Source organism: Camellia sinensis, chromosome 13, assembly GCF_055761805.1.
Source record: "Camellia sinensis isolate YWXY chromosome 13, ASM5576180v1, whole genome shotgun sequence".
Lineage (NCBI taxonomy): Eukaryota > Viridiplantae > Streptophyta > Magnoliopsida > Ericales > Theaceae > Camellia > Camellia sinensis.
In genome coordinates this window covers 86,236,700-86,308,788 of record NC_138973.1, presented here as the reverse complement: position 1 = coordinate 86,308,788, position 72,089 = coordinate 86,236,700, and the positions used below count along the sequence as shown (strand labels likewise).

The 72,089-nt window shown below is 37.8% G+C and overlaps 2 protein-coding genes across 8 annotated transcripts; one reads left to right on the top strand and one right to left on the bottom strand.

The window, feature by feature from the left end:
* The first annotated feature begins 32,654 nt into the window (after positions 1-32,654).
* LOC145806275 (uncharacterized) lies at positions 32,655-36,300 on the top strand. 7 transcript variants are annotated; one of them, XM_082902743.1, is made up of 4 exons: positions 32,672-32,917; positions 33,956-34,018; positions 34,164-34,289; positions 34,715-36,300. In XM_082902743.1, exons 3-4 carry the CDS (start codon positions 34,196-34,198, stop codon positions 36,085-36,087), a joined length of 1,467 nt encoding a protein of 488 aa, XP_082758869.1. In that variant the 5' UTR covers positions 32,672-32,917; positions 33,956-34,018; positions 34,164-34,195; the 3' UTR covers positions 36,088-36,300. The 7 variants fall into 7 exon arrangements, with proteins under 7 accessions (XP_082758875.1, XP_082758869.1, XP_082758871.1 ...); XM_082902747.1 differs by having other exon boundaries at positions 32,723-32,917; positions 34,164-34,366; XM_082902744.1 differs by having other exon boundaries at positions 32,723-32,917; positions 34,161-34,289.
* Positions 36,301-37,463: 1,163 nt separating this feature from the next.
* LOC114274681 (plant UBX domain-containing protein 10-like) lies at positions 37,464-38,264 on the bottom strand. Its single transcript, XM_028216659.2, has 2 exons — positions 37,986-38,264; positions 37,464-37,843 (listed from the first exon to the last, which is right to left on the bottom strand). Exons 1-2 carry the CDS (start codon positions 38,211-38,213, stop codon positions 37,613-37,615), a joined length of 459 nt encoding a protein of 152 aa, XP_028072460.2. The 5' UTR covers positions 38,214-38,264; the 3' UTR covers positions 37,464-37,612.
* Positions 38,265-72,089: the final 33,825 nt, after the last annotated feature.

The window sequence follows — 72,089 nt, the reverse complement described above, 5'->3', positions numbered from 1 at the left end:
AGTTAAATTTCATAAATCCCCTCTTTTTGGAGAGAGCTCAACCTTCAGTTTCAAGACTCTTCAAGTTTGAATAGACTATAACAATATATTGATGTTTGCAATAGATCTTTCACTCTGATACCAAGTTGATGTAAGTAACCTAGCTTGCACAAGTATTTATTCAAACATGGGATAAGATAAAAAAAATAAGTCAAAATTTTATGTTCTTTTAGCTAGTTATTCATTTGGTTTTGTAATAATTAATTAGCTTGTTAGTTAGTTAATTAGTTAATTTGTATTATTATTTCAGTCTCTCCCTCGAGAGAGCCAATTGGTGTAATAAACGTGTGTGTGTGTGTGTGTGATGCATGTCTTCCAACCCCCATTTCTTTCTCCCTTTTACTTAACCGCTCACGATGGTTAGTTTTAGGGCATATTTCATTTAGCATCCTTATGCTATGCATGTTTGCATCATTCATCTGTATTGTATGCACCGGGCTCGCATCATACTAACTGCATTGTATTTCAATTCCTACTTGAATACATGTATCCAATTGTCGCATCTCATATGACATCTTAGAATAGCCGAGCCTATTTCTAGTTACATCTTGCATGTGTTGCATTAGCCATCTTAAGATGAATTAGGATCATGCATTGATTACTAACTAGTTCTTTGTTTTGGCTTGGAGTACACTGTGAGTGTTTATGCTTTAGCATCTTGCATGAGTATGTAAGTGTTGCCATGATAGCATGCTTACCATGAGGCTATTTGCTTATGTGATATAACTGCCTGAATGCTTGTAGGTGAAGGTTGGATTGCTTGAATTAGAACAATTCATCAAATATGCATTTTAGCCTACTTGCGAGTAGCAAACTTCAAATCATTTTCCAAACAAACAGATATGCAATGCTTTGTTCCAAATTAGGCGATCTAGTCTATACATGTGTGTTGTGCGCATCACTTAGTAATTCTAGCTAATAATCGGAATAAGAACGCATGTGTTTTCAAAAACAAGATAGTTTAGTAGTGGCCGATCTTTGATCGGGCGAGCGGGGGTGCTCATTGCATGACCTTCCCCTCTCGTACCCAAGTTCCCGAGCCGAGACAACTTTGGTGATATGGACACATGGCCTTAGGCACGAGTCAGGGTTTCCTAAATTCTCTAAAAAAAATAAAATATTTAGGTGGCGACTTTGTATCTGGCAAAACAGTCCATGTTTGACACTTCTTTACAAAAATCAATTTTTCAAAATGATTTGCCGGATTTGGACTCTTTGGTGATTTATCAATCTCACATCGCACATTGTGAGATCAGATTAAGAACCGTGACATTGAGTCCGAACTGTAGCATGAAGCTCAAGGGCGCGTCTACACATTCGTTCCAAAATTTTCATGCATTTTAGCAATCAATGTAGTGTGACCACTACGATTACTTACTGTTAATATCATATGAGAGTTTTGTATGCAGTCTAGTTATGCAAGATTCTCGTGAAGATAGTTAATTGGGTTGTTATAAGTCTATTAGAAATCCTTATAATTGCGTTGTGCATTTTCTTATTTTAGATGGACTCACAAGAGCATGTCTTTTGATTGCTATAGTTTTGCTAATTAGAATGTTTATTGGAATAATGTTGCTGAGTGTTCATGTTCTTAAGAGTTTATATGTTATTTTAAGTATAAAATATGATGTTTTATTTGTTATCGTATGGGGTAGGATGAGTATAAGTAGTGTTTGCGTGGTTTGTAGGCTTTTATGAAGCGTATAAATTGCTCTAAAGTGAATTACCTCTTGGAGATGAATAATATTTGAAGAAAATTAAAGTGTTAGAAGATGCAAGATTCTTTTTTTCATGTCTTCTTTCATCTCTCTATCATTTTTCTTTGTTTATCTCTATCCTTCAACATATATTAAATACAATTAATTATTACAACACTTAAATAATTAACAAATTAATTAAGCTATGCAGACAGTAAAGCAGCCTCGGGAAGAGGGACGAATGCATTCTCGGTCGGCTTCGTTCGGAAATCTGTTGCCATGCTTCATGTTGCCTTTGTTTGCACTGTTCAATACCTCTGAAAACTGTGCCAACTTCTGTGATATTTCTGAACCACCTTGTGGGGATGATGAGAGGCCATCGGCCAAAAGATAGGGCCATCGGCCATGGGAAATTGGTTATCGACCAGATATAAGGCTCTCGGCCAAATGTTGTTAGCCGACCGGCACTAAATGTAGCCGATCGGTCATCTCTTCCTGCTGAATGCTTCTTTTGCTGTAATAGAGGATAGACAGAGCATGGCAATACATTTGCAAGACAATGTTTGCAACTACACCCCTTATCATGTTTAAGATTCAAAGGAGTGTAGTTCTCGACCCTCGGGCCACCAATCACGCATTCCAATACGTGATGGCCAAAGGAGCCAAGTGTGCAATTCAATATCAAATGAAATGCACAAAACACATAAGGAGCCCCAACCTCTATCATGCTTGATCAAGAGGCAAGGAAATGCACACACAATGCAATGCAACCTAAGTATGCAAACAAAGCTAATACAACATGAGCATGTTAACAACAATGCCATGTAATGCAACTAGCATGTAACAATATGCAAAGGGGGAAGTATGTAACAACATGTTAATTAGCAAGCATGTGACAACATGCAATTTGACAAGCATGCAACGAGCATGTAAGCATGATGTAATAGGACTAGCATGCAACAATATGCAATGGAACTAGAATGCAACAAGCATGCGACAACATACAAGGCAAGCATGCAACAATATGTGAAGATGGACTTAAACCAAAATGGGAGGACCTCGGCCATGCCCAAATCAGTGGCCAAAATGCTAAGAAATAATGGACAAAAACACATACAAACATGCACATGTAATGGCCTATCACCTAGGCATAAAAGGGCAACTTTCAAGAGCACTTAAAAGGAGACAAATATGGGCATGTGACAAACATGGTAAGCTCTAAAATTATGTTAGGAAAGGTGCCAAGCCAATTAATCAAAGCAAGCAAATCATGCAAGAAGACTCAAGGCTCAAGGCTAGCCAAGGGGTTCAAACCATGGCTATGCAAAACATGAAGCAAATGGCAAGTATAATCCAAAACAGTCCTAGATTATGTCAAAATGAGCCTAAAACATGTAAGGACCAAAGCCAAAATAAGCTAGAACGAAGGACCAAAAGCATGAGGCATGCAAGGCCACAAAAAGGGTGTTACACTACACCTATCAAAACCAAACATGGCATGATTCAAGCAACCAAAATCAGAGTTATGGCATGTCAAAAATAGGCCCAAAAACACATGGAAACGGCATCCTAGAGGCCTAAACATGAAGGCATGCACAATGGTCCAATCATGAGACATAAAACACCAACTCGTCAAAGCATTGAAATGATGACAATTGCAAGTATATGAGTATGAAACATGGACTGAAATAACATTACAAATGATGCCAAATCATTGAAATGAGCCAAGCAAAGCATGCTAGTGACTTGAACACCCAAAGCTAACAAGCTAGATTGCACGGTAGTTATACAAAACAATGCAAGCATGACCAAGACAATGCAAAACAGAGCTCAAGTACGATAAAAACAAGGTTAAAAGCTTCATGAAGTTGAGCCAAAATCATGTCAAAATGACATGTTACAACATGATGCATGTTAGGCCAAATCATGAAAATGCACTACAAGTGCAAGGAGCATGCAAAGGCTAACCAAACCAAACCTAAACAGAGATATGATATGGTAAAATATCACCTAAAACATGCTGAAATGGACACAACATAGGCTACAAAGACATGCTCAAACATGAAGCATATAAAGCTAGTGTGTGTGATTTACATTACAAGTGTATGGTACATGCAAGATGCCACTAAACCAACCTTAGACAGAGGTAAAGCATGGCAAAATAACACCAAATACTTGTTGAAATGAAGCTAAGACAAGCTTAACAAACATGCTACCAACAAAAGCCATTTATGCAAGCATACAAGACAACAAGGAGAGGGGATGACCCTCTCAGTGGTAGAAAGGTCATGCAAAGCTAAGAACAAGGGCCAAAAGGGATGGCCTAAAATAAGGCCTAACGAGGCCTTGAAGGGGGGTAAACAACCCCAAACCAGAAAGAGACCTTAACTAAAGGTTTAAAGCACCAAAAAATAAAACTTTTATCAGTTAAGAGCTAGGCTTAAAACAATAAGCAAGTAGGTTTAAAAGCTTGAGCAAGAATGGGGGTTTAAAAGCAAGTTTGCTCACCCTTGAAGAACCACTTCAAGAACACCACTCCAGCAACTTTCTTTGATCAAAATCACCTCAAGAATCCTAATGCCAACTCCCTAGCACCTCAGCAACCAAGGAAGGTGTATTGCTAGGTGTTTGTGTGCAATAGTGAGAACAAAACACCCTTTAGAGCACAAAAACACACACAAAAATGTAAAGAGAGGAAAATATAGAGATAGATAGATACAACTTCTCTAACCCTATTTTTCAGAACCTTTGAGAAGGGAGGAGGAGCTCCCTTCTTATAGAATTCCAAATTCTAAAGCTTCCTAAGCAAGCTAATCAAGGGGCAAATCCCTCCATACACGTGTATGGAGGGAGGGAATTGTGCATGCCAGCTGTGACAGCTGACATAGAATATCTGCATAAAGCAGATGAACAGGGTTCGGCCAGAAAACATGGTCGATCGACCAACATAAGTGCTGGCCGACCAAATAATGTGCCGATTGGCCAATACTTTTGGCCGATAGCAAGAAAACAAGGCCGATGACCTCAAGCCTTGGCCGATGGGTTGAGGAGATGGCAAACAAGCCACCCTCTTCCCTCAAAAGCAAAAACACAAGTGCGTGGTCCACAACCAAGCACAAAACAGATAAGTTGAGAGATCATGAGGCATGGCGTGCAACCGAGGCCTCCGGGAACTCAAAACGAACACAAGCATGGATGATTATCAAGTGTTCAAACGATGACGTCCAAGTCTTGAGGACGGTCAAAAATAGGGTGTTTACGGAATGATGGATCCCATGAATGAGGACCTAAAAGAAAAAATGGACTCATTTGAATATATCAAGTAATCCAAATTAGCCATATGGTTTATTCAATGCTCCATTTCCAGCCCACTTTGATCCCACTATGCTTTATAAATCAATGCTACCTTCAAGAAAAATTATCTTCACATACACCGAGATATTCCACAATACAATCTAATTATCTTAATGTGGTAGAGTATTAAAACTACTAGGAACAATGCTGTCCTTTCCATCAGTAAGAGCTAAAATTGGCAATATTTTATAGTGAACATATTTAAGAAGGAACAATATTAACCTTTCATTTTGATATTGAACTTGTAAGTCTAAACAACCTTATTAATCCAAACTCAGCATCCAATATCATCAACTAAGCACCCATCACTAATCACTCAAATAAATGTCCTCTAATTTTGAAATGGAAAGGAAAACCAAGAACATTCTTACTTCCTTAAGCCATAAAACCAACCACTGTTGTGCTCTACTCTGTTTCCTTTTATAAAGGGGACAAGATCACATCCTTGTGGCTAAATCTTGTATTCATTCAGCAATGTCAAGTCAGAAGATATATTGGTTATGAGTAGCAGCAGACAGATAAGGGGGTCGTTGGGGCCCACAACCTCTCTAAAATTCACAAAATTCCATGTATTCCCCATGCTTTCTAGGTATAAATAAATCCAAGTAATTTTATGTTAGTTTTACCCCACAGCAGTCCCAGGGAGCACAGTCTAGGTCTACCTGTCCAATGCCGAGTTCGGGTTCGAAGAGAGGTGGTCAGGGAGATTTTACTTGTTACAAGTGTGGCCAGTTGGGCCACAAGTCTCCAGCTTGCCCGCAGAGAGGAAAAGGGCAGCGGTTTGCATTGTCTTCGGCTCGCTCCTAGAGTTAGAGTCAATGGAGAGGGCAGTCACTCACTTGTTATCAGTGTGGGCAGACGGGGCACATGAAGAGGTTTTTCCCTCAGTTGAGCGGCACATCTGGTGTGTCTGGTTCTAGACAGACGCAGAGCCACCAGCTAGCACAGTTAGCACAGGCCTCGAGGGCCAATCAGGGAGCCTCTTCGGCCAGTAAGTGCATCAGTCCTATGCTCCGAAGGGTGAGCAGGTAGATCAAAGGCCTACAGGGCGTGTGTATTTTATTACCACGCCAGATCTTGTACCAGCACCTTCGGTAGTGCGAGGTACCTTTTTGTTTTGCAATTCAGTTGTTAATGTGTTAATTAATATAGGGTGCATCCCATTCTTTTATCTCGTCTGCATTTATATCGATTTTGGGGTTAGAGTTGGCTCGGTTAGCATCTCCTATCTGTGTAGAGTCACCTATTGGTGGTGAGATGATTTTGAAACACGGGTGTTAGGGTTGTGACATAGAGGTTGTCGGTCGCCAATTTCCTTTTTAGTTTGTGTTGATTGACATGTCTAGCTTTGATGTTATTTTGGGTATGGACTGGTTGTCTTCATATCGGACTGTTATAGATTTGTACCGTCAAAGGGTTATTATATGTACCTTGAGCGGTGATTGTTTTTATTTCTTGGGAGATTAGGTTGATAGAGTTTTATCATCGGTGTATGATCCGCGTGGGCAGAGTAAGCTTAGTTACCTTCTTGCTAACTTCTTGAGCACTGAGTGTGATGAAGTCCGAGTTGAGTTGCTGAGGGTAGTTTGTGAATACCCGAATGTTTTTCCAGATGATCTTACCAGTTTACCACCTTGCTGTGAGATTGAGTTCACGATTGATTTAGTACCTGGCCCGACATCGATCTTTATGGCACTATATAGATTCACATCTGCCGAGTTGAGTGAGTTGAAGATTCAACTCCAGGGACTGTTAGATAAGGGTTTTATTTGCTCTAGTACTTTACCTTGGAGAGCAGTGGCTCTTTTTGCTAAAAAGAAAGATGGTGCATTGTAATTTGTATAGATTACCAGAAGTTGAACCAGGTAACTGTTAAGAACAAGTACCCAATGCCTCGTATAGATGATTTCAGTTGAAGGGGTCTTGTTGTTTCTCAAAGATAGACTTGAGATTGGGTTATCACCAGTTGAGAGTAGGGGAGGAGGATATCCCGAAGACGGCATTCCGTACGCAGTATGGCCATTATGAGTTTCTAGTGATGCCCTTTGGGCTGACCAATGCACCAACGGTGTTTATGGATTTGATGAATCAAATCTTCCATGAACTCCTAGACCGTTTTTTGGTAGTTTTTGTGGAGGACACCTTAATTTACTCACCCTTTGAAGAAGAGCACGAGGAGCACTTGCAAGTGGTACTTGCGTTGCTTAGAGTCCACAAATTGTATGCTAAGTACGGAAAATGTGAATTTTGGCTGAGAGAGGTTAAGTTCTTAGGCCATGTGGTATCTGGGGAAGGGGTGACTGAAGATTCATCCAAGGTAGAGGCAGTGCAAGGTTGGGAACAAGCTAAGAATGCTTTTGAGATCTGTAGTTTCTTGGGGTTGGCCGGGTATTATCGTAGATTTACGAAGGATTTCTCTAAGCTAGCCTCACCATTGACTAGATTAACGAGGAAGGGAGTTAAGTTTGTGTGGAATGAGACTTGTGAGAAGTCTTTTCAAGAGCTTAAAGTTAGACTTACCACTGCTGCAATATTGATTATTCCGAAGAGGGATTTGAGTTATTCGGTTTATTGTAATGCCTTACGGGAAGGTTTGGGTTGTGTATTGATACAAGAGGGAAAGGTAGTAGCCTATGGCTCGTGACAGTTGAAAACTCATGAGAAGAACTACCCTACTCACGACCTAGAGTTAGTGGCGGTGATCTTTGCCTTGAAAATTTGGAGGCATTACCTATATGGTGAGAAGTTTGAGGTGTTTTTTGATCATAAGAGTCTAAAATATCTATTTACCCAGAAAGACTTGAATTTGAGGCAAAGGATATGGATGGAGTTTATAGAGGATTATGACTTTGAGTTACATTACCATCTGAGAAAGGCCAATGTTGTAGCCGATACTTTGAGTAGGAAATTCATTGGTAGTGTAACGCCCTCAAAATATTATATAAATCAACCATTCATAAGATCTATAGACATAATAGAAATGTTATATTTTCATTTATTAAAGTTAATATTACAAAAAATATTACATGCATTACACTTCCATAAATGTTCATCTTGAAACTATAGCATGTAACTCTAACTGTTAATAACAAAAAGAGTGCCCTACAGGCTTACATCTTTCCAAGTTATCACTTGGTTACAACAAAAGAAGAGTCCTAGCTCTATACATATAAAGCCCTCGGCTTGAATTTTACATTAAACATAAAACGAAATATGCAAAATGGAGCCTTCAGCCCCTAAACTTCCCAAGCTATGTCCTTGGAGGCGGCATGTCACCTGTACCTGAAAATGGTTTCCTAAGTAGGGTGAGCCAATGCCTAGTAGAGATATGCTAAAACAATATATGAGAATTATCTAAGATATCATCACTAGATAAAACTTAGACCCTTTCCATGACCAATCCATATCGACATCTATATTTCGATTCATTTCTATTAATTCATCCAAATCAATTCATTGACATAGTTCCTTGTTATCTAAACAATTCAAAACAAGACTACAACTCATTTATTAACACTTCAATAACAAACATTACTCAAACACTTCCATTTTCTTGCCATTTTACGGAATTACATCCGAGGGAATCGGCACCCAAATACACATAAGATTTCGGGACTTTCACCCTAGACACTCCGGCCAACTTAATTATCAATGGAGTCCATCCCCTATCTCCTCCCATACAATGAAGTACATCCTCTATCTCCTCCCAAACAATGATACATATACAATGTATTTAAACACGTTGTCATATACAATGACTAATCAAAACACATATTCAATGGTTTAATCAAACCGTCATATTCAATGACATAATTCAATTGATTAGTTTCAATCATCCTAATTTTCATGCAGTTTCTACAACAATCATAGATATCCTCCACTGATAGCCCAAAACATATATTTCTAAATAGATAAATAAATCTGTCAACAGATAATTTATCAAATTTCCATAGGTGAATGATTTGTCAAATCCAACTACACCCTTTATTTACATATCCTCCCAATTTCATATTTCCCGTACCAATTTCATTATTCAAATAAAATAATTATTTAGTTCAAATTAGGGCAATCTTCCCCCTTTCCCAAATATTACACCCAAGACCAAATTTCACTAATTATACCCAAGCAATATCATGTTCAAGACCTCTCATACACATATGGTACCAAATATTGAAAACCCCTCTTTCAAAAATCAAAATCCTAACCTCAACTTCACCCAAATCTTCCCAAATCCCACCATTTATACAAAATGACAAATATCTAGGTTAAAGCTCATATTAAAGTGTAGAATATCCCTACCTCAAAGCTATGAGACCAAAGGAGATGATAAACAGTTTCAAGAATGCCCCAAATTCGGTTTCGCTCGGATCAAAGGAAAGCTCTTGAGATGCTCCAACACTTTAACAAAGGGACTAGGGTTGAGAGATACTTAGATCTAGTGTTATTTGTAGAGAAAGGGAGAGTTTTAGAGATAGGAGCTACCAAATTAGGGTTTTGGGATGAAAAGAAATCAAAAAGTGATGCAGAAAAACTCTGCTGTGAACTAATATACGCAATCCTCACTCTAGCGAAGAAGCTGTCGCTCGAGCGACCAAACACAATAGTGACCTCGCTTGAGCGCAAGAAACCTCGCTTGAGCGCACAATGCAAAGCTTCAGGTCTGCTACAAATGCAGACGCATGCTCGAGCGCAAGAAGTCTCGCTCGAGTGAATAAACAATTTCACAAGGCTTGCTCGAGCGTAAGAAGCCTCGCTCGAGCGAAGTGCTTCACCCTTCCAGAAAAGCTGCGTTTGGGAAAGAAACCTGAAGACCCTCAATCCTCGCTCGAGCACAAGAAACCTCGCCTAAGCGAAGAAGCAAACTACTCAAGGCTCGATCGAGCGCAAAAGGCCTTGCTCGAGTAAAGAGACCACAATCTGGGCAACAACCATTTATACCAACTAACAACCAACTTGTTCCAAACTCACCCAACAAGTCCCAAAACTCAATTTCAAAGAATTAAAGGGAGGAAACAAGACATAGACAACAACATACAATCACAGAATCCAAGTCCGGGACACAACAAAGGTTGGGATAAAACCGGGATCGCTATAACTGTGGCTAGTATTGCCATATGGGAATGGGAGATGTTGGGTGCTATTGGGGAATTTGACTTGCATCTTGGTGAGTTCGTTGAGTCTGCAATCTTGTTTTCGATAGTTGGACAACCTACTCTTTGTGAACCGAGTGATAGAAGTACAGAGGGGTGATCTTGAGGTAGAAACCCTCCAGGAAAAGATCTCCAGTGGAAAGGTGGAGAAAGGCTTGAATGTGTATCCCGGTGCGATTATTAGATATCGTGATCGTCTTTTCATACCGAAGTCTTGCTGAGAGGAGGTACTCCGAGAGCTTCACCCTTCACGCCTTGCGGTGTATCCGGGAGGCACAAAGATGTATCATGATCTTAGTTGCCAGTTTTGGTGGAGAGGTATGAAGAATGATGTAGTCGTGTTTGTATCGAGGTGCCTTACTTGTCAACAAGTGAAGGCCGAGCATCACAGGCCAGCGGGTTTGTTTGCCTATAGTTGAGTAGAAGTGGGAGCATGTCATGATGGATTTTGTTGTGGGCCTTTCGAGGACTCAATGGGGTAGTGATACGATTTGGGTGGTAGTTGACCGGTTGACCAAACGACGCACTTTATTCCTATGCGTATAAGTGATTTGGTAGATCATCTTAATGACCTTTACATTAGGAACATAGTGAGCTTGCACGGGGTCCCTATGATGATTGTTTCGAATAGAGATCCACGTTTCACGGCTCGGCTCGTCTATGACAGAGCCCACAGAATACCTTGGGCACGAGACTGACTTTTAGAATTGCGTATCATCTTCAAACTGACGGGCAATCAGAGTGTACCATTCAGATTTTAGAGGATATGCTTCGGGGTTGTCCTTGATTTTTAGGAGTCGTGGGTGAGGCACTTGCCCTTAGTGGAGTTTGCCTATAACAACAACTTCTAATCGAGTATTGGCATGGCACCGTTTGAGGCCTTGTATGGCCGACCGAATAGATTTCCTATGTGTTGGGCCGAGGTGGGTGATGTACCAATGTTGGGCATGGAGTTAGTCCGAGAAACGACGGAGAAAGTTACACTTATCCGTAAGAGGTTGGCTGCAGCTCAGAGTCGCCAGAAAAATTTATGCCGACCATAGGAGAGACCTTTGTCTTTTGAGGTGGGAGATCACGTCTTCTTAAAGATATCACCTAGGAGGGGTTTGATGAGGTTTGGGATGAGTAGGAAGTTGTCCCCTCGATTTATTGGGCCTTTTGAGATCCTTGAGTGGATTTGAGTGGCAGCTTATCGTCTGGCCTTGCCGCCACAGCTTTCCGGGGTTCATGATGTGTTTAGTATTAGCATGCTTCGAAAGTATGAGCCGGATCCATCGCACGTGTTGGATTGGACCGACTCAGAGGTAGATGAGGATGCCTCGTATGTGGAGATACCGGTAAGGGTCTTGGATACCTAGGACCAAGTCTTACGAGGCAAGACAATTCCCTTGGTTAAGATATTGTGGAAACATCACGGAGTTGAGGAAGCAACTTGGGAACGTGAGTTGGAAGTCCGTGAGAAATATCCAGGTTTATTTGTTGATGTTTGATCATGTATTGAAATTTTGTTATGTTAATGAAATATGAGAACATTGTATATGTTTTGAGAATATGAGAACATTGTATATGTCATCTATGTCTTTGAAACACGAGGTTTAATATGAGCATTGCATATGTTTTGGAAATATGAATTGTGTACTAAATATTGAGAATTCGTTTATTATGTTAATGAGGTTGAATGATCAGAGAATGGGTCATGGTGATGAAATTAAATGATTATCATTGGTTGTAGTTGGTTTTAACTTAGTTTTAAAACTCGATTTTAAATTTTGGGAATGAAATTCTTTAAGGAGGGGAGGTTATAGCGATTCCGGTTTTGACCTGACCCATTTGTCTTTCTGGACTCAGGTCTTATGGTTTCTGAATGTTGTTCATGTCTTCTTTCCTTTATTCTTACTTGAGTTTGACTATTGGGTTGGTTGGAACATGATTGGAACAGGTTGGTTGCTTAGTTTTCAAATTTTTGTTGCCAAAATTTTTGTTCTTCCGCTCGAGCTTCGTTTTGATCCGATTAGAACTTGGTTTCGGCGTCATTGAAGTTTTTACTTTGCTTTGCTCATCTCCTAACTTTGAGATAGGGACTTTCTACACTTTTTATGGGTTTTAACTTAGTTATTTATTGATTGTGTACATAATGTTGAAGTTTGGAGGAGTTTAGACAAACCTAGGGTTTTGGTCCAAAATCAAAAGAGGGGTTTTCAAATGAAGATAATGAAAATGGTTATGGGTGTAGAAATGAGGAGTTGTGTTAAAATTGTAAATTTTGACACATAAATTGGATTCAGAAGGAAATGGGGTTTTGCCCTAAAAAGTTCAAATAATTATTTTGTATAAATGATAAAATTGGTAATGGGGTTATGGAATTAGATGAATGTCTATATGAATGGTGGAGTTGTATGTGTATTACCTCTCATAAATGGGGATTTGGATAATTTATTTGTTTTAAGAGATTGCACATCTGATTAGAAATATCTATTTTAGGCTATCGGTGGAGGATAGCCATGGTTGTTGTAGAAATTGCATGAGGATTAGGTGAATTGAAACTAATCTCTTATTGGCTGTCATTGAACATGACTGTGTGTTAATACATTGTATATGTATGATGTTTGGAAGAAGAAAGGGGATATACTCCATGTTTTGGAGAAGAAAGAGGATGGAACTCCATTGAATTAAGTTGGCCTGTGTGTCTAGGATGAAAGTCCCGAAAATATTGTGTATACATGGGTGCTGATCCCGCGGATGAAATTTCCGTAAAATGGCAAATGGAAGTGTTTCTATGATGATTATATGGATTTGAGAACTTTTGAGTTGTATCTTTAGTTTGGTTGTTTGTAATAGACGGAAATAACTCATGAATTGAGATAAAATGGATTGAAATGAAAAATGGGATTAAGGTAGCATGAATTGTGATATAAAACTTAGCATGAAAGAGTTGTGAACGATTTTGTCACAAGCATTGTATATATACATCATATTTATATCTTTGTTAATATTCATATATTGTGTTAGATTGTTTCTACTGGATTTTGGCTCACCCTACTTGGGAAAAATCATTTTCAGGTGCTGGTGATATGCTTCCGCCAAAGACCTAACTTGGGAGAATTGTGGAGCTGAAGCTTACTTTTGTCCATTTTGTATTTATTTTCTTTTCAGGCCTAGGGCTTTATGTGTATAGAGCTTCTGACTCATTTTGTTGTAACCAAGCATGGTTTTGCAAAGAGCATTTGAATATCTATTTAACTTTCATCTGTCCTTGCCGTTTATAACACATGTTGTAGATTCATGATGAGTTATTCATGAATGTATAATACATGTTTCATCTTTAGTATACTAATTCAAATTAATGAAAGTATCGTGTTTCAACTTTATCTTCTGTTATGAGACGGGTTTATCCTATTTATTTTGGGGTGTTACAAGATAATACCGACATTAATAATCATTTGTGTTGTATTTCTCGATTTTTTGGCATACTCCTCATTGGTCATCTCTTCAGTGGGGACTTTGTTTGGATTTTTATCGGTCAAGATATAGGCCACCTTGATGAGATTGAAGTAAAAAAACATCTTGCCTTTCCATCTCTTGAAATGGGCTTCCTTGAACCGGAAGGGCTTGTCGTCGGTATTCTTGTTGGGCTTCTCCAATATTGGCTCCATGAATTTTACTGTTTGAATCTCCTTAAAATTGTTGGTGATAATTACAAATAAAACACTAGAAAATACAAATAATAAAAATTATAATAACTATTGAAAGGGCTGAGGCGCGGAAAATTCGCTCTTTTTAAAGAGATTCATGCCCTCTACGGTTAGGCAAAGTCTCACGCCGGTACAGCAGAAAAAAACCTTGACTTGTCCCCCCAGGATATAACAGCTCGACTAACTCGTATGGTTTACCAATACTGTATAATTGGTTGAATCCAAAGTTTCATCACATACATTCTTTATTTCTTTGCTTGATAATCTCACACAAAAATAATAAAATAACAAAAACTTTTTCTTTCTTATTTCAAGATAAGAGATTAGCTCAATTTATAGGAGAGGAAACTTGGTGGGCAAGAAGACTTGGAGGAAAAGAAAAGACAAGAGTTACTTGGTGGGCAAGAATACTTGAAGGAAAAGAAAAGAGAATTTGGAAGGAAAAAACATTTTTCTTAAAGGCAAAGAAAGGTAGCTAGGAGAACAAATTGCTTGGAACCCAAGCAAACAATATAATCTATAACACATTATAATATTAAAATAGCGGCTAACAGAAGAATTACAAAATGAGATTGGAATCGTAATGTGATAACTCATTGACAAAATAACATAAAAGAACATAAAAATACAGATACGAATGTATGGGACAAAGCTACAAAATACCAGAAAATATAGATAGGATAGAAGCGTCATAAGACAATGCCAAAGTATTTAGAAAAACCAAAATCACTCAATGCCCCCTCACATAGTTGTATATCAAACGTCTGAAAACGAATAAACCATCGACCGTTCTTATGTTAATAACACGACGTCTAGGTTTTTTGGGTGAATAACGCGAACTCTAGATTGGTCCAACAAATAACCATATTAAAAGAAAAAGGGAGATTCAAACTTTTTCACCAAAAAGACCGAGTTCAAGATTCTACAAAACTAATTCCACATCAATTGCCAAAACAAATAAACCATCATGTGTTCTTGTGTTCCCCAAAAAAACTATAATTTGGTCCAGCAATAACATTATCAATAAAGGAAGATGTGGTTGCGGTCGTCGTCGATATCAGAGAAAGAGAGATACAGTGAAGAAGTAAGGTGTAAGGAAAGAGGAGAAGATAAATGGGTATAGGACTTTTGGTTCTATATAAAAGTATGATAACCCAATTTATAATATACTTAATTACATGTGTGATTATGTGTTTGATATGAATTTGTATGTTTAATTATGTGAGTTATTATGTGATTATGAATTTATATCTGTTGAGTATAGGAAAATCTATTGCAATTGGGGCTCTGAACTGAAAATTTACAAAGCCTTAAAGGTGCCAGAAACCAAAACCAATTTCATATCTGTGTTTAACATGATTTTTGAAGCCTATGGTGAAATTTGGCAAAATTACGATTCGTAATGAATTAATTGAACTTAATTAGCATAAACTTTAGACTAAGCCAACCTCATTATGTATGTGATGTTAAGTTTAATTGATTAAGGAGATTTAGATTCTAATTAGTTGTTACTCTACGGTAATTTGGGATTTATGAGAATTTTGGAATCTGATTCGTATTTGAATTTAATAAGGATTTAGTTTGGAATTAGAAATTGAAAGCTTAGATGGCTCAAGAGAGTATAATTGGTGAATTGAATTATTTTAATTTCGAGTATCGAATCATATGGGAGTTTAATTAAATATTCGATTCAGTTTAATAATATTAAGATTTAATCAATTAGGTCCGAATTGGAGTTAATTAAGTTATGAGAATTGGAAATTACGATTATTATGAATTAAATTTAATTATGAGGTGTTCAATTGAGTATGTAATTTATTGATGAAAATTTTAAGTTTGATCTGAAATTAAAAGCTTGGGTGATTTGCGAAACCAAAATTGATTATGATAATAAGTTCAATTTAATAATTAGAGTCTTTTGGAATATTGATTAAAAATCTGATTCGGATTGATAAATTTAATTATGATTGATTGGGACTTAATTAAAGTCAATTAGACTAATTGAGCTATGTAAAAATTTATCGATCACGATTAAGTATGGTTAATTGTGGTTTAATTAAATTAAAGTGTAATTAGTGTGCCAAACTAATCCTAATTAATTAAGTTGATGTGCAATTAGTAAATTAAGTTAATTTTAAATAATTACATAATCAAGAAGAAGAGTTAGAAGAATGGAGAAGAATATAGAATTCTTTCACTAGAGGGTGCGTTTAGCTATATGTGAGGAGAGAGACAATGAGTGCTCAATTTGTTGTTGGTTGGAACTATATGAGTTGAAAAAAAAAAAAAAAAACTATAGAGAAGCCGGGAGAGAAAACCATACGGAGAGAGGGAGAGAGAGATTCTGGAGACGTGAAATCAAGAAAAGAGAAGGATGATAGGAATAATAAAGAAGAAGATGGTTTTGTGGGATACTAACAGTGAAGTTAAAAATTATGAAAAATTCATTTTAAGGTAAGAAATTTCATTCTCTTTCTAATGTTGTTTACTTAATCTAGACAAAAATTTATTGAAGGTGGATTTTGAGAAGATTCAAAATAAAGATTTGAGGATTAATTATAAATTCATAGAAATTGGATTTGTATGTTAAATCAAGTTAGGTTGAAAAACATGAGTTATGATTCTTTTAATTTGTTAAATTTGGGTTCAATTTAGAGAATTATTCTTGAATTGAGTTCTATAAATTACATGCAACAATGATTTATTTAACGATTTGACCCATGCAAATGAATTAGGTTAATGATTATGAAAATCAACTTAGAAATTAATTATTTTGGATTTGATTTTGCATATCTTATATGAATTTGAGTCTTATTTTTACATGCATGTATTTTGGAGAAATTAAAGAATTAATTCATGAACATGGTTAAGGTTAATCAATTTGGAAATAATTATAATTCTTTAGCTGAGCTTGGGTTTGGAAACCTTGATGTATATGAGATGTAAATTTGCATGCATCATAGATTTCTTGGAATTGATTTTATGTTTTTATGAAATGAGAACTAAGTTTTGGAAAATTATGAATTTATGAACAAATGAGTTCAATTTTTTAAATTAAAGGAGTTTTGATGTAAATGATTTAAAATTGATCATATTTTCTTGATTAATTGAGAGTTTGTGTGTTTTTAGACAAGCCATGTATGAACCCAAGTTTTGAGATTATATTTTGAAAGTTTAATTCATGTTTTAGAATTTGTGAGTTTGAAATTGGGCTTGATATGAAGATCATGAATTAAATTTAAATTTGGACAAATGTGGAAATAAACTCTAATTTATATTTGAGAATAAAAAATTAGTTTAATTTTGAATTAATTTTTGTCACGACCCAAACCCGCCCCTATGGGTTTAGCACCGTAACCGGCCACTAATCCAAGATTACCGAAGGCCTGCTTAACAGTAATACAGTAGTACAGAGTATAAGGGCATGGCGGAAACCAAATTAGTAAATAAACAATGTCCAATGAGCTGTGACAGTCTGTATGTAAAAAGATTTTTCATACATACATATATACAATCAGTACAAAACAGTAAACACAACATTTACAATCATCCAGATCAGGGACTCAATCCCTATTAAGATAGTACAGTAGAAAAACTTTCAATCTATACAGTATTACAGAATAGTGACAGTTGGGTGAAACTGGGACACCCCAAAAGCAGCCTAAGCTTGATTACACTTGGAACCTCGCAGTGAGGCATAGTGGTTGGCTGACAAAACAAAACCTTGCCTGACGTCCCTAGCAACGGTCCGGAGCTTGAACACCTACATATATATATGGGCAGTGAACTAAAATCCAGTGAATAACATAATGCGTAAAGAGATTAAGAATGAATGTCCTTCATTATTGAAAACAATCAATTGATTCAGTATATCAGTTATTCAGTCATAACAGTCATATGTGGTACATCCATTAGCATAGCAGTACAGTAAATAGTAGGTCTTAAAAGACCGAACAGTCAATGATGCCATCATAACAGTAAACAGAAGTTCCAAGATAGGAACTGATAGAGATCTCCGTAACAGTAGCAGTAACAGTAAACAGTAAACAGTAGTTGTTATGGATGCCACAATACAGTTCAGAATAGAGGACATACATTCATTCCGTAACAGTATCATTTCAGAAAACAGTATAGTTCAGTATTCAGAAGATATTCATATTTGAACATATCTTTACACAATTGTTACTCACAGAGTTCTGGGCTACAGTAAGCTAAAGCGTCTCCAGTTGCCAACCCTACACAGTTTACAGGGTGAACACACACTAAGTTTCACATTCGGGAATATAATAACTTAATCCCTAATTTGCCTCGGTGTGGTTCTACATCTATATCCTCATTAAGATGTCTTAAACTTAGGCCTAAGAATGCCTAGGATGGGATGAGGATGCAAAGATGTATCTTAAAAATATTTTCAGAATTTTTAGAAAATAGAGGTCCCGCTCGAGTGTCACTTTCCCCGCTCGAGCGGATATGCTGACAAAGGTCTTCGCTCGAGCGTCAACTCCCACGCTCGAGCAAACTGCAAAAGTACTGGATAGGTGAAATTCACGCTCGATGGGCGCTCGACACCTGCTTGAGCGTGTGACACAAGCCTCCGCTCGAGCGTATATTTCTCTGCTCGAGTGGACTGTAAAACAATACAAGATGCTGGGAGCTCGAATTCCCTGCTCGAGCGCCACTCTCCCCGCTCGAGCGGAAGACCAAAATCTGGAAAATCCAGATTGCACACTCAAGCTCAAAACCAAGTTTCAATGCACAAATTTCGATCCTCTTGGGCTAATTTTCTGGAAAACACTTCAAAACCCATAATATTACATGTTTCAAAGATCAATTTAGGAAATCAAAGCCCAAGGGTAGTTCAATTAAATCCAATTTCAAACCAATTTCATGAACATGACTTCAAATGGACATGCATAACTTTAAACAACTTTCAAGCCTCAAATTCATGCTCTATTAAGCCAATTCTTTCAAAAACAAGATGAAATCATGAACTTTAACATAAACATGAACATGCATGCAAGATTTCCATGGAATCAAACCTCCAAACTCAACAATGCACACATGCATGCATGATTCAAGCTTTAATGCAACAATTTAAACCAATTCTAGGCTCAACTCTTCAAATTAGCATGAAACATGCAAGGACTAACTTAAATTCACAATTAAAAGGATGAACTCATTACCTAAGTTCTCAAATACAAGTCTAGAAGCTCAATTGATCACAAACTCTTCCAATCTTCTCAATTTTCAAGCAATACAAGATGAATTCAATACAAGATGAATTCACTCCAACTCCCTATCTCTCTGTCTCTAGTCGACAATAACAAGGAAAGAGGCTGATGAAATGTTTTGTTGAATGTATAATAAAGCTCAAATATGTGTTGCCTAATGGTCCACTAAGTGGCATGTTGGTAATTAAGCCAACCATTGCAATTTAGCTCAATTCAATCTAATTTAATCATACCAAATCACTTTTCAGATAAATACTCCATAAAATCCTATAAATTCTAATGATCATAAAACATCAGTCAATTTCTGGTTCAGCCGCCGATAAGGCCTTCAATTTGCAGTTTAATGCATAAAACACGAACAGATAATTTAAACAGTCAACAGATAGAAATGCATTTAAACTAGCACCTTCAATCAGTCAGTCCAGTATTTCAATAAATTCAATTACTAATCATGTTCAGTTTCAGTTTAGCAGTAATCAGTGCTTAATCAGTAAACAGTGGTGAGGGTTATTACATTCTCCCCTCCTTATAAAGAGTTTGGTCCTCCAAACTCGAATTACCTTCATTCTGGAAGAAAACAAGATTTAGTGGGAACAATTCAGGATATCTCTTGGCCATGTCATCTTCCCTTTCCCAAGTGGCATACATGCCACCATGGTTTTTCCAGTCAACTTTCACTAACGGGATCTCTTTGTTGCTCAACTTTTTGATCCGTCTGTTCACAATCTGTATAGGCCGTTCCTCGTAAGGGTAGTCATCACTCAGCACTACACGAGTAGGCTCAATCACATGGAAAGGATCCTGGAGGTAGTCCCTCAACATAGAAATGTGAAAGACGTTATGCATATGCTCCATTTCAAGAGGAAGCGCTACTTGATACGCCACCGGATTGATTTTCTCAATAATCTCATACGGTTCGACATATCTCGGCGCTAGCTTACCCTTGACTCCAAAACGAGTCTGGCCTTTCATTGGTGTCACTTTCACGAACACGTGATCACCTACTTCATATTCTCTGTCTCGTCTTCTGACATCCGCATAACTTTTCTGTCGGCTCTGTGCGGTTTTCAGTCTTTGTTGTGTCAGTTTCACTTTTTCCGTAGTTTCTTGCACAATCTCGAGCCCAAGTAAAAGCCCATCTCCAACTTCTGCCCAGCAGATCGGAGATCGACATTTCCTGCTGTACAATGCCTCGAAAGGCGCCATACCAATGCTTGAATGAAAGCTGTTGTTGTAGGCAAATTCAGCCAACGGCAAATGGCTTTCCCAATTTCCTTGGAAATCAAGAACACACATTCTCAGTAAATCCTCCAGAGTCTGGATGGTCCTTTCTGACTGGCCATCTATCTGAGGATGATAGGCACTACTCAGTCTCAGTTCAGTACCCAATGCAGTTTGTAAGCTTTGCCAAAATCTCAATGTAAACTTCGAGTCCCTATCAGAAACAATGGACACAGGCACTCCATGCAACCTAACAATTTCATCAATATAGAGTATAGCCAATTTGTCTGCATTATAAATGGTTTTGATAGGTAAGAAGTGAGCAGATTTAGTCAGTTTGTCAACAATAACCCAAATTGAGTCTATACCTTTATTGGAGCGAGGCAATCCCACAATAAAATCCATGGTGATATGTTCCTATTTCCACTCCGGTATCGATAAGGGCTGCAATAAACATGTGGGTTGTTGATGTTCGGCTTTAACTTGTTGGCAATGAAGACATTTCGAAATAAAATCAGCAATCTCTTTCTTCATTCCTGGCCACCAGAAATTCAGTTTCAAGTCTTGGTACATTTTTGTGTTCCCTGGATGGATAGAAAATTTCGAATTGTGGCCTTCTTGCAGAACTCTTCTTTTCAGTTCAGTATCACTCGGTACACACAGTATTCCCTAAAATTTCAGTACATTATTTTCAAATTTGAAATCCAGCCTCGGTTTAGATTCTCGTTCATCGATGATCTTCTTCAAGAAGTCATCCTATTGCTGTTTCTCTTTAATTTCTTCAATCAATGCCGGTTGAGCAGAAATAGCAGCTATTATTCCACCTTGTTCTCGCAAAACAATCTCAATTTTAGATCTTTCAAGGTCACAAAGCAACTCTTTCTGTCCGGTGAGCAAACAGGCTAAGTTTCCAATTGACTTCCAACTCAATGCATCGGTAACGGTGTTGGCTTTCCCGGGATGGTACAAAATCTGTAGGTCATAGTCTTTAATCAGTTCTAGCCATCTCCGCTACCTCATGTTCAGTTCTTTCTGTGTAAAGAAATACTTCAAACTCTTGTGATCTATATATACTTCACATGTTGACCCATAAAGGTAGTGACGCCAGATTTTCAATGCAAACACTACTGCAGCAAGTTCCAAGTCATGGGTCGGGTAGTTCTTTTCATGCAGTCTCAGTTGTCGGGAAGCATAGGCAATAACTCTCCCATTCTGCATTAAAACACATCCCAAACCCTTATGAGAAGCATCACTAAATACAGTATAACCATCCGTACCTGAAGGTTGGGTAAGAACCGGTGCAGTCACAAGTCAAGTTTTCAACTCTTGGAATGTTGATTCCCTTTGGTCAGTCCAGTCAAATGATATCCCCTTCTGAGTTAACTGAGTCAGTGGTAGGGTAATTTTGGAGAAATTTTTGACAAATCTTCTGTAATACCCGGCCAATCCCAAAAAGCTTCGGACTTTTGTCACGTTTGTTGGTCTAGGCCAGTTTACTACTGCTTCAACTTTCTGTGGATCAACTGAAATTCCATTCTTGCTAATGACATGTCCCAAAAACATAACATGATCAAGCCAAAATTCACATTTAGACAGTTTAGCATAAAGTTTCTGTTCTCTTAGGGTCTGTAGGGCAAGTCTCAGATGATGTTCATGTTCTTCTCTACTCTTAGAATAAATCAGAATGTCATCTATGAATACAACAATAAAGTCATCGAGGAATGGTTTAAAAATTCTGTTCATGAGGTCCATAAATGCAGCAGGTGCATTGGTAACTCCGAAAGGTATAACTAAAAATTCGTAATGTCCATACCTCGTTTGAAAAGCAGTTTTGTCAATGTCCTCTGGTTTAACTTTCAGCTGATGATATTCGGATCTGAGATCAATCTTAGAGAATACTTGAGCACCCTGTAACTGATCAAATAAGTCATCAATACGCAGCAATGGATATTTATTTTTCACAGTTACCTTGTTCAGTTCACGGTAGTCAATACAAAGTCTCAATGAGCCGTCCTTCTTTTTCACAAACAAGACAAGCGCGCCCCATGGTGAAGTACTGGGCCTGATGAACTTCTTATCTAACAGTTCTTGCAGTTGCACTTTCAATTCTTTCAGTTCAGTCGGAGCCATTCGGTAAGGAGCTTTAGATACTAGCTGTGTACCCGGAATCACATCAATGATGAACTCAATGTCCCTATCAATCAAATCCCCTGGTAGATCATCTGGAAAAACATCTGGGAATTCCCTGACTATAGGAATACTGTTCACATTAGCGTTAACATCAGTAGGTACAGTCAATACAGTACATAGATACCTTTTACACCCATTTCTAATCAATTTAACAGCTTTCACAGACGAAATCAAATACGGGGGAGGTACTACTCCACTTCCATTAAACACAAATTCAGGTAAACCAGGTGGACAGAAAACAACTTGTTTAGTCACACAGTCTATAGTAGCATGATATTTTGTTAACTAATCCATTCCCAATATCACATCAAAATGATCAATGTTCAGAGGCAGTAAATAAATATACAGATGCATATCCCCAACAATAATTTCACATGCAGGGTACATATAAGCACAAGTTACAGGTCCCCCAACAGGTGAATATACGGCTAACAAGTAATTAATGGGTTCCAATGGTCTATTCAATTTTCGCGAAAAAGCATGCGATACATATGAATGTGTAGACCCCGAATCAATCAGTACATATGCATTTTGAGTACAAATAAAGAGGATACCTGACACAACAGTCTCGGTATTTTGGACGTCTCTTGGTACGAGTGCGAACACTCGGCCTTGTCTCATAGGCTCTTTACCAGTAGCTTTGGGGTTCGGTTTTGGTGCAACAGTTGATGCTGCTACGCTTAGTGCAGCTTTGCTATTGCCTTGTGAAGTGGAAGGGCAATCTTTAACCATGTGGTCCACCTTGCCACGCCTGTAACAAGCACCAGAGATTTTATAACAAACCCCCTTGTGATTCTTACCGTATTCAGAACAGGGCGGTATAGAACGGTTTCCTTGACTAGAAGTAGTCGTTGACCCTGTATTCTGTTTCTTGTTCAACGGGTTGTTTCTGTCTTTCTTGAATTTAAAATCCTGCTTTTTACCACGCCATTCAGATGCTGGTGTTTCAGTTTGTTTCAGTGCCTCGATGTTCGACTCAGCCATTAATGCTCGGTCAAGAACATTTACATAGTTCAGTAGTTTTAAAACATTTATTCTGTCAAGTATTGCAACATTAAGGCCGCCCTCAAACTTTCTGGCCTTCTTGTAGTTGGTGTCCACCATGTGTGGTGCATATCTAGCAAGCTCGGTGAACTTTGTTTCATACTCAGCAACGGACATGGTACCCTGTCTCAACTCTTCAAATTATGTCACTTTTTTGTCCCTGACACACTAAGGGAAATACTTTTCAAAGAAGGCTCCTTTGAATTGAGCCCAAGTCATAACGGTGTTGGTGTCACGGACTAGCACCCACCACCTTCTAGCCTCTTCCTGTAAAGTAAAAGTGGCTAATAGCACTTTGTGTGCTTCAGAACATGGAAAAACTTTGAACAATTTTTCTGTCTCAAGAACCCAAGCTTCAGCCTTTAGCGGCTCAAGGCCTCCCTAAAAGGATGGCAGTTTCATTTTGCTGAACTTTTGGGTGAGAGCAATTATATCCTCATCATTAACATTATGTTTCGGCTGTACCGGAGGAGGAGGTGGAGGCTGTGGGTTCTGTTGTTACTCTAGTCTTTGAGTTAGTAATTCCACCATTATCTCCAACCTTACCATTCTTGCCTCAGAGGATTCAGTTTCATCAACATTTCTTGCGTTGTCCATTTCACTATAGGCAGTTATAACAATTATAAACATAGGCAGTTGCATACTTAGATAGATTATCACATTAACAGTTATATTCATGCCTTAGCCACACACACTTATCATGCTCATGTAATGCCCTAATCACTTTTCTAGGACTTCCTATAGCTCATTTGGACACGTGTGTGCTGTATAACTCGCGGTAGAACTTGGCTCTGATACCACTCTGTCACGACCCAAACCCGCCCTATGGGTTTAGCACCGTAACCAGCCAGTAATCTGAGATTACCGAAGGCCTGCTTAACAGTAATACAGTAATACAGAGTATAAGGGCATGGCGGAAGCCTAATCAGTAAATAAACAATGTCCAATGAGCTGTGACAGTCTGTATGTAAAAAGACTTTTCATACATACATATATACAATCAGTACAAAACAGTAAGCACAACATTTACAATCATCCAGATCAGGGACTCAATCCCTATTAAGACAGTATAGTACAAAAACTTTCAGTCTATACTGTATTACAGAACAGTGACAGTTGGGTGAAACTGGGACACCCCAAAAGCAGCCTAAGCTTGATTACACTTGGAACCTCGCAGTGAGGCACAGTGGTTGGCTGACAAAACAAAAGCTTGCCTAACGCCCCTAGCAGCGGTCCGGTGCCTGAACACCTACATATATATATAAGTAGTGAGCTAAAGCTCAGTGAATAACATAATGCGTAAAGAGATTAAGAATGAATATCCTTCATTATTGAAAACAATCAATTGATTCAGTATATCAGTCATTCAGTCATAACAGTCATATGTGGTACATCCATTAGCATAGCAGTACAGTAAATAGTAGGTCTTAAAAGACCGAACAGTCAATGATGGCCATCATAACAGTAAACAGAAGTTCCAAGATAGGAACTGATAGAGATCTCTGTAATAGTAGCAATAACAGTAAACAGTAAACAGTAGTTGCTATGGATGCCACAATACAGTTCAGAAAAGAGAACATACATTCATTCCGTAACAGTATCATTTTAGAAAACAGTACAGTTCAGTATTCAGAAGATATTCATATTTGAACATATCTTTACACAATTGTTACTCACAGAGTTCTGGGCTATAGTAAGCTAGAGCGTCTCCAGTTGCCAACCCTACACAGTTTACAGGATGAACACACACTAAGTTTCACATTCGGGAATATAATAACTTAATCCCTAATTTGCCTCGGTGTGGTTCTACATCTATATCCTCATTAAGATGTCTTAAACTTAGACCTAAGAATGCCTAGGATGGGATGAGGATGCAAAGATGTATCTTAAAAACATTTTCAGAATTTTCAGAAAATAGAGGTCCCGTTCGAGCGTCACTTTCCCCTCTCGAGCGGACATGCTGACAAAGGTCTTTGCTCGAGCGTCAACTTCCACGCTCGAGCGGACTGCAAAAGTACTGGATAGGTGAAATTCACGCTCGATGGGCGCTCGACACCCGCTCGAGCGTGTGACACAAGCCTCCGCTCGAGTGTACATTTCTCCGCTCGAGCAGACTGTAAAACAATACAAGATGCTAGGAGCTCGAATTCCCCGCTCGAGCGCCACTCTCCCCGCTTGAGAGGAAGACCAAAACCTGGAAAATCCAGATTGCACATTCAAGCTCAAAACCAAGTTTCAATGCACAAATTTCGATCCTCTTGGGCTAATTTTCTGGAAAACACTTTAAAACCCATAATATTACATGTTTCAAAGATCAATTTAGGAAATCAAAGCCCAATGGTAGTTCAATTAAATCCAATTTCAAACCAATTTCTTGAACATGACTTCAAATGGACATGCATAACTTTAAACAACTTTCAAGCCTCAAATTCATGCTCTATTGAGCCAATTCTTTCAAAAACAAGATGAAATCCTGAACTTTAACATAAACATGAACATGCATACAAGATTTCCATGGAATCAAACCTCCAAACTCAACAATGCACACATGCATGCATGATTCAAGCTCTAATGCAACAATTTAAACCAATTCTAGGCTCAACTCTTCAAATTAGCATGAAACATGCAAGGACTAACTTAAATTCACAATTAAAAGGATGAACTCCTTACCTAAGTTCTCAAATACAAGTCTAGAAGCTCAATTGATCACAAACTCTTCCAATCTTCTCAATTTCCAACCAATACAAGATGAATTCACTCCAACTCCCTATCTCTCTCTCTCTATAGTCGGAAATAACAAGGAAAAAGGCTGATGAAATGTTTTGTTGAATGTATAATAAAGCTCAAATATGTGTTGCCTAAGTGGTCCACTAAGTGGCATGTTGGTAATTAAGCCAACTATTGCAATTTAGCTCAATTCAATCTATTTTAATCATACCAAATCACTTTTCAGATAAATACTCCATAAAATCCTATAAATTCTAATGATCATAAAACATCAGTCAATTTCTGGTTCATCCGCCGATAAGGCCTTCAATTTGCAGTTTAATGCATAAAATATGAACAGATAATTTAAACAGTCAATAGATAGAAATGCATTTAAACTAGCACCTTCAATCAGTCAGTCCAGTATTTCAATCAATTCAATTACTAATCATGTTCAGTTTCAGTTTAGCAGTAATCAGTGGTTAATCAGTAAACAGTGGTGAGGGTTATTACAATTTTATACATGCAAATATTTTTAGAAGGGGCTTTATAGCTTCAAGTTATGCTTCATAAAATAAATAAAAATGATTTTTGAAACATGGAGAATTTGGCACCAAATCACACATGCATACATAATTTTATTGAATCTCATGAATTTGAGTGCCATTTCCACTATTTGAGATGAAATTAGAGTCTACATTTCACATGCATGTACAATCCATGAAATTTAGAATTGATGTGCATGAGTTATGAAGTTATGGAAATGAATTTGAAATAATTTGGGCTTGTATGATGAATCCTAGGGGATTTGAGCTTCAAATCTTATAGAATTGGCATTATATCATATTAGAAGTTGTATGTTGATATATAGGACAAACATGTAAGTTGTGTCATTTAAAGTTATGTTTTGTAGCACAAACAACATTCTAGAAAAACCATAAATCGGCTTCATCGCTCGAGCGGAGAAGTTTCCGCTCGAGCGTAGAATGCAAGCAACCAGTATTTTTGCAAACTAAGGGGTCAGCTCGAGCGGCCAATGTTGCGCTCGAGCGAGGAACCCTATTTCTAAAAGGTTTGAAAAGCTATTTCATGTCCCGATTTCCGTTCTCTTTTATTTCTAAGCACTCTTAGGCATACATTGAACATTATAAATAAATTAAAAGAGTAAAAAGGAAGCCTAAGAGAATTAAACAAGTTAAAAACCGAATAAATTGTATTGTGACCTGATTTCTATGTGTATTATGAATTGTGTAGGGTCAACTACAAGGGCGAACCAGACATTTGAACACTGTAAGTAATAACTCTGTAAAGTTATGTTAGACTTTGATTATTTTCTGATGGTATGAAATGATCAGTTTTCGAAAATGCTATATTTTGTATGAATGAATGCTCGTCCAAGTTTTTTTGAAATGTACACGTGGCATCCATAGTATTATGTGATATTTTGCGTCCCTTCATGGGTCATCAAGTCCCCTTTTGGGTCATCGGAATGCCTTTATGGGCGTCCCTTTATGGGTCATCAGAATGCCTTTATGGCCGTCCCTTTATGGGTCATCGGATTTGTTAGCGTTAATGGATGTACCATGTATGATTATATGCAAAATCTGAATATGAATATGTATATGAATCCGTTTCTGACTGAAATCTAAATATGCATAAGACTCTATGATGGACATCATTCCTTAAAACTCTTTACTTTGGTATTATTCACTAGGCGTTAGCTCACTCTCTATTTATGTATATGTAGGTGTAGGTGAGCAATTAGAGGATCAATATTAGAGTTGCTCAGGAGTCCGCCTTTTTGTCAAGCCACCCAATAGTGCCTCTTTATAGAGGCTTGTTTTGTTTTGTTTTGTTTTGCCAAGCTTGGGATAATCTTTGCACTTGGTTAGAAGTCTTTCACGTAGTGTGTGAGATATGATATAAAATATGTCTTCGTACATGTATCTATAAAAGTGTGTTAAGAATGTTTTAGTTATTTCAGTTAATCATGTATGCACAGTTCGATGGACATCATCATTTTTGTTTTGTTTCCGTTTCAGGCCCCGATAAAATTAAATAATTTTGAAATTTTGTCGTTGAGGCCGTAGGTAATCTACGGATTACTGGCCGGTTACAACGCTAAACCTATAGGGGCGGGTTTGGGTCGTGACAAAAAGGCTTTGAGATTAAATAGAATACACACTTTTCAAAAAGGACTTGTGAGTAATTTGCCCATACATTAAATAGGGCGAGGCTTTTCTCCAGTCCACCGTGTGGACTAGAGCTTATTGTTGGGCCCATGGGATCCACCACGGATTCTGTTTCGATGATCCAAACCGTTCAATGTGTAGAGCTCGTCGAGTACTTCATGCTTGCAAACAATCACATTGATCGGATATCCGTAGCCCCTTAATCGGAACAGATTCTTGTTAACAATTTATTTTTAAAATCATATTTACTGTTGACAAAAATGTGTACCGATCAAGGGGCTACCGATATCCGATCAATGTGATTTTTTACAAGTATGAAGTACTCGACAAACTTTACACATTAAACGGTTCAGATTATCGAAACAGAACTCGTAGTGGACCCCACGAGCCCAATAGTACGTTCCAGTACACACTGTAAACTGGAGAGAAGCCTCTCCCATTAAATAACTTACAAATGCTTAATTTTAAAATCATACTAAACAAAAAATTGAAAATAAAAAAGAAATCTAGTGGAAAGAATTTTATCTCTGTAGTAAAAGAAAATATTGTCTCAATTAAGGTATGGTACAACTTAGGTATATACTAAGCTACTTCTAGGTACGCCAAAAATTAAGAAGAAAAAATTTAAATACATGTTTTGTGTATCCGATATAAATACCAGGTGCCGGTAAGTACCCAATACGGGTACAATATGTTTTTCGAAATACACATACTTTATAGCATACAAATAAACATGAGATTTCCGAAATCCTTATAGGAGCCACAACTCCCCCAACCCCCTCCCATTGTCCCTGACTAGCCCACCTCTGCCACCACCACCACCACCACCACTAATAGCAGAGCAGGGCAAGTGATTAATGCTGGTCTTAAGCCTCAAATTTTGTTTAAAAAATAGGCCTAAATAATTTTGGTCATTATATTATTATTAGTTTAAACATAAAATTTATAATAAAAAAAAATTGAAGCGGTGAATTTTGTAAACATAGTAGATGATTATTTTCCAAATATATAATTTGGAAAATAATTATATGAACTTCCAAACAAAAATATATGCTTAGAAAGTGATTTTGTAGCAATCAATCATACAGAGTTTAACCAAAAAATGGGTCGCTATAACATACTACAAGCTAAAAAAGGGTTGTGCATCTAAACAAGACCTAATGACAAAAATGGATATTTTACCTTCTTTTAAGGGATGGGTTTAAATTTAAATTTGGCTAAAGAAAATGGAAAATGGAGAGGCATATTTGGCTTGCTCATTCAAATATGTGTTAATGAAGGTAAGGTATTCAAAAAGAGCTGTGCACAGTGACGGAGCTAGAAAGTTAAATTAGGGGGTACTTATTAATTATAATATCAAAAAATTTTACAAAAATATTTCACGCAAGTTTTTACAATTGATTTCGAGAAACATTAAAAAAATTATGTTATTTATAACTAATGTATCATAGACAATATAAAAAAATATGGATGTAAGTCTTAAAATAAATTATATAATGATAAATTATTTTTTATATAAAATTTGATTAAAAATTTAATATAATAATAATATCACGTCATCATTAGTACGCGATATCACCAACTAATAGTAAAATTAACACATAGAAAGTGAATCTCACATGTCAAATGTAACTAACATTGAAGAAGGGCCCATTGTAACTAACATTGAAGAAGGGCCCTTTAGCATTTTTATTATATCTTAGTTTATTATACTATCTTTTGATTAAAAATAATTATCTGTCTCATATTTGGATGATCAGCACATACACATAGCCGCTTAAATATTATTTGATTAATTCTTAGACTTAGACTAGAATATCTTGATGACTAATGTGGAGACTTTATACCCGTATGAGATTTTGAGCCTATCATTCTTTTTAACTATTCATTTGGAAGCGCACTATTTCATTGTTCAGTCTCACATTTTTCATTTTGGTTGAATGTTGAGAAATCATGTTGCATTTACACCCTCTAAAAATCATGAAAGTTGAAAAATTGTGCCAAATTCTGGGAAATGATTTAGGCTATTTTTGTATTATTTGAGCTTTAACATTTTTTTCTACACTCAAAAATCCTTAGAAACCAATTTGAGCCTATATGCCAAACCTTTCATTCAATAAACCCCTGGTGATAACTGACCTCTTCAGGAGCAAAATAATGAAGGAATTGATAAGGAAGAGGATAGAGAATAAACAACAACAACAACAACAACAAAAATAAAAAATACAATAAAAATAAAAAATGAAGAAGAAGAAGAGGAAAAAAGAAAAAAGAAAGATGTAAGATTATGGAAATAAGTCTATACTGATACATATTGTTGAAGAAAGAGAATGTTGAAAGCATGATATAATAATTTTGACTACTCTCTTACACTCAAAAGGAGATATTGATTCTTACCCATTTTTTTACCTATCCCAAACCCTGTTTGACTAACCTAATAAAAGTCCTATTTGATCCCAAAGTTGGTAAAATTTAGAAACAGACATGATGGATAGAGGTGTTAGTGTAAATTTTCAACATTTAGCATTCTTTTGAAGAGATTGTATTCTTTCATGCTAGCGTCTTTCATCACTTATATGCAAGATATTTTAATTTGTTTATATTAATTTCACTCGCATATGTTAAGAGTACACAAATTTGCACCATATCTAATGATTCATTTGTTAAGTGCAATATCTGTGAGATTGGAGTCGAAACATGCTTCTGATAGAACTAGAGTCTTATTTCATTTAGAGATTAACTAATATTTTTGTCGGCTATAATTTGCACAACACCGAATGTAGAGAGAGACAAATTATTTTCACTAATTGGTAGTATTTTGAACTCTGATAATTCTTTTGCTAATATATTAAAATTAACAATTATCTCTATGAATATTTTCTTAAAAAAAAAAATTCTGAATTTTATGAGTATATTCACTAGGGGTGTTCGCGGATCGGTTTTGTGCGGTTTGCGGTTCGGTTTTGACCCGCCCGCATCTATGCGGTTTGGGAAAAAGTCAACCCGCAACCGCCCGCAGTGCGGTTTGCGGTTTGTGCGGGTAGGGTTTGCAGATGTGCGGGCGGTTGCGGGCGGTTTGCGGTTTACACTTTTTTCTTTAAAAATTAATTTTTGAGTTTTTTTTTTCCCATCGAATTTAGGCATCAGATTCATTTTATATATTCGAGATCATTTGACAACAATTTTCTAATGAGTTTACAAATAAAAATTGAATATCAATGCATTAAACCGTTGCCCACCCCTAATATTCACTGTAAACCCTCATGAGATTGCAACTCGTCCACTAAGGGTAACTTATGAGCTCCAAGGCTAGTTGCATACGTTAAATGCAATCATGTTTCCTATGAAAATGACATAGACAAATTTTATTTTATTTTATTTTTAGTTTTATTTTGCTTGAGGGCTAGCAAAGTGTAAGTTGTAGGGTGTGATCAGGACTCCACTTGATTTGATATTGATGCATTAGGAAGTTGCCCACAGAAGGCAACAAGGTTCAGCCAAATTTTGGGGGTGAGGAAAAGAGGAGCAGAGCTTGCAGGATAGCTCCAGCTCCAGGCAAGGGCCAAGAGTTTATTTTGTAAATATTGAAGCTCTGACTAAATAATTGAGGTAAATTGTATTTAGTATTTTTAGTTTAGATTTGATTTAGATATAGTTATATAACTCTCAGATCTTTTGTATAATAAATGTTTTATTCAAATCATCTTATACAATGGTTTTCACTGTTGTGTATTAGAATTGTTAGACAAGCCATACCTAGTAAAACAGGTTGTACATTACACTGTAGTTTAGTGGTGACGATCTATGCTAAGCGAAGATGATTCATGCATTTCTGGTTTTGATATACAAATCCTATTAACGATATATTTCTGATCAATTTACATCACAGTATCCAAATCAATGTTTTTTTAAGGAGTACAATTACTCTTAATTATGAGGTTAGTGGTGGATTTGAAATTCTAAGATATTTATTTCATCTTGTTTAATTAATTGCTTATTTTAGTAATTTAATTTTCTTTCCAAAAATTCATAACACTTTATTTTAAATTTCTAAATTAAATTATTCATCATTATATATTATATTATATTTATTATAAAATAAAATAAAATAAAAAAAGGAAAAAGAAAAGCAACGCATAATTGTTGTTGCTTTGCTTTGTAGGACTTCACTTTTCTTTCCTTTTTTATATTCTTTGTTACTTTGCTTTGCTGGACTCCACTTGATTTGGTTGGCACATGAGATAATGATGCATTAGGAAGTTGCCTACGGAAGGCAACAAGGTTCAGCCAGAGTTTGGGGGTGAGGAAAAGAGGAGCAGAGCTTGTGGGAGAGCTCCAGCTCCAGGCAAAGGCCAAGAGTGTTTATTTTGTAAATATTGAAGCCCTGACTAAATAATTGGGGTAAGTCATATTTAATATTTTTAGTTTTGATTTGATTTGGATACACTTATATAACTTTCAGATCTTTTGTGTAATAAATATTTTATTCAAATCATCTTATACAATGATTTTCACTACGATATATTAGAATTGTTAGACGAGTCATACCTAATAAGACAGGCCGTGCATCAAACTATAGTTAGTGGTGATGGTTTATGCTATGCGAAGATGATTCATGCATTTCTAGTTTTGATATACAAATCTTCTTGACGATGTATTTCTGATCAACTTACATGACATTATCGAAATCAATGATTTTCTAAGGATTGAGTACAATTACTCTTAATTATGAAGTTAGTGGTAGATTTGAAATTCTAAGATATTTATCTCATCGTGTTTAATTAATTGCTTATTTTAGTAATTTAATTTTCATTCCAAAAATTCAAAACACTTTATTTAAAATTTCTAAATTAAATTATTGATCATTAGTCCATATGGATCAACATGTAGTCTTAACCGCTATTCTATAGAGTAATTGTTTTTAAATAAAATATTTTGGTGTACAAACAACAGCATCAATATATAATATTTACACACCACACTGTATTTGAGTACAAATCATTTATGTTGGTCAAATATCAACTGCAGAAGAACAAAAATAGATGTTTAGAAAGTGATTTTGTAGCAATCAATCTAACTGCGTCTGACCGCAGTTTCTGTCACACAGAGTTTAACCAAAAATGGGTAGCTATAACATACTACGAGATAAAAAAACCATTATGTATAGTATAAAAAAAAATAAAAAAAATAAAAAGGGCTGTGCATCCAAACAAGATCTGATGACAAAAATGGATATTTTACCTTCTTTTAAGGGATGGGTTTAAATTTAAATTTGGCTAAAGAAAATGGAAAATGAAGAGGCATATTTGGCTTGCTCATTCAAATGTGTTAATGAAGGTATATCTACCGCCAGATTCTTTTAATTTTGCCTGGGGAAAGTTCCAAGTTCCATGTATTTATACCTCTCTCTGTGTGTTTTGTCTCTGTGCCATTTTGTAGAATTTGGCTGTGTACTCTGGGCTTTGTTGGTTCTGTTGTTCTAGTTTTGTAATCTTCTCCCAGGTCTGTACTTTCTGTGCTTGGCATTTTTCATTGTACTCCTTTATCTGATATTTTAACGAAGTTCTGTGCTTTGAACTAAAAAATAAAAATAATTTTCTGCTACATTCATACATTAATTAATTACTGGTGTTTGGGTACTTAGCAGATTCAGATAGATTCATAGAGAGAGTTTATGAGATGAGTTTTCTCTCCCAAAAAATTGAAAGAAGTGAGCTTGTAGCTGGTGATCATATCTACACTTGGAGAGCTGCTTTCACTTATTCCCACCATGGTCAGTGATTTAAAAAAACTACTCTCTCTCTCTCTCTCTGTGCTGGCATTGCATCATGGGTATCTGCTATGTTTTAAGTAAGGCAATTCTCGAGATATCTAATATTCTTTATTGATTTCAACTTCAACATACCTCAATTCTTTATTGATTTTAAGGCAATTCTTCCACACCTCATTCAAATTTATCAAAAAAATTCGGACATTGATAGAACTTCAAATCACCCAACTTTTCATTTCCAACAAAATTACTGATAACCATCCAAGATCACAACTTAGGCAAAGTTTAATCTCCTGCAAGGGTTGATTTCATTTTTAGCTAGTCTTGGTTAGAAATTTGTGAAGTGGCATCTGCTATGTCTGAAGATATATATAGTAGTATCTTATAAATTATAATATCAGTAAAGACAGTAAAATTTGTGAATGCAGGCATCTATATTGGAGAAAGCAAAGTCGTTCATTTTGCAGGCACATTTGGCAGCTCCTCTAATCCCTTTCCATGGTCTTCTTTCGGATTCAGTGCTTCAACTTCGAACCCATTATCAGCCTGTCCAAATTTTCCTAACTGTGGATTTCGACATCCTAACAGTGGGGTGGTGCTCTCTTGCTTGGATTGTTTCCTTGCTAATGGGTCCTTGTATCGCTTCGAGTATGGAGTCTCTAAAGCCAAGCTCCTATTCAAACTCAGAGGTGGCACGTGCACCACTGCAGAATCAGACCCGCCAGAACTAGTGATCCACAAGGCCATGTATCTGCTTCAACATGGATTCGGGGACTACAATGTTATGCGTAATAACTGTGAGCATTTTGCAATGTACTGCAAAACTGGACTTCTATGCATTATTGGCGGGAGTGGACAAGCTTTTGTGTTTCAGGTTCCATTCTTGGCATCTGGTACTTGCAAAGTCATAAAATGGCTAGCTTCTGGAGCTGGTATGGGTACGACCATAGCACTATCAACTGGGACATATTTTATGAGCAGGTATTGCAATGATTTAGGCATTCGAGTGGATGTTATGAAGGTCCCAGTGTTGGTCCTCGCTTTAATTCATGATTCAGCAAAACAGTCCTCTTTCAGAGCCAGTCAAACTTCCGATCCAAGTCCCAAAGAATTTACAAAATCAGATGTGCAACTACCCAAAATCGATGAGATTATAAAGGAATTAGAACAACCAACCAACTTTGAATGTGAAAATGATCTTGTCAGAATGGATAATACTCTAACATCTCGCGTTCTGGCCATAAAGAAAAATTTTGTGAAGAAATTGGTTGACATGGATCCCCTTGCACCAAAAGAAATGATTGAACTTGCTAACTCTTTTCTGAAATTTTTTTCCCAGTTTCCATTCGATGTTGGTTCTTTGTACATCTCGGTGAAGGACTTTATTGTTCAAGCTTATGAGCTAGCATGTGCGAGACAAGAACTGAATTTGTGCTGTTCAGATTTCAACGGCACTCAATTGTTGCAGAAAACTTCTGATTGTATTCAAGTTTTGACTGAAGAGCGCAATCGCCTTGAGCTTTTATGGTTGGAAGTGAAGAAAGGGTTAAAAGCCATTGACGATGAAATTGAGCCATTGAGATCTCGGCTTCCAGTTCTGGAGGGGGAGAGGGAATCCAAAGGTGCTTATTTTCGTAACATCAAGAGTAATTTGGAACAAACCTCGAAGAAGCTTTCAGATGCCTCTAATCTCATGGATGGGCTCGAGTTGGCATCATTATCTAATTCTTTGGAGCAATCTGCACGACTTGCTGACTTAGAAGCAGCTTTGGGAGATGCCAGAGCCCGACTTCTTTCTTAGAGTCCTATCCTTTTCTCTCTTTATTACCCGTAGCTGAACCATAGCTGGGTAGCTTTTGACAGTTTGATAAGTTCAGTAATTTAGTAGTATGATCTTGTAGTGAGGTGATGTGGGAATCCCCTCTTTATTCAGTAAACAAATATTTTTTTTTTAAACTTTTACGTCTTTTTTAATGCTCTTTCTAGTAAAATTGTCTAATCTTCTCTGCTTCAAGTTTGGGGGTCTCGTCAATCTGTTAATACTTTCCCTGATTCTGGATTTCGACAAAAAGGCACATTAAGGATGACAATAATCAATCTTCTAAACGACAAAGAGATTTGGATTAGTGGTCATTGTCTCTTGCTTGGCACTTATAAACACATCATTCTTAGGCTTAAAAAGAATGTCTTCTAACTGAGATTATGTGATATTAAATAGTTTGCTACAAATTTGTATGCTTTTTTCTTTTTGTATCTTAAAAAAATTGGAATTTGCCTCAGGAAAATGGTTGCATAGGCTCATGTGTGGTCGAGGTCTTCCAAGTATTCATACCGTCTCTTAGTCCCTTCAACTACGTCTATGCTATCTACCAGAGGTTGTCTAGAGCAGATTCATTGAGAGAGTTTATGAGAGAGAGAGAGAGGTTTTGCAAAGAATTGAAAGAAGTTAGCGGTTGTGAAAATTTTAAACAACAAAACATAATGCATATGTTTTGGAAAATTTAAATATCATGTACTCAATCTTGTGTACAATCTTATGATTCAGGCTCTTCTCTTACAGAGAAACTGTGGCATCCATGACCGTAAAGATAAAATATATAAAAGATAAAATTTGTGCACGTGAGCAATGATATTTGCAGAATGCCTAGTTGTTCAGCCTGAGTAAGGGTACTGATCTTCATCTACAGGCCAATCATGTCATACAGAATAATTTTGTGCATTTCTCGCAATGTACTGCAAAATTGGTCTTGTATTAAGCGAGGCAGTGATCAAGCTTCTGCCATTCATGGTCTATAAATCTTCACAACTGGGACTTTGTATACCCTTTTAAGCCCGGGTCAGATTGTTTGGCAAAAATAGAAGCCACAGTAATTGGGACATAGTATTTCATAGGCCACTATCCTAACAATTTTGGGTGTTCAAAAGGAGGTAGGTCATTGAGAAGAACATCTTCCATGAACCCTAATTAATTTGTACGATTCTGCTCCGATTCTTAAAATTACCACAAGAAACAAAATCCCACTGTAGCATAGATCAATCAATAATAAATGCACTCATAGTTTCTTTTGAAATAATTTTTTAGGACAATATATTTATTTAAAACAAATTCTCTACTCGGATCATTTGTTCACTTGAATCTGCAGCACAAAAGATCTGACATCAACATGTTAGGCATAGGCAAGAATGTTCTCTCATTGTGTCATTTACTAAATTAGTTTGAAATATAATCAAGTCAACACAAAACATCTTACTAGTGGGGTTCAATCTCAGACTACTCGAATGAATTTAAGCTTACGAATTCAAATTTGTGTAAGAGATGTTGCCACTCAAGAGTTGAACTCCACAAAATGGCTGGCCTGCGGATGTAATCCCACTTCTTTAAGGGACAAATAGAGCTTCTCTGGGCCATGGACAACACTGGGAAAATTGGAGACAAGACTGTAACTTTCGACTTCTAAGCAACCCAACGAATCAACGTAGTCATACAGAGACTGAATTGTTGCAGTACTTTGGAACCTCCTTCCCTTGTGCTCTCCGGTTGGGAACCGCACCAAAACCTAAATGGTCCAAAACATCACATAAAAAAAAAATGTGTCAGATTGAGAGCAATTTAATTTAATTTCACTCTATTTTGTGATGAGTGAAATAGTTCTAAAGAGGAGCACAAAATGTAATTACAAACAAAAAAATAGGCATTACTTGAGTAACATCAGGTCCTTTCTCAGGTTCAGCTCCAAGTGAAAAGGTTTTCTCCTCCCGCATTCTAGCTAATGCAGCCTTCTTCTCAGTAGCTTCACATGCCGCTCTTTCATGAGCCTCTTCTTCTTCCTTCTGCTTCCTTTCAGCTTCAGCAGCTTCCCTTGCCAACCATTCTTGCTCTTCTTTCCTCTGGCGTCCCTTAGCCTGAGATAGGTGGAGAAACCTCATCAAGACCTTGTGGCATCACAATATGCTAATATTTCATTAAAAAGCATAAGCTCTGGGGACTGAGAAAGGGATAAAGAAAATAAGAAATTGAATAATTTGACATACTTGATCAGCTTCAAGTGTTGCTCGATAAGCAGCATCTTGTTCCTCCCTCAAACGCATGTTGGTTCTTCTTTTTGCTGAATCAAGCCTCGTGGCAACAAGAATAAGGGCACTTTCTTCAAGCACTCGCTGCAATATTGTCAGCATTTCCTCAGGAGATTTGGTCCCTTCAACCTGCATGATCAGAGGAAGAAAATAATTAAAAACAATAACAACTGACTTTCTACCTTCAAGACGATATCTAAAGCAAGCTTGTGATTATACTGTTGTTGTTGTCAGTGTGAGTGCATGTGTGTGTGTGTGCGTGCGTGTGTGTGTGAGAGAGAGAGAGAGAGAGAGAGATTTAAACCAAAGAGTTTATTTATTAACACATTAATAAGATTGAAGGTCAATTTCGAGGGAAATCCATCATAATATTTTGTTGTTATAAGCAGGACAAAGTTTTTTCCTTTGCTGTTAATAAGCTGACTTACAATGAAAAGGCTGGGTCTTTTTATGAAGCACAAGTGCTTCTAAAAAGGTGTTGTGTCCACTTCGGACACCGACACTTGTTGAACACTTACCGATATGTGTTTTGACCATTTGAACACATGTATTTGGCCTAGGTGTGCACAAAATTTTGTACACATATTGAGAGTGAGAGAGAGAGAGAGAGAGAGAGAGAGAGAGAGAGAGAGAGAACTCAAGAAAGAACTGAGAGATATAACTAGCTTGTTGGCAGTGCGAGGTGGCACTAGCAGCAGTGGCTGTTGTGGTGGTTAGTGGGTTCTTTACAGCTGTACAAACATTGCATACAACGGTGTGGAATTGGGTTTTGACCATTTGGAGAAATTGAATAAAAGGTGGAAGCATATCAGACTTATTTTTGAGCAAATAAACCCAAGTACACCTAGAATGGTCATCTATGAAAGTTACATAATAGCGATGCCCAGAAAAAGCCAAAAGAGGAGAAGGACCCCAGATATCAGAGTGAATAAGTTCAAACATACAGGAGGCACGATACATGCGAGGAATATAAGAAGTACGAGTATGTTTAGACAGTTCACAAACACCACAATGAAATTGATGATCCTTGCAAGCTTTATTAAGTGATGGAAAAAGTAAACATAAATAATTAAAGTTTACATGTCCTAAACGAGCATGCCACAAGGCTAAAGTTTGAAAAGAAAACACATAGGAAGACGACGCAGGTAACACAACTGCTTGTAGGCCAGAAGTGGTAGGATGAGAAGGTGGTGGCTCCCCGAAGTAGTATAGCCCGCCGCGCTCAAACCCTCTGTCAAAAATCTTTTTTGAAGTTAGGTCCTGTAACAAGCAATGAGTAGGTAAGAAAATAACAGCACAATGAAAGTTTTTAGCAAGGTGACTTACAGAGAGAAGATTATAAGCAAAACGGGGCACATGTAAGATAGAAATAAGTGTAATATTAGATGACAAGGACACATTACCCTTATGTTGGACATGTGAATTAGACCCATCAGCAAGACATACAGTCTGAGCAGTAGTAGAGATAGGAGAGGATAAACAAGAAAACTCATTGGTCATATGATCATTGGCCCCAGAATCTAATACCCAAGTAGGTGTAGTGCGAACATGAAAGGCTGTAAGAGTACCTGTAGCGAGTGTAGTAGTGGAAAGAACATACACAACTTGTTTTTCAGAATTTCACAACAAGACGTGCTTTGTACCTTAGATTCTTGCCATCATTCTTCAATTTGAAAACCCACTTATTTTTCAGAATTTCCCCCCCCCCTTAGGCAACTTCACTAAATCATAAGTGTGATTTTCAAGCAAGGAATTCATCTCCTCGTCCATGGTCTTTTTCCAATCACCTTTTTTTGCATGCTCAATTGCTTCTTGGTAGCTCTCGGGCTTCCCTTGATCAGAAATCAACATAAATTCATTGGGAGGATACTTTCTTGAAGGTTGTCGGTCCCTTGTTGATTTCCTCAACTCAAGTTGTGGTGGCGGTTCTTAAGTTGGATGCTCTTCCTCAATTTATGGCTCAACTTCATTAGGATTAGCATCATCCTCTACATTTTCAATGGATGGCTGCACATCTCCCCCATTTTCATAATCCGCCAAAGATGAAGGAGATGGATACATGTTAATGAGATCACTAGTTTTTGGCTCCGGTTAATCACCTTTGCCAAAGTCTTCAATTGTTTGGTCTTCAAGAAACACAACATCACGACTTCGAATGACTTTCTTGTCGATCGGATCCCACAATCTATACCCAAATTCATCATGCCCATAGCCAAGAAAAATACATTGTCTTGACTTACTATCAAGCTTAGACCTCTCATCCTTTGGAATGTGAACAAAGGCTCGACAACCAAACACTCTCAAGTGCTCATAAGACACATCTTCGCCGATCCAAACTCTTTCAGGAACGTCACCATTCAAAGGATAGAAAGGAGATAAATTGATCACATCAACCGTTGTCTTCATTGCCTCACCCTAAAAGGATCTTGACAATTTAGCTTGTGAAAGCAAACACCTTGTTCATTCCACAATGGTGCGGTTCATCCTCTCGGCAACGCCATTTTGTTGAGAAGTCTTCTTAACCGTCTTTTGGTGCCGAATACCTTGGCTGTGACAATACTCATCAAATGGCCCAATGTATTCACCACCATTGTCTGATCGGATGCACTTCAATTTCTACCCTGTTTCTCTTTCAACCATGGCCTAAAAATGCTTAAATACTTCTAGAACTTGATCTTTAGTTTTTAGTAGAAAAGCCCAAACTTTCCTTAAATAATCATTAATGAAAGTAACAAAATAAAATGCACCGCTATGTGTTCTAACTTTTAAAGGACCACAAACATCCGAATGAATCAACTCCAAAATATTTTCTTTTCTAGAAGCAACATTTTAATGAAAAGAAACTCTATGTTGTTTACCTGCCAAACAATGAACACAAGTTTTGAAATGTGTACCTTTCAAACTGGGTAGAAGCTCTTTCTTGAACAAAACTTGTAGCCCCTTTTCACTCATGTGCCCAAGTCGCTTATGCCACAATTCAGTAGAAGTATCATCTTCAAGTGCATTGACAACACCTTTACAAATTTTTCCTTGCATTAAATAAAGTGTATGAGTCTTCTTGCACTTAGCCACCATCAAAGAACCCTTTGTGAGCTTCCATATTCCATCACCAAATTTGTTGTTGAAGCCTTCATTATCTAGTTTCCCAATAGAGATCAAATTGAGGCGAATGTCGGGAACATGCCTCACATCTTTAAGTAACAACTTGCAGCCCAAATTTGTTTCCAAGCAAACATCACCCATGCCAATAATCTTGGACAAACCTTCATTACCCATTCGAACAGAACCATAATCTTCTTTGGTGTAGGTAGTGAAGAAATCGACTCGAGAAGTCATATGAAAAGAAGTACCGGAATCAATCACCCAATTGCTCTCTTGGCCCACAAAATTGATACAATCATCTTCACAAACGACCATGAGATCATCGGTAGTAACTGCCGTTGTGTCTTCTTGCTTCTTATCCACGCTTTTGTCACATCTTTTCTCCTTGTTCTTGAGCTTTCGGCATTCTCGCTTCATGTGCCCTTTCTCATGGCAATAATAGCACTCAATGTCTTTCTTTGAAAAAGAACCATCTCTTGATTTGTCACGGCTTTGATCACGACCATGAGGAGTCTTACTCCTCCCCCTTGTTTTGTTTCGGCCTCTCACAATAAATGCTTCTGAATGAGAGGATGTCACGCCCCAAGCTCTGTGACAACGCCGCACACTCATATAAGTAAGCATGCAAGGCTAAGAATCCAATCACATAACCCACAAAATAAAATACTCAAATTAAATCCTTAATTGTCATAATGCCAAAATCCATAAAAATAAATAGTTCTCATATGAAAATGTCCACCAAGTCCACTAATTTAATCCACTAACAAAACAATAATCCAAGTACTTAAATCATGGTCCTACTCTCGGCACTCTCACATGTAAAAAAAGATCCCGCGCAGCTCTACTTTTCAGAATCTGAAAAAAAATAAGAGTAAGCTAGATAGCCCAGTAAATAACCAACCATCACTGCTAGCTGGATCAAGTATACAAAAATAAATAAATAAATCGATAACCAATAAATATAATTTTTTCTACAGTTCAATAAATGAACAATTATTTGCAAGGTGGTTTCATAGCTAAAAATAATCAATGTACAATACATTTTAAATGAAAAGCCAACAAGATAATTCAAAGTAATTCGTTGTTCAAATCGATGGTTCGATATTCAGATGGTTCAATGATTTGATTCACAAAACCCAAGTCTTACTGACTACGGTCACATAGCCCGTGACAAGGCCCAGAACCACACATAGGCCGGTGGTAAAGCCCCAAAAGAAACTAGTTTCTGTGCCAATAAATAACCCCCATTGGCTAGGGTCCAAATCATAGTCAGACTAGAGTGATGTTCAAAATTCAAACAATACACAACTTTTAAATAAAACATTCGAAGTTTTCATGAATAAACGTTTAGTACAATTTTCAGAATAGTTTAACCAAATATTCAAATAATTTTCATAATAATATTCGATGTTGTTTTATACTTGACCCATATTTTATTTTAAGAGAACATAAAGGCTATAAATAAATATTTATGATTTTAAACGATTCGATAGGAATAAAAATGAACCAACAGTGATAGAGGGTTACTTACCTCAAACAACTAAAATAATATTTCCCAAGCTAATCTCAAATTATCAAGATCCACCTCAATCTCACAAACCTAATAAAATATTACACCGCATAAACAATTATTATGTGCACCCATCCATCTCTTCTTGTAACAACAATAGAATAAATTAACCCAATAGTCTATTAGGAACTCCCACGATTTAGCATCAAAACAAATAAATAACCCCCATTGAAATTCTCAACCCATATTATTCTCTTGTTGTTTATATACATGTAAAAATTTGTAATTGCTTGTAGTCAATCGTGTATCCCACAAATACACCACCATTAAACTTAACCCATCACATATCAATCTCAAAATATGAACCACCCAAATGGGATGCAAAATATACTCTAAAATTGAGTGAAACCAAGACCCCCAACATAGACTACATCAATATATCTATTTAATCATATATGCCCATAAAATCATCTATTGATATATTAACACCAAAATCATAGATAAGAATACAATAAAATAAATCTTACCTAAGTGATGAATAAAGCAAAACCACCACTCTTATGAATCCTCCCTCTTCCTTGGTTTGGGTTTCTTTTCTTTAATTTTAAACTTTTCCAAACCCTTGCTTGCTGCCTTCACCTTTAACTTTTCCAAACCTTTTCTGCAGCACAAGCCTCTCTTCTCTTTTTCTTTTCTTTTTTTTTTTCTTTTACCTTCTCAAACCCTAGCCGCCTATGGAGCAATTCATAGCCTCTGTTTTGTTTGTTTTCCAAGACTTGAAGCCACAATAGGTGGGCTTATTAACCTAATTTCTTAAAGTTACAAAATTACCCATCTAAGTAATAGGAAATATAATGCCATCTCATAACTAATTCTTTGATATTAATAAATGACTCATATAAGTTAATTTAATTACTAATCTATCCAATAAAATAATCCTACACACAACTTGGGTTTTACAGAGGAACCTGCTGATTTTCTTCTAGTTTCTTCATTCAACAAGCTACTAGTAACTTGGCCCATTGTGACAACTCCATTGGGTGCCGAATTACTAATTGTCATAACCAAAGTCTCCCAACTTTCGGGCAAGGAACTAAGTAGCATCAAAGCCTGCAACTCATCATCAAAAATAATTTTCATAGAAGCAAGTTGGTTAACAATACTCTTTATTTTATTCAGATGTTTCGGGCTGCCCTCTTTATATTTTAAATTAACCAACTTACGAAACAGAAAAGCATTATTTGTGGTTGATTTCCTATCATAAAGGCCTTCTAATTTTTTCCATAAATCATGTGCCGAAGTTTCAGTAGCAACATGATGAAACACACTGTCATCAATCCATTGACGGATAACACCAACGGCTTTTCGATTAAGCTTCTTCTATTCATCATCTTTCATATCATCAGGTTTGCCACTGTCACCCTCAATAGGCCAATACAAATCTTTACAAAATAATAGGTCCTCCATTTTAGTTTTCCAAGTTACCTAATTGCTTCCATTGAAGCTAGACATAGGACCCACATTCCCCTCCATTGATTTACACAAATAATTAAACCCAAATAAACCGTAAGCTCTGATACCAGTTGTTAGGGAAAATATAAGATTTTTCACAAGTAAATCAATCAATGAGAATAAAAACTAATGCGGAAAAATTAAATCAAAAACAACACAAGAATTTTTACGTGGTTCCCTCAATGTGACGTACGTTCACGAGATCGAAATCCGATTCCACTATCAACCAAATAAGTTTCCAAACAATTACAAACGAGACACGAATGGTCTCACAAACCACCCTTAGGTGAATTCCAAATAATCACAAATAAACAAGAGGAAAGACCACACCAAATAGATGAACAAAAATCTTCAAACCAGGGTTGTAGAAGACCCAAAATAATTAACCCAAATCAGCCGAATCCAAAGCAGCCAACCGAAGATCTACTAACACAATATTTGAAAGCACCAAAGAAATATTCCAAGCAACACATGGAATAAAAGCACTCCCACTAAATTTGATCACCAAGATGTTGCTGCTCTATATCCCACGGGACAAACAAAACAATATTATATATATTGTTAAATCTTGGGTTTGTTTTATCAAAATCCTAGTTGTATCTAAATTGAATTGGGTCTCCACAAATTAGATATAATATATAAAAATATATTATAACTAATACCAAACCAAATTAAACTCTTTTAATAAACCAATTGGGTCCCACACTCCAATAAGGAGGTATACCCAACAGTTGTGTCCATTTCAGACACCAACACTTGTTGAACACTTACCGATATGTGTTTTGGCGACGCGTCTAACTGTCCAATTTTTTTTTATAAATTTTTTTAGACAAGGACACAATTTGGATACTTGGGGGACAAACTTATCCATTGTTTAGATATATATGCAACACATTATAAGTTTGAATAAAATAATTTCATATCCAATGGTTACGTTGTATATTTTTATTAACTTTGAAGGAAATATTCATACACTCAACATATTTTGGACATGTCTCCCACTTGTCATGTCTTACAATTTTTGAAAATTGCCACATTGGCGTGTCTATGGCCCTGCTTCTTAGGGTCTTCCTATAACAGCAAAATACTAAATGCTTTCTGTTTCAGATGGGGTTTTCTAGAATACTTCACAGACAGGATATAGACTAATTAAAATGCTACTATTTTACAATGTTATGCATAAGTAAACACAAAAGAATAATTTAGCAGCCAGGAAAAGATGAAAGTAAAAACAGTACAGTGGCAACACAAATATGACAATCCAAAGTTGTCCATAGGGCTGCAACTCAGGCAGGTTTATCGGACTAGGGAACTGTCCAAGCCCATCCCAAGGTGCACTGGGGACTGCCCCAGCCCGAACTTCCAGCTCAAGCACCCAACCAAAGCCCAACCCAAGTTTAAAAAAATGAGTTTAATTTTGCTTGGGTGGACCACTATTAGAATATATATTAAGTTCCTATAGCCCAAATTTTTACAGTGACGATATAAGTTTCGAAAAGTAATGCTCTCATGAATCAAAAAGAAAAACAAAAGTAATGCACTCTAATTATTGAACACTTTAATGCTCAGAAAAAAGGAAAAAGAAAAGAAAAGAAAAGAAAAAAGAAGAGAGAGAGAGAGAGAGAACTCAAGAAAGTGCTGAGAGATAACAAATGGCGGGTTGGCATAGGAATTTAACTAGCTTGTTAGCAGTGCAAGGTGGCACTTGCAGCAGTGGCTGCTATGGCAGTTGGTGGGTTTTTTGCAGCTGCACAAACAAGGTTGGGGTTAACCAGTACCTTTTAGAGTCTTTAGAGTGAGAAGCCCTAGAAGTGTTAATGCTTATTTGATCCCCTGTGTACAATCTCGTGACTGATACTAAAATATTTTTCGACACCAGTCGTTAGATTAAAATGGTAGCCTGGCTGTTGGAGAAAATAAGAGACCAATTGTGATAGAGACCCCCACACATACATGACCCCCACAACCTCCACTCTCATCTCAATCACTCATAATGTGGGGCCTACACATATATGAATGGACCCCACACATATCAAGGGTCAAGATCAAATTGGGAGTCATGAAACCCCAAAAAAAAGGGTCCCAAACATTTGTTAGGGAAAATATATGATTCCCCACAAGTAAATCAATCAATGGGAATAAAAACTAATGCGAAAAAATTAAATCAAAAGCAACACAAGAATTTTTACGTGGTTCCCTCAATGTGAGTTACGTCCACGGGATCGAAATCTGATTCCACTATCAACCAAATAAGTTTCCAAACGATTACAAACGAGACACAAATGGTCTCACAAACCACCCTTAGGTGAATTTCAAATAATCACAAATAAACAAGAGGAAAGACCTCATCAAATAGATGAACAAAAATCTTCAAACCAGAGTTATAGAAGACCCAACATAATTAACCCAAATCAGCCCCAGCCGCTTCAAAACAGAGTAGCAAACCAAAGCACCAATTCTTGAATTTGATGGCAGCAATTCTTGAATTGACCAAGTCAAACACAAAGCAACAACCAATACCAATTGAAACCCACCAAATTAAGTTATACACCAAGCACTCTCACCTAAAAATTTGCTGTTGCCGCTCACTAATTTTTCCAAAGCACTTAAACAATATATATTTAGATATATATATTATTTAATCTTGTGTTTTGTAATTAAACCCTAATTGTATCCAAATTGAATTGGGTATCCACAAATTAGATATAATATATAAAAATATATTATAACTAATACCAAACCAAATTAAACTCTTTTAATAAACCAATTGGGTCCCCCACTCCAATAAGGAGGTATATCCAACAATTCTCCCACTACCGACTTAGGTGGAGATATCAACCATACCCGCCAAAGTTCGACACTTCAAATATTTGTCTCTCGACAAAGTCTTTGTCAACATATTTGAAATATTATCATCTGTGTGAACCTTTTCAAGTTACAACAACTTCGAATCTAACACATCACGAATCCAGTGGTATCTCACATCAATGTGTTTCGATCTCGAATGAAAAGTAGAATTTTTACTCAAGTGAATAGCACTTTGACTATCACAATAAAGCACATACCTTTCTTACTTCAAACCCAATTCTTGCAAAAATTTCTTCAACCATAACTCTTCTTTGCAAGCTTTTGTAATGGCAATAAATTCAGATTCGGTAGTTGAGAGAGCAACACATTTTTTGTAATTTAGATTGCCATGCCACAGCTCCCCCTGCAAAAGTCATCAAATACCCCGAAGTAGATTTCTTAGAATCAACATCACCAGTCATGTCAGAATCCGTGAACCCATCAAGCATCAGCTTACCATCCCCATAACACAAACATACATTCGAAGTCCCTCGAAGGTACCTTAGAATCCATTTTACAGCTGCCCAATGTTCTTTACCTGGATTAGAGAGAAAACGACTCACCACACCAACGACGTGAGCAATATCCGGCCTTGTACAAACCATGGCGTACATCAAAGAACCAACTACTGAAGCATAAGGAATTTTCAACATCTCTTCTTTGTCTTTCTCACTTGTAGAACATTGATTCGAACTAAGCTTAAAGTGACCCGCAAGTGGACAACTAACCAGCTTTGCTTTATCCATGTTGAACTTCTCAAGAACTTTCTCAATGTAGCTTTCTTGAGACAACCAAATCAGCCCCTCTTTGCGATCACGAACAATTTTCATACCAAGTATTTCCTTTGTCGGTCCCAAATCTTTCATAGCAAAAGATTTACTCAACTCTAACTTCAACTTGTTAATCATGGTAGAATCTTGACCCACAATTAACATGTCATCAACATGAAGCAAAAGAATAATAAATTTACCATCCAGAAAATTTTTCACAAACACACAATGATCCGAAGTGATTTTAGAAAAATCATTATTCATCATGAAAGAGTCAAATTTTGTGTACCATTGTCACAAGGCTTGCTTGAGGCCATACAAACTTTTCTTCAATTTGCAAACAAATTTCTCTTTTCCTTTCTCCACAAAACCTTCTGGTTGCTTCATGTAAATTTCTTCTTCAAGATCACCATGAAGAAATGTGGCCTTCACATCAAGTTGTTCAACTTCAAGGTCCATACTTGCAGCCATGCCAAGTACAATCCAAATAGAAGACATCTTCACAACCAGCAAGAAAATCTAATCAAAGTCAATACCTTTCTTTTGCCCAAAGCCTTTCACAACAAGACGTGCTTTGTACCTCAGATTCTTGCCATCATTCTTCAATTTGAAGACCCACTTATTTTTCAAAATTTTCCTCCCCTTAGGCAACTTCACTAAATCATCGGTGTGATTTTCAAGTAAAGAATTCATCTCTTCTTCCATGGCCTTTTTCCAATCACCTTTCTTTGCATGCTCAATTGCTTTTTGGTAGCTCTTAGGCTCCCCTCGATCGGAAATCAACACAAATTCATTGGGAGGATACTTCTTGAAGGTTGTCGGTCCCTTGTAGATTTCCTCAACTCAAGTTGTGGTGGCAGTTCTTGAGTTGGATGCTCTTCCTCAATTTCGGGCTCAATTTCATTTGGATTAGCATTATCCTCCACATCTTCAATAGGTGGTTGCACATCTCCCCCATTTTCATCATCAACTGAAGATGAAGGAGATGGATCCATATCAATGAGATCACTAGTTTTTGGCTCCGGTTGATCACCTTTGCCAAAGTCTTCAATTGTTTGGTCTTCAAGAAACACAACATCACGACTTCGAATGACTTTCTTATTGACCGAATCCCACAATCTATACCCAAATTCATCACGTCCATAGCCAAGAAAAATACATTGTCTTGACTTGCTATCAAGCTTGGACTTCTCATCTTTTGGAATGTGAACAAAAGCTCGACAACCAAACACTCTCAAGTACTCATAAGACACATCTTTAGCGGTCCAAACTTTTTCAGAAACATCACCATTCAAAGGATAGGAAGGAGATAAATTGACCACGTCAACCGTTGTCTTCATTGCCTCACCCCAAAAAGATCTTGGCAATTTAGCTCGTGAAAGCAAACACCTTGTTCTTTCCACAATGGTGCGGTTCATCCTCTCAGCAATGCCATTTTGTTGAGGAGTCTTCTTAACTGTCTTTTGGTGCCGAATACCTTGGCTGCGACAATACTCATCAAATGGCCCAATGTATTCACCACCATTGTCTGATCGGATGCACTTTAATTTCTGCCCTGTTTCTCTTTCAACCATGGCCTGAAAATGCTTAAATACTTCTAGAACTTGATCTTTAGTTTTTAGTAGAAAAGCCCAAACTTTCCTTAAATAATCATCAATGAAAGTAACAAAATAAAGTGCACCACTATGTGTTCTAACTTTTAAAGGACCACAAACATCCGAATGAATTAACTCCAAAACATTTTCTTTTTTAGAAGCAACATTTTTCTGAAAAGAAACTCTATGTTGTTTACCCGCCAAACAATGAACACAAGTTTTAAGATGTGTACCTTTCAAACCGAGTAGAAGCTCTTTCTTGAACAAAACTTGTAGCCCATTTTCACTCATATGGCCAAGCCGCTTATGCCACAATTCAGTAGAAGTATCATCTTCAAGTGCATTGACAACACCTTTACAAATTTTTCCTTGGATCAAATAAAGTGTATGAGTCTTCTTGCACTTAGCCACCACCAAAGAACCCTTTGTGAGCTTCCATATTCCATCACCAAATTTATTGTTGAATCCTTCATCATCTAGCTTCCCAGTAGAGATCAAATTGAGGTGAATGTCGGAAACATGCCTCACATCCTTAAACAACAACTTGCAGCCCAAATTTGTTTCCAAGCAAACATCACCCATGCCAATAATCTTGGACAAACCTTCATTACCCATTCGAATAGAACCATAATCTCCTTTGGTGTAGGTAGTAAAGAAATCAACTCGAGAAGTCACATGAAAAGAAGCACCAGAATCAATCACCCAATTGCTCTCTTGGCCCACAAAATTGATACAATCATCTTTACAAACGACCATGAGATCATCGGTAGTAACTGCCGTTGTGTCTTCTTTTTTCTTATCCACACTTTTGTCACGCCTTTTCTCCTTATTCTTGAGCTTTCGGCATTCTCGCTTCATGTGCCCTTTCTCATGGCAATAATAACACTCAACGTTTTTCTTTGAAAAAGAACCATCTCTTGACTTGTCACGGCTTTGATCACGACCATGAGGAGTCTTACTCCTCCCCCTTGTTTTGCTTCGGCCTCTCATAACAAATGCTTCCGAATGAGAGGAACCCGTTGATTTTCTTCTACTTTCTTCATTCAACAAGCTACTAGTGACTTGGCCCATTGTGACAACTCCATCAGGTGACGAATTACTAACTGTCACAACCAAAGTCTCCCAACTTTCGGGCAAAAGACTAAGTAGCATCAAAGCCTGTAACTCATCATCAAAAATAATTTTCATAGAAGCAAGTTGGTTAACAATACTCTTTATTTCATTCAAATGTTCTGGAATAGGGCTGCCATCTTTATATTTTAAATTAACCAACTTACGAAACAGAAAAACTTTATTTGTGGTTGATTTCCTATCATAAAGACTCTAATTTTTTTTTCCATAAATCATGTGCTGAAGTTTCAGTAGCAACATGATGAAACACACTGTCATCAATTCATTGACGGATAACACCAACGACTTTTCGATTAAGCCTATTCCATTCATCATCTTTCATATCCTCAGGTTTGCCACTATCACCCTCAATGGGTCCATACAAATCTTTACAGAATAATAGGTCCTCCATTTTAGTTTTCCAAGTTACCCAATTACTTCCATTGAAGCTAGACATGCGACCCACATTTCCCTCCATTGATTTACACAAATAAATAAGCCCAAATAAACCGTAAGCTCTGATACCAATTGTTAGGGAAAATATATGATTCCTCACAAGTAAATCAATCAATGGGAATAAAAACTAATGCGAAAAAATTAAATCAAAAGCAACACAAGAATTTTTACGTGGTTCCCTCAATGTGAGGCATGTCCACAGAATCGAAATCTGATTCTACTATCAACCAAATAAGTTTTCAAACGATTACAAACGAGACACGAATGGTTTCACAAACCACCCTTAGGTAAATTCCAAATAATCACAAATAAACAAGAGGAAAGACCTCACCAAATAGATGAACAAAAATCTTCAAACCAGAGTTATAAAAGACCCAAAATAATTAACCCAAATCAACCCCAGCCACTTCAAAACAGAGTAGAAAACCAAAGCACCAATTCTTGAATTTGATGGCACCAATTCTTGAATTGACCAAGTCAAACACAGAGCAACAACCAATACCAATTGAAACCCACCAAATTAAGTTATACACCAAGCACTCTCACCTAAAAATTTGCTGCTGCCGTTCACTAATTTTTCTGAAGAACTTAAACAATATACATTTAGATATATATATTATTGAATCTTGTGTTTTGTAATTAAACCCTAATTGTATTCAAATTGAATTGGGTTTCCACAAATTAGATATAATATATAAAAATATATTATAACTAATACCAAACCAAATTAAACTCTTTTAATAAACCAATTGGGTCCCACACTCCAATAAGGAAGTATATCCAACACATTTCTCAATAAAAGACTCCCTACATATAAAAGCATGTCCCAGATGTTGTGAAGAGATTAAGCAGAGGAAACAGTAGAATGCACAAGCCAAACATTAACTTAGATAGCGCAAACTAGTGATTAAACTACAATACCACAGAAGAGTCCTATTATACAACTGAAACTACAACAAATTTAACAAAGACCACCACTTCCTTACCACATACCACATAAACTCGTAAAAAAGGGCAAGTCTAGAGCACTAGTCCTGTGCACAATCACCATAACAATACACGCAAGATTTCTGATCAGACCTCCATTTTGTAGACAACAAAGGTCTATAAAGGTAAAGAGAAAGGCAGTAGACCAATAAAAGTTCCTTGTGACTCCCAGTTGGCTTTTTCATGTGATCAGCCTCCTCTCATGTCTCTCCATTACTAGACCCCACTAACAAGGAATCAATTGCAATTCCTTTCGCAAGACCAAAATGTGTAGGTAGATGCATTGCTCTCTAATTTGCACATTTGCTGCTGGATTCACTACTGTGCTATGAAAAAAATTGTGATTCAACTAATATTACCATAAGCTCAAATGCTAACTTAATGTTCATGAAATATGTCTTAGTGGATTCAACTAATATTACCGTATGCTCATTAGCCAACAATTGTAATAACTCTCAAAACACAATTTTACTACTCTAATCATACCCGGGCTTGTTGTGAATTGGAGGACATAATAATTTCTTCAAACACTGATGGGGAAATTAAGCATGTTGAATTTGTTTATTCATTTGCTTTTCATATATGATGAAACCAGAGATAGAACAAGAAAACAGAGAAAAAAGAAAATGGAGGAAAAGTAGGACAAGAGGGAAGGGAAGACACGAGATTTAAGAGGAATAAGAATAGACGTTCAAGAGGTAGACATGAGAAGAGAAGGCAATATGAAAAAGTAATCATGAAGAAGAGAGAGATATAAGAAGGTAGCAGAAAATAAGAGAGAGGATATAAGAAGAAGAAGAGGAGGAGGATGGAAGAGAGCTATTCTAGATGCCTCACAAAACTTAATAACAAGTAATTGCCATGAAAAACTAACCTATGGCCTTGCATATGGTAACAATTTAACAAGTAACAAGTTAAACAACAAGATTTCACTCCTGAAACCCTACAAACATCTAAACTTAAGAAACTAAAAAGAAATGTAGACTTAGTCCCCATTGGATGGGGATGTATCAGGGCTAGGTTGGATACGAACTTAACCTTGACATTTTGTACAAAGTGACAACCCTCGGGTTCGAACTCATAACCTCAAGGTTGATAGACCGAGTTTTAACCACTAAACTAGTGGCACCCTATCTAAAAATAAGAAACTACTACAACAAAATTAAAGACTCCTACTAGAATTCTAACGACTCATTAATTATCTTCACGGAAATCTTTCATAGTTAAATTGCATAAATCCCCTCTTGTTGGAGAGAGCTTAACCTCTAGTTTCAAGACTTTTCAAGTTTGAATAGACTAAAACAATGTATTGATGTTTACAATAGATCTTTCACTCTGATACCAAATTGAAGTAACCTAGCTCGCACAAGTATTTATTCAAACACTGGATAGGATAGGATAAAAAAACATGTCAACATTTTATGTTGTTTTATTTAATATATATGTTGAAGAATAGAGATAAACAGAGAAATGATCGAGAGGTGAAAGAAGATGTTAAAGAGAGAGCGTTGCATCTTCTAACACTTTAATTTTCTTCAAATATTATTTGTCTTTGATAGCTACCGAAATGTACACATCTAGTCCCCTTGAAGTATACTTGTTAGGTCCTTCAATCATTGTTACTTGATTTAAATATGTTTGTGTATGTGCAGGTCACTCAAGCTTATGAGTAAAAGTTGGATTGAAACAAGAAACCAAGCTCCAACTCAATTCTGAAGGCCTAAAAAAATCTAAAATTTTTTAATCAAGCAAGAAAAGCCCAACCCTATGAAGTTTGAAAAAAAAATAAAAGCTTGATTTGATGCAATCCCACTAGAAGAGTCACTCTGTACAGCATTTGGTATTTTGGGCATATCTCCCTTAGTTGATATCGAATTAAGGTGAATCAAGAAGCATTGGAAAGCTAAATTAACAGGCTACAATTTTGTGTGAGATAATAATTCTCTAATTCTGACATTTACTATGTCTAAGTGGCCCCGGAAGATGAGTCAAAAAATCTAGGAATAATTCTATCCGAATTTCCCTTTTATTTTGAAGAATTCTAGCATGTTAGGTATTATTTAGATGTGTCCTATGTCTATAAATACAGAAGCCTATTGATCATTAAGGTTATTGAGGATTAATTTGTATGGAAAATCCAAACTACAATCAAGAGGATTAATTTTGTGTCATGACTCATAATCATTAGTCAACCCTAGGTTTTTTAAACAAAATTGCCAATAAATGGAAGAATAAAATAAAATAACAAACGAGTGGAGAAAATATTAAAATAACAACCCTTTTTTGTGTGTGTGTGTGTGGACAAATTCAAAAATAATTGTAAAGATAGTTAATTTTGCCCTTTTTCGCCTTCTCTCTTCCTCCAGCCCACACTCTCTCTCGTTCTCTCTCTCTAACCACCAAGTCTCGTCACATAACCATTACTAATGCCACTGTTTACAACCACTACTATTACCCATCGGCATAATACCACCATACATGGCCATTAACACCATAGTTTACCTTTCCTAACCAGTAACCTCTCTTCACCTTGCCTCTCTCACCATCACCATCAACCACCATCATCGCCCTTTCCTTTATCTACAAAAGGAAAAGAAAAAAAAAAAGAAAAAAAAAAAAAGCCCAAACATTACTGCCATTTCCAATTACACAGCCACCGCCAACCTAACCAACCACTTTCATTAAGCCAACAACCACCACCAATTTAGCCCCTTCATTGCCATCTCCACCCCTAAATCCACCACTAATATAACCTAATCAACCATTACACAAATTAAAACCTAAAAACAAATCTATTAGACATATTAATTTTGATGATTTTGCTTTGATTTAATTGAAGAGTTAAAGTGTTTGAAATCTTATAATTAATTTAACATCATAGTTCATCCTCATTTTGTCTTATTTATGGTTATTAGAGGCCAAAATTTGAGCTCAAACAAGCAAGAACCAAGTAGCAGAACACAACAGCAAGCAGCAACAGTAGCAAAAGCATTGTTTTGATTTTGTTTTGATGGATTATAATTGAAAATTTATTGTTTGATTAAATCATTATAATCTGTGATTCTCTTAGTATTTAGCTATGTTTTTTAAGGCCAAAAAGAAGCTTAAACAAGTGTTAAAGAAGTCCCATAAAAACAGCCAAAACAAAAAAGGTTGTAAATACACTAGGTGGACGTCCGGATGGGCGGACGTTCAGGGAGATGACCGACTAGGCCAAAATTAGCCCGTTTCACTCCAGTTCAGTCTAGCTTCGCTCCGGTTATCAGACTAGCAGTATGCTCGGCCACCGCAGACGACATCCTTGAAGACCAAGACTTGACCACCAAGAACAAATCTTCATTTGGGACATTCGAGTGGACGACCACTCTGTCCTGCAATGGCTCTTTTTCAAAATACTTGTCAACAATTAGACCCATATTTCAACTCCTCCAACATCTAATCATGTATAGGAAATGCAAGTTTGAGTAGAGTACATTTGACCAAAATCTCACTCAATCTTCTCAACACACGCAACAGACAACGGTTGATGAATTTCTCTTTATATAAATAGAAGTGCTCAAGTCGAAGAAAGAGTATACAGAGACAACAAGAAAATCATTTTCATATCATTCATCACTCACATATTTTATCTTCTCTGAGTTCCTGAAGTGATCTTCATCTGAGTATTACATTCATCCTTCAGAAAAATCAAACGCTGAGCTTTTAGCCTTAAGCTTATCTACCTATGAGAGGTTATTAGAAAAATCAGAGAGACTTGAGCCAAGAAAAATTCTTTGATTCTATCATCAGTCTCAAACTCATCCTTAGAGTTATCCGAAGTATTCTCCATTCTTGTTTGATTCATTTTCTTCAAAAAACAAACACTGAACCTAAGCCTTAAGTATATATACCTTTGAGAGGTTTACTGATATATCTTATGAGCTTCAACATTGTATAGCTATTTGTGAGAGATATTTTTGTAGCTTTCTTTGAAAGCAAAAACACACATTTCCAATCTTGTAAAAGGTCACTAGCAAAGCTTGTAAAGCTAGAGAAAATATGTGGATGGTTGCTCCATGTGTATGAGGTTACTAACACCCCTGTGAAGCTAGAAAATCTATGGAGGATTGCTCCATGTACATGAGATTGCTAGTACTCCTGTGAAGATAGAAGATAGTGAAAAATCTCAAGTGAAGTTTGAGGAGTGGATGTAGGCTTGGTTGAAGCCGAACCACTATAAATCGTGTTTGCATTTTTCTCCTTTATCTCTTTACTCTATTACTCTAGCTAACTGATATATTTGTTTCCAGTCACCGTGTTAGCTTAATCCATTGCCATTTAATTTATTATGTTAAGTTTTGCTTGATCAATTTCTACTATACTAGTCAGTAAGTTTTTATTGGGGAATTATTATTTTTAATTTGTAGAAACCTAATTCACCTCCCTTCTTAGGTTGCTTTTTGGGTAACAAAATCAACCATTATCACACACACACAAATAGTTGCAACAACTGGCAAGGTAAACGGTGATCACACACACACAAGTAGTTGCGACAACTGGCAAGGTAAACGGTGATCGAGCCACTTGGGACCGAAGTGAAGGCAATGGGTGGTTGTCGAGGTAAATAGGGAGTTGAGTGAAGGAGGTGGTTAAGGCTAGCTAGAGAGAATGGAAGGGAGAAAGGTCGAGGTTAGCTAGAAATGAAGTGGATGGAAGGACTTGTTGATGCTAAATAGAGAAAGTGAAGGGGAGGTAGTGGTGGTCGGCGATGGTGTCAATAATTAGTTGAGATATAAGAGTGAAGAGAGAGAAAGAGATGAAGAGAGTTAAGAGATTGAATTTATATGGAAGGGGTTTTTTAGTCCAAATCATTTTTGATGAATTAAGGTTCCATTATGTTGCAATTATTTTTCATGGTTCCATATATTTTGTAAATTTTTTTATTCCCCATTGATTTTCTATTTGTTCTATCCATTTATTTACATTTTTCTTTAAAAGTTATTTTCCTTTCATTTATTTTTTAATTTTTTTAATATTTAGTATAACAAGAACAACTAGCCCCAAGGCGGAGCCAGGATCATAAAGATGGGAAGAGACAAATGGATAAGAATGGTATATGGAAAATTTATTCCAATCGAGTTACAATAAATTTTTGAATTACTCAAAAAGATTATTTAAAATACTTAAAATTCATTACTTATTTGGACACTTGGTCCATAAGTTTAAAATTGAATTTTTTTTTTCCAAACGTCCACTCTGAAACATTATTTCTATAAAGGCAAGTCTCTACAAAATGATCAAAATACCCTTCACCATTTCTCACGCGTGTGTTACTATTTATTTTTTTCTCTATTTTTCTCTCCCTCACTCATAAGCTCTCTAAAACTCTTCAAATATCTCTCTCTCTCTCTCTCTCTCTCTCTCTCTCCAAACCCTAATCCAATTCATCTCTCTCTTCATTCCCTTTTGGTATCACCTCCCACTCCTTCGACGTCTTTGCCTCCGGCAACCCCACATTCTTCTCCGACGGCATCGCCACCAAAGACCTCCAGATTGACCCGTCATCTCTTTATTCTCTTCTATCTCACAACCTAGCCATCGATCGCCATCGATTGTCATCGAGATCTAAGTGAACTCGGTGAGAGAAGAGAGAGAATTAGAGTTAGGAAGCGACGAGTTGAGTTGTTCAACGATGAGAAGTTGATGGCAAGGGTTAGGGTTTTGCACTTCCTCACTCTCTCTTCGACAATCCGTCACCTCCGAAAATCTATCTAGAACAATCCACTATCTCTGACGGTCTCTCTCATAACTGTTTTGTTGAAGTAGATAAGAAAGAGTACGGACAGAGATGAAAAGACGATAGCATAGAAGAGGAGGAACATAGAGTTTCCATCATCGATTACGGTTTTGAAACCCTAACTCATCATCGACAACCCCCTCTCACTTCAAATCGGATCTGTATTTGTGATAACACCAAAAAAAATTTCTCAAAATGTTATGTGTATGTGTGTGTATGTGTGTGTGTGTGTGCGTTTTTTTTTTTTTTTTTTTTTTTGTAGCTATTGATTGTTGGTTATTGGTTTTTTTTTGTTTTATTGTTTTAAACAGTTCTTTTTTTTTTTTTTTGGTAGTTGTTGATCTGTTCTAGTTCTTGTTGTTGTTGATGATGATGAATGTTGTTGTTGATGAATATTGTTGTTGATCATTAAACATATCTGTAATAGCATTGAACAAATCTACAATGGCTCAAATCTGCACAAATTTGTTGTTGAACATATCCTATCACTACTTGGAAAATAATGTGAACGAATAGATTTCAACAGATAGGAGAACTTACAATAAGAATTTCAAACATATGACATTTGACACACATAGATTTTGAACATATAATGATTAAAATTTCAACAGATAGAATCACTACAAGAAATCTAGGCTATTGTGACAAAATTTGGTGACGAAATTTTTTTTTGTCTTAAAATTTAACCCAAAGATGACGAAATATTAATTTTGTCGTTTGTTTTAATTTTTCTCAAAAGTGTGGGAGACGAAAACAAAATTTCGTCTGCAAAAATAAGGCACCAATTTCATTTGCATTGGCACGAATTATTTTAGCTCATTGGAGACGAACATTTTTGTCACAAAATATAATTTTTTTTGTGACGAACGTAATTCGTCGCCAATAAATTCCATACCTATTAAACGATGTCATTGCATATTTCCATTTATTAGGCGACAAATATATTTTTGTCTGGGAATGATAAGTTATGGAAGACGAAAAATATTTCGTCACCTATAAACACTCCATCATGCAGACAATGTCATTTCATCTTTCTATTAAATAGGCGACAAATATATTTTTGTCTCGAAAGAAAAAGTTGTGGGAGACAAAAATATTTCGTCAGTAATAAATTCTAATTGATTGCGTGACGAATATATTTTTCGTCCCATAAGGTTAAGTTGTGGAAGACAAAAATATTTCATCACCAATAATAAATTCTTTGTTCTGGTATTTAAGGATACAAAAATATTTTATCACTAATCATTTTTCTTTATTTAAATGTCGTGGTTTTGTGTTTCGAAGCATTGAAACTGTAACCCCAAGAGATATACTCTGACGCTTATCACTCATTTTCATGTACACGAACCTTGAAGTCGTGACCCAAGAAGACACTTTCTACAAACCCTCATTTTTCTCTCGCACTTGAGTCTACTCCTCTCTCACAAGTATTGAAGTCGTGAGTCAAGAAGACACTCTGTAAACCATTTCTTCTATATTGCGCGAAAGCCCCTCTTTTCTGTCTCACCCTTCGTGCATGCCAGCATTGAAGCTATTATCCAAGAAGGCACCCTATGCAAACCCACTATTCTTTCTCACAGTGAAGGCCCCTCTTGCACGCAAGCACTTTTTCTCATTATTTGAACCAACTCTACCCTTTTCGTCTAGAACACCCATATCAGAAAAATCGAAGGTTAAAACCTCTCTCCACAAAAAAAATAAAAATAAAAAAAGAAAAAGAAAAAAGATAATTAATGTAGCTTTTTTTTTTGGTGAGAAAAAATACAGAGAAACAAATAATAAAAAATTTGTAATTTTCAAAATTAATAGAAAACATTACCTTGTTTAGTATGGAGTTTTCAATAATTAAATTTTAAAATTTGGTGATAAAATTTATTTTCGTTTTAGAACGTATCCCAAACATGACCAAATATTAATTTTGTTGTTTCTTTTAATTCTTCTCAAAACTATAGGAGACGAAAAAATAAATTCGTCAGAAAAAAAAAAGAGGCGCCAATTTTTTTCTTGTTGGCGCCAATTATTTTAACTCATTGGAGACGAACATTTTTGTCACAAAATTTAAAGATTTTTGCGACAAAAGGAATTCGTCACCAATAAATTCCAAACTTATAAGACGATGTCGTTTCATTTTCTTATTTATTTGGTGACAAATATATTTTTTGTCTGGGAAGGATAAGTTATGGGAGACAAAAATATTACGTCACCAATAAACTCTTCATGCTCGATTTATCTTTTTATTAATTAGGCGACAAATATATTTTTGTCTTGGAAGGATATGTTTTGGGAGACGAAAATATTTCGTCACTAATAAATTCTCCATGTGTCGTGTTGCATTTTGATTGATTGCACGACGAATATATTTTCGTCTCATAAGATTAAGTTGAAGGAGACGAAAATATTTCATCACCAATAAATTCTCCATCCCTACACAACGTTGTTTTTGTATTTTTGTTGATTAGGCAACGAACATATGAGTTTGAGACGAAAATATTTGTGTGAGTGAAAATCTGACCACACTGCCTGCTTAGTGATCAACTGGAGAGCACAGGCAGAATAGATGGCTTCAGCAACCTATAACAGAAGGAAAAGGCTCCGGCGGTGGTTCTTCCACCCGGGGGCACTCCGACGATCAAGTCAGTATATCTCTCAAAGATAATCAAGTGCTAAACTTAATACTCAAAACATAAATTGCATACCTTAGACCCACAGGGGTGCCTCTCTTTTATAATATATTCAATCCAAGTCCTACTAGAAGTATGACTTCTATGAACTCTAATTCAGTGCTTACTTTGGACTCTTTAAGAGATAAAGATAAACTCCCTAAGAGCTTTATCCTTATCTTGGTTAAGTCCCCTCTTCGTCTTAGGACTCTTGTCCCTTATTCGCTTATCTCGGATTCCGATATCTTCGGAGATAACCTCGGCAACTCCGAGATCATCTCGGCCTAACTACCACGACACGTGGCACCTCGGCTGACACGTCGGCGTCACCATGCCACGTGTTGGTATTCAGAAAATATATCCCCACAACTGCCCCCTAGGTTCTATTACCTCGGCATTCTGAGGTGATGGAACCTCTATCGATATTTCGACATTTCTTTTCTGAGTAATGGCTCAAAAACTGTTTAGCCGAGATAATCTACTTCCAGCCGATGTGTTCTCTTCGGAGAACAAGGTTTTGAACGTACTCTCCCACGCGCATGAGCTGTCATGCACTTCTAACCGTTCCCTTCAAATGCTTTATTTTTTATTGGCCCGTTCCTGCGACGCGCTTTAAGGCTGTCTTTTCATCCGTCTGCGCCGTCTGACGTATCCGGCGCTCCAGGCGTAATAAATGCCCTATTTTTGCCGCCATTTCAAGTTTTTGACAAAACTTTTCTTTGCCTCTTTCTTTCTTCACTTTTTCATTCTGATTTCTTGCTCTTTCTCTCTCCGAAAGCTCTTTTTTCTTCGAATCTGCCATTATCTCTCTTCTGAAACTGTCTTTAATCTTCTATTCTTGCGAAGCTTTCTTTGCTGTCACAACCGATATCTGATCTCGGCGAATATTGCCCCGGCTTCATTTGTTCTGGTAAGATTTTGTTCCCTTCTCTCTTAGTTCTCTTTATGTGCTTTCGTCTGCCTGTTGTCATTATTGCTTTTGTTCAAAGCCTTGGATTTGTTTGTATCTTGAATCGTGGCTACATCTTGAACACTTGCACTATTTCACCACTTTTCTTGCCACTGTTCTTGATTTTTCACTTCTGTATTTCTTTCGTTTCTGAGAACCATACCTCTGTTCTTTGATTCTGAAGCGTCATCGTTTTCTGTTTTTCGTATCTGTCCCAGATCTGTGCCTTCGATCTTGATCTTTATAGTTCTTAGGCTTGGGATTTGTGTGTAGAACCTTTAAGTTTTAGGAAAAACTGAAACAAGCCTTATCAGTTCTTTCCTAGGCCTTTGTCGAGGTTTTTGCAATCCTTCTAAAACGCCCATCTCCTGAAACACATTCCTCTTTGTTTAGGCCGACGTAATGGGTATGTGGAGGCATAGGGTAAATACCCCAACAAAACTCGAATACTTTCGGCAGGAGTTTTCCATCCCATCCGATGTTCACCTCAGACTAGCTGGGGATGACGATTCCATTATGCCCACAGATCATACGATGCCCTTTCCTGTAGTAGCTTTCACTGAATGTGGACTTCGGCTTCCACTTAATCCCCTGTTTCGTGAAGTTCTTTATTTCTACAAGCTGAACCCCATGCAACTTACCATCAACTCCTATAGGGTGATTAACGGTATTATAGCTTTAGCTAGGCAGGAGAATCTTAGGATCACCCTGGCCGACCTTCAGTACTGTTATACAATGTGCCCCCTCAACCTGAAGGAAAGGGGCTTTGTTTATTACCTTAAGCCGAGGTCTACCGAGTTCAAAATTGTAGCCGACCTCCCAGACTCCAACAAGGGGGCTGGGGATGACTTTGTTATCGCTTCGGGAAATTGGGAATTTGGCCCAGACGAAGATGTCCATCTCTACCCTCTTCCTTGATCAGTTAAAAAGGGCAAGGGTAAGAGCCCAATGCCAACACTTATTTGTTTTTATTTAAGTCTTTAAAATTTTGTCTGTTTCTAAAGTCTGTTTGCTTGTCCTGCAGATCTTCATCAACCACCAAAAAACTTCCGTCAATCCTTTTTCCCTGGAAAAGACTTGAAGAAGCTTCTTGGTCTTCCAATCCATAAGCGCAAGGCTTCCCTGTTGCTGAACTTCATTCCGACATATAAATCCACTTTACCCGACGTCCCAAAAAGGAAGAAAAAGAGTCTTTCTCCACCTACTGCCACAACTGTAACCGCGTCTTCATCCCGAACAGATCAAGGATCCACCTCTGACCCAGCCGATCTTCCATCCACTTCGGCTCCCTACTTAATACCAATTCCAGAACGTAAACGTCGACGAAGACTTGTAAAGACTGCCGAGATGGTTCGTCCAAGGCCTGTCGTTCAAGATCTTCTTGCCGACCTTCCAACCGACGCCGATGCTGTACCAACGCATGCGATGCCCCCACCAAAGACGAAGAGAGTAAAAAAAGCGCAGCCCAAGGCCAAGGCTACTGACACCGAGGTTGAGGATGATTTGCCTATTTCTCAGCTGGTAGCAAGCAAAAAATCAACCTCTGCTTCCACCAAGAGGTCTGCTGAGGCCCAACCCTCAGGGTCTACACAATCAAAAAAGCCGAGGTCATCATCTGCGACGACTTCGGCGTCCAAGAAGCCCGACGTTCCATGGGCCCCTGAACTAACTCTGGAGGATAGGCCTATTATGGCCAGTGAAAGTGCCGACGATATTAACGTTGGTGTCGCCCTCAGCACTGCTCTTCTCCTTCCGAAGGATTTGGAACGAAATGCTGAGCTCAGTGAGTATGAGAATTACGCTCTTATGCTCCAACACTCCGTTCAAGTAAGTGTTCCTGTTTGCACTTGTGATTTTTCCTTCTGTTTTTTACTGAGAATATTTTCTAACACTTCTGTTTTTCTTCAGGCCATTCAGCACGCCCATTCATTTTCAATGCAATCTTTTGAAAATCGGCAAAGATTGGTTGATATGAAGAGGAAAGCGTCTTCCCTGAAGAAGGAGATCAAATCTCTTGAATCAAAGATGAGAAAACTGGAGGACCAGGCCGAGGCTGCGACTAAGGCCCAGCAGGTGGCTGAAGAGAAAGTGGAGTCTGCTGAGGCTATCCGAAAAGTAGCTGAAGCTGAGAAGAAGGAGGCTGAAGTGAAAAAGGCCCAGGCTAAGAAGGAGCTCCAGCAGGCTTTGGCCACCAAGGAGGCCGAAGTCAAAGAGGCTGATGAAAAGGCCTATGCCCAGGGTATGGCCGACGTCACAGAGGATTATAAACTTCAAGTCAGGCAGGCATGCAACAGGGGATTTTCCCTTGGTTGGATGTCCCTGATAAAAAAACTTGATCTCCCTGTTGACTCGCCCTTTCGTAATGCCGATGCCATTCCTTTACCATTTCCTCCTCCAAGTCAGGTTGAAGACGAATCAGAGACTGAGGCTGATGCCGAGAAGGAAAAATGATGATGAGGCCTTGGTGAGAAAGCCCAAGGATGCTGCTGAAGCTAAGTCCCCTCCTCCTGCTGAGCAAGTGATGGATTTAACCTTGGATGAGGAGGGTGATGAGGTTGGGGAGGCACCCAAGGAAATTGCCATCGGGCAACTATCATCCGACCTTCTTTTGGCTGAAAGAAATCTGGACAATACGCTGGTTGAGATTGATGCTGAGATTGAAGCAGAAAAGATTGCCGAGGAGGTTCCACCAGAATCGTCCGAGGTCCCAGTCCCTGCAGCTGCTAATACTGAAGAGTCTTGATTTAAAATGTCTTTTGTACTTTTTCCTTCTTTTTCTGCACTTTGCACTTTGTACTCTCTTTTAATTTCTGGACAAATGCAAAACTCCTTCTTATGGTCGACGTAGCTTTTTCAATATGTAACTGTAACTGTTCTTTCTATGGATGTTTTTAGTCTTGTGATGTTCTGTTGATTGCTTCTGCATAGTTCTATACTTAGAAATTTTTGCATGCTTTTTTCATTTTGCTTCCTTTGTGCAATCTTCTCGGGGTTACATACCTCAGGTATAACGACAAAACTTTTACTTCGGCAAGATACTGACCTGCAAACCTTTCAAAATTTTAACAAGTATAAAACATATACTACTTAATGTAAACTTTGCAAGCTTCTTCTTCAAGTTTCAACAAGTTTTAAACAGTGATCTCGGTCTAACCTACTTGTCAATTGCTACAAATTTCAACAAGTGTTTAAACAATGTACTTAGCCTTTACTTCAACCTGTAAATTTCTGTATACCTCAGCGGGTGATCATAAACTTGTAAATTGCTACAAATTTCAACAAGTGTTAAGCATCTTCCTTAGGGTTAAGCAACCCATATATTGCTATGAGAACTTAAGCAATAACCTCGGCTTAACTTCAACTTGTAAATTGCTACAAATTTCAACAAGTGAAGATAAAGAATCAGCTTAATTTCAACTTGTAAATTGCTACAAATTTCAACAAGTGAAGATAAGGAATCAGCTTAATTTCAACTTGTAAATTGCTACAAATTTCAACAAGTGAATTAAGGAATAATCTCGGCTTAACTTCAACTTGTAAATTGCTACAAATTTCAACAAGTGAAGATAAGGAATCAGCTTAATTCCAACATGTAAATTGCTACAAATTTCAACAAGTGAATTAAGGAATAATCTCGGCTTAACTTCAACTTGTAAATTGCTATAAATTTCAACAAGTGAAGATAAGGAATCAGCTTAATTCCAACTTGTAAATTGCTACAAATTTTAATAAGTGAATTAAGGAATAATCTCGGCTTAGCTTCAACTTGTAAATTGCTACAAATTTCAACAAGTGAAGATAAGGAATCAGTTTAATTCCAACTTGTAAATTGCTACAAATTTTAACAAGTGAATTAAGGAATAATCTCGGCTTAGCTTCAACTTGTAAATTGTTACAAATTTCAACAAGTGAAGATAAGGAATCAGCTTAATTCCAACTTGTAAATTGTTACAAATTTCAACAAGTGAATTAAGGAATAATCTCGGCTTAACTTCAACTTGTAAATTGCTACAAATTTCAACAAGTGAATTAAGGAATAATCTCGGCTTAACTTCAACTTGTAAATTGCTACAAATTTCAACAAGTGAAGATAAGGAATCAGCTTAATTCCAACTTGTAAATTGCTACAAATTTCAACAAGTGAATTAAGGAATAATCTTGGCTTAACTTCAACTTGTAAATTGCTACAAATTTCAACAAGTGAAGATAAGGAATCAGCTTAATTCCAACTTGTAAATTGCTACAAATTTTAACAAGTGAATTAAGGAATAATCTCGGCTTAACTTCAACTTGTAAATTGCTACAAATTTCAACAAGTGAAGATAAGGAATCAGCTTAATTCCAACTTGTAAATTGTTACAAATTTTAACAAGTGAATTAAGGAATAATCTCGGCTTAGCTTCAACTTGTAAATTGTTACAAATTTCAACAAGTGAAGATAAGGAATCAGCTTAATTCCAACTTGTAAATTGTTACAAATTTCAACAAGTGAATTAAGGAATAATCTCTGCCTATTCTTTGCCCCCCATGTGAACCTGAGTTTGACTTGGGTTCACATTAATTATGTCTTCAATAAACATCAATGCATAACTTTATCAATCATATTTGTTGAAAGAATTCTAAAAAGACTTTATTGATGATATCGGCCAAAAAATGATGCACATCTAATGATAGAAAAATTTCAAATTACAAGTATTCCAAGGTCTGGGCAATGCTTTGCCCTCATTGTCCTCAAGCCGATAAGCTCCATTGCCTAATACTGAAGTAATTCTGTAGGGTCCTTCCTAGTTTGGGCCAAGCTTGCCTTCCCTGGGATCCTTCTTGTTCCCGACGACTTTTCTCAGGACTAGGTCGCCGATTTGAAAATCTCTTGGATTGACCTTCTTGTTGTAAGCTCTGGCAAGCTGTTGCTGGTATACTGCAAGCTGAATTGCAGCTTTCTCTCTTCGTTCTTCCAACAAATCCAAATCTCGGGCTAAGAGTACGTCATTGGTGCCATTCTCTACTCCCTGGGTTCTGATCCCTGGGATGCCGATCTCCAATGGGATGACTGCTTCTGTGCCATAAGCCATGGCAAAGGGGGATTCTCCTGTTGATCTTCTCGGCGTAGTCCGATATGCCCAAAGTACGTTGGGCAACTCGTCTACCCACTTTCCTTTTGCTGCCTGCAGCCTCTTCTTTATTCCATCCAGAATTACTTTGTTGGATGCCTCTGCTTGCCCATTGCTTTGAGGAAAACTTGGTGTTAAGAAATAATTCTTGATTTTGAATTTTGCACAAAAGTTCTTGATGAGTTTGCTGTCAAACTGTGTTCCGTTGTCGGCAACTATTGCTCTTGGAATCCCAAATCTGGTGATAATGTTTCTCCATATAAAATTCTTGACGTCCACATCTCGGATTTTGGCAAGAGGTTCTGCCTCTATCCATTTTGTAAAGTAGTCTGTCGCTACCAGCAAGCATTTTCTCTGCCCAGTTGCCTGGGGAAGTTGTCCAACCAGATCCATGCCCCATTGGGCAAACGGCCAAGGGCTGGATACTGGGTTCAGGTCAGCAGCTGGCTGATGTATCAAAGGTGCAAACCTTTGGCATTGTTCACACTTCTTCACATAGGCTTCGGATCCTTTTGCATGTAGGGCCACCAATACCCCTGGGTAATGGCCCTGTGGGCTAATGATCTGCCCCCAGCATGGCTTCCACAAATTCCTTCATGAATTTCGTAAAGAAAATCTTCAACCTGCAAAGGGTGTATGCACCTTAAAAGCAGCCCAGTGAAGGACCTCTTGTAGAGATGGCCTTCTGCTGTTAGACTGAATCTGGCCGACTTCAGTCTGATTTTATGTGCTTCCTTATGGTCTTCTGGCAGCTTCCCCTCTTTTAGGAATGCAATGATTGCATCCATCCGGCTTGGTCCCAAGTCCACGCACATTGCTTCTTGTTCGGTGCTCTGTTTATCTATGCTCGGGGCCGACATGTAGTCGATCATAATTGTCCTTGTTTTTCCAGTTTGAATTGAACTGGCCAGGTTAGCCAACGCGTCGGCGTGGGTATTGTCATCTAGGCTAACTTGGAGTAATCTGCAGTTCTGAAATAGGACTGCCAATCTGATGACTTCCTTTGCATATGCCGACATTCTTTCATCCCTGGCTGCAAATTCTCCTGTTGACTGGTTAACAATGAGTTGTGAATCACAAAAAAACAATTACCTCATCTGCTTCTGCTGCTACTGCCAGCTTTAGCCCTGCAATTAATGCTTCATATTCTGCCTCATTGTTTGAGGCTTTAAACCCCAAACGGATGGACTGTTCTACTATTTCTCCATCTAGAGATATCAGCAATACTCCTGCCCCTGCTCCCTGGCGGTTTGAACTTCCATCGACGAATAGTCTGAATGAATCGCCGATGTAGATGCTGCAGGGTCTCAACTTCTCCTTCTCTTGCTTTTTTGTCTTTGGCTGGGATTCTTTTTGCTTGTTGGGACAATGCTCATCTTGGCTCGACGGAGCCCGATGTGCGATGGTTTCAGGTGTGAGTTCTGCGACGAAGTCGGCCAAAACTTGGCCCTTTATTGTTGTTCTCGGCCTGAACTCCAGGTCAAACTGGCCCAGGGTTACTGCCCATCTTGCTATCCTTCCTGTTAAGTCTCTTTGTTGCAACAAGGATTTCAATGGGTGCTCTGTTAGGACCACAATCTTGTGCGCCTGAAAGTAATGGTTCAACTTCTTTGAAGCCATTACTAAGGCCAACATTAATTTTTCCAGTGGTAGGTATCTTGTTTCTGCGTCGGCCAAAGTTTTACTTACATAATAAACAGCCTTTTGCTCCCCTTTTTCCTCTCGGATTAGCACTGCACTGACTGCGTGTTCTGAGACTGCTAAGTACAAAAACAGTTCCTCTCCTGGTACTGGGTTGGAAAGAACCGGAGTTGTGGTCAAGTACTTTTTTAGGTCGGTTAAGGCGGCTTCACATTCTTCTGTCCATAGGACGTTTGTGGCTTTTTTCACCAGGTTGAAGAAGGGTCTGCACTTATCTGAGCTTCTGCTGATGAATCTGTTTAGGGCTGCGGCTCTTCCAGTAAGCATTTGAACTTGCTTTGCCGATGTCGGGCTCTGTAGTTCCAGGATGGCCTTGATTTGGTCTGGGCTGGCCTCAATGCCCTTTCTTGTTACCAGATACCCCAAAAATTTACCTGATCCAACTCCAAAGGCGCACTTCGAGGCGTTGAGTCGGAGCCGATATCTTTTGAGTATGTCGAAGACCTCTTTTAGGTCGGCAAGATGACCCTTTGATTCCTTGGTCTTCACGACCATGTCGTCGATGTAGACTTCTACTGTTTTGCCAATCAGGTGCTTAAATATCTTTGTTACTAACCTCTGATAGGTTGCTCCTGCGTTTTTCAACCCAAAAGGCATTACCTTGTAACAGTACAGGCCTTTAGGGGTGATGAACGCGGTCTTCTCCTCGTCTGGAGGGTACATGGCAATCTGGTGGTACCCTCTGTATGTATCTAGAAAACTCATCCTTTCATGTCCTGAAGTGGCATCTACCAGTTGGTCGATCTTGGGCAGAGGAAAGCTGTCTTTGGGGCAGGCTTTGTTGAGGCTGGTAAAGTCTACACAAACCCTCCATTTGCCATTCTTCTTTTTTACTACTACTGTGTTGGACAGCCATGTTGGGTACTAAACTTCTCGGATGGCCCTGGCCTCCAGGAGTCTGTCTATCTCTTCTTCTACTGCTTTGACGTGCATCAACGTCGGTCTTCTGGCTCGTTGAATCACAGGTTTCGCCGACCTGTCGACATTCAGTCTGTGGCAAGTGACCTCGGGGTCAATGCCAGGCATTTCGTAAGGTGTCCAGGCGAACACCTCTATGTTTGCCCTCAAAAAATCTTCCAGTTCTCTCTCTTCTTCTCTAGCTAAGCCTGAGCCGAGAAGAAAGAAGCGCTCTTCGTCGCCCTCCTGGACGAAAACTTTTTTTAGCGCCTCTTCGCTCTTTTCAGCTGGTTCTTTCCCGACGTCTTCTAGGACCTCCATGTCCTCATCTTCAACTTCTGCTTTCCTTGGCTCCCGTATACTACAGGTGGACTTCATTGCTGTCATGGAGCAATTTTTTGCTTGCAGTTGATCTCCTCTGACTTCTTCAATCCCATGCTCTGTTGGGAACCGTAGTAGTTGATGCAACGTTGAGGGAACTGCCCCCATTGCATGCAACCACGGCCTTCCCAAGATGATGTTGTATGGTGAGGGCGTGTCAATTACCAAAAATTCCGCCTTGATCTTCTTAGTGCCAGCTTGTACTTCCAAGCTTGTTGCGCCCAGTGGCCATGTCGGCGTTCCATTAAAGCCGACCATCGGGCCGCTGGATTGTTCTAAGTCATCAGGGTGAAGGCCCAGCTCCTTGTAACATCTGACATACATGATGTCACAAGAGCTGCCTTGATCTATTAGGATGCGTTTCACTTGGCACTCCCCAACCTGGAGGGATACTACCAAGGCATCATTATGCGGATGTTGGACCAATTCCAGGTTGGCTTCAGTAAAGGCTATCATCGGCCCTTGGCATTCTTCTGGCCGATGTCTCTTCTCCCCGACTTCGTAGACATACTGTAAATGTCTTACCCTCTGGGTCTCCCCTCTGACTTCGTTTTCGTTGACCCTTGAGTGGATCACATTAACCACCCTCGGTCCTCCTGCTTGTGGTAGCAGTGCTGGGGGAGGCGGTGCTGCTGGTGCTTGAGGCAACCTTGCCTGTTCTTCCCTTGTCTTGGCTTCATCGACCAGGTCCCTCAGAAGGCCTTGTCTCACGAGGTCCTCCAAGTGTGCTTTCAAGGCTCTGCAACCTTGAGTTGGGTGCCCTTCTTCATTGTGGTAGGCACAACGTCTACCAACGTTCCTTCCCATGAATTCCCCTGGTGCTCTTGCCGGAGCCCTGAGATAAGGTTGGTTTCGAATTTGATCTAGGACTTTATGGATTGGGATTCGGAATACCGTCGTTACCGCCTGTTTACTTCTCAACTCTGTTTCTTGTTTGGTCGGCCCATTGTTGCCTCGGCTTCGCTTCGGCGAGCCGTTTCCCTTTTCTTGCTTTACCTCTTTGTTTCCCGATGTATCTTCTTCGGCTCTGGCGTACTTCTCAATTCTTGCCATGAGTTCTTCCATGCTTTTTGGCAATGTTTTTGCCAAAGACTTCCGTAGTGGGCAGTCATCTTTCAGGCCGTTTTTGAAAGACACGACCGCTACCTCTTGGTTGCATTCGGGTATTCGGTTGAACACCTCATAGTACCTCTTCGCATAGGCCCTAAGGCCTTCTTCCTTGGTGATTCTTAGAGCCATCAAAGCATCAACCCTCAGGGGTTGCAGCTTGTTGGTCACGAACCTGGCCACAAACATCTCGGCCAGGCCTTCCCATGTCTTTACGCTTCCCTTTGGTAATTTATGGAACCAATCAGATGCAATTTCCCCAAAGGATGAGGGGAATACTTTGCAGAGCAACGGCTCGTTCCCGCTATATAACGCCATTGAATTCAAGTATAGTCCAACATGAAAGTTTGGATCTGACTTACCATCATAAATTTGAAACCTCGGCATACTGAATCTCTTTGGTGGTTCGAATTTGTCCAGTTCCACCGAGAAGGCTGTCTTCGGCTTTACTGGGGAGTTTACCTCGGCTTCAACATTCTGTTGCCTCCTTTTGAGGTAGTCCCTCAGGTCTTCTTTGCTCCTCCCTGGAGCTCGGCTGTCTTTGGATTTTAGTCTTTTTGGTACACTGCTTTCGGCCTCGTGGTGGGCCCGCTTGGATCTTTCTCCACGGGTTATGTCAAAGCAGAGTACTTGCCCTTGAACATGCCGATGTTCTTTGGGATTCTTCATGTGGTGCGTCCTTCGGGACTCTTCTTGCCTCGGCTCTTCTCGTCCGACTTCCCTGGAAGGCCGGTGAGAATGCCTTCCGCTCTTGGTATACTGAGGGACCTCGGGGATTGTTTTTCTTCCGCCCTTCTGGGTGTTGGTTGCTGGCATCGGCATATCTTGCAGCGGGTATGGTGGCTGCATAACATTATTCTGCATCATGAAGTTGACGACTGACTGAAGGTCTGCCAACTTGTTCGCCAATTCTTTCACTTCCTCATCCCTCCGTAGGCACCTGTCCCTCCATACCTGGAGGTTATCCTCATTGTAGTACTTTCCTTGGTCTGTCCTTTTTGACGTGTCGCCCTCCTGGATGACGTCTTTCTCTCTGTGACCCTGGTCACGGGCTTCTGTATTGTGGTTGTCTCCTTCAATGTCAAGGTCAATTGGTCTGCCACTCCCGGCGGGACCGTCATCCCCAATTTTTTCCTGCTGTCCGTTACTGGTCATCTATTCTTCCTTTGTTCCCACAGACGGCGCCAAATTATGTGAGTGAAAATCTGACCACACTGCCTGCTTAGTGATCAACTGGAGAGCACAGGCAGAATAGATG

What these genes read in the sequence shown, in the direction of transcription:
- LOC145806275 (XM_082902743.1), top strand. Translation starts at nt 34,196, where the DNA reads ATGAGTTTTCTCTCCCAAAAAATTGAAAGAAGTGAGCTTGTAGCTGGT. An exon ending in TTTCACTTATTCCCACCATG is followed by an intron (nt 34,290 to 34,714) that starts GTCAGTGATTTA and finishes TTGTGAATGCAG; the next exon opens with GCATCTATATTGGAGAAAGC.
- LOC114274681 (XM_028216659.2), bottom strand. Translation starts at nt 38,213, where the DNA reads ATGAGGTTTCTCCACCTATCTCAGGCTAAGGGACGCCAGAGGAAAGAA. An exon ending in AAGGACCTGATGTTACTCAA is followed by an intron (nt 37,844 to 37,985) that starts GTAATGCCTATT and finishes TGGACCATTTAG; the next exon opens with GTTTTGGTGCGGTTCCCAAC.